This window comes from Phacochoerus africanus, chromosome 7 (genome assembly GCF_016906955.1).
Source record: "Phacochoerus africanus isolate WHEZ1 chromosome 7, ROS_Pafr_v1, whole genome shotgun sequence".
Taxonomy (NCBI): Eukaryota; Metazoa; Chordata; class Mammalia; order Artiodactyla; family Suidae; genus Phacochoerus; species Phacochoerus africanus.
Window position 1 is genome coordinate 63,489,653 of NC_062550.1, and position 72,089 is coordinate 63,561,741.

Below are 72,089 nucleotides of genomic sequence, written 5' to 3' on the forward strand. Positions count from 1 at the left end.
GTCGGTGGCTACGGCTCTGATTCGACCCCTAGCCTGGGAACCTCCATATGCCGCGGGAGCGGCCCAAGAAATAGCAAAAAGCCAAAAAAAAAAAAAAATTATACACCCTAGATGGGAAGATCACCATGTGCACAAAAGCTCCAGAGATGGAAGAACACGGTCCAAAGATGGAGCACAAAGGAGGGGGAAAGAGGAAGACGTCAAGGAGCTGATGTGAGTCAAGTCTTGAAGAATGAGAAAAATGTCTAGAAAGTCATAAGGATGTGTTGGCAGGGGTGGTAATTAGGGGACGGGATCAGACAGTGGCAGGCCACAGATGGCAAACTAAAAAAAAAAAAAAAATCTGTCTTCTTCAGCAAGCAATAGAGCTTTGGGTGAAGAGAATAACATGATCCCTGTCCAAACTTGTCTCCTGACCAAGAGCAAGCCTGGGCCCTGAGAGCTGCTGGTGTTTAGGGACAGAGCTAAATGAAAGCTGGGTAGATAGTCCCACGATGGTATTAATCCAAAGGGAGCTGTTTGTTGGACAGAGTTCAGGTGTGAGGCGAGAGGGTAGAAGCACAGGGCCATGAGCCCAGGATAAGGGGATGTGGAACACAATAGAAGGCAGTCTGGTGTGAGTCACTGAGCTCCAAAGGCATAGCTGCAGCTGCTTTGTCTGTGGTGAGTACAGCCTTGACAGCAAGTGTTGGTACCTATGAAAGGCCTCAAGCTGTCTTGGACAATCAGATGTTTGTGTTTGGAAGTGGCATCTGATGAGTGTGATGAGCCTGGAGAAGCTGACACAGGGAGATGACTTTGAAGGCTGATCGCAGTTACTCAAGCAGGAGATACAGTGGCCTTAAGCCGTACCTCGGAGGAGGGGACAGAAAGCAAGGAATGAACGTGGGGTTGCTTAGGTAGTTAGAACAGATATGGGGACTGGAGAAAGACGGCAAAGAGGAGAATGACTTTAAGGATTCACAAATGGGCGTTTGAGAGAATAATGCCATTGATTCAGAGAAGTAACACAGAAAGAAGATATAACAGAGACTGGCAGCTGTCCACCAAATTCCATTCCCACTTTCTTCCTCCATGTCAGAATTATAACTGGGCAGTCAGCTGCCCACCTTCGCTAAATTCCCAGCCTCCTTTGCCACTGGATGTGGCCTTGTGAAAGCTATTTTCCAACAGAATGTAAGCCAAAGTGATGTGTGTTTTCCAGGCCTAGTGCATAAAACCTATCACACGGCCTCTTCCCTTCTGTTTCTCTCTTCCCTTCCCCAGGCTGTAAAGGTGAACACTCCTGCCACCTCAGAAGCTACACATTAAAGATGATAGAGCCACCATCAACTTGCATCCCTGATTTGACCTGAGAGAAAAAATGTATTTCTATTTTGTTGAACCAGGGTATTTTGGGTCCATCTGTTATAACATTTTATAGTCAATCCTAACTAACACAGAGGGAAAACTCTGGGACATAGGCCACAGGTGTGGCTGTTAAAAAAAAAAAAAAAGAATTTGATTTGATACAGTCTTTATGTCCACTGAAATTACTTGGATCCCTCAGGGGTTGGGGGGAGAGAGAATAAGAGCTTATGTTTCTTGGAGTTCCTGTTGTGGCTTAGCTGTAACCAACCCGAATAGTATCCACAAGGTTTCAGGTTCGATCCCTGGCCTCACTCAGTAGATTAAGGATCTGGCGTTGCCACAAGCTGTTTTGTAGTTAAGAGACTCAGCCTGGATCTGGCGTTGCTGTGGCCATGGCATAGGTCGGTCAGCAGCTGCACCTCCAACTCAACCCCTAGCCTGGGAACTCCATATGCTGAAGGTGAGGCCATAAAAAGCAAAATAAAAGACCAGTGTGTCTGCTGTTCTCAAGCTGATTCCAGAGTCCCCTGTGGAAACTCTTGTAGAAGATGCAATGACTTTGTGGTTTGTAAATTTTATCACTGAGGCTTCATTGGCTTAATTTACCTGCAATGCACTCTTCATAAAAAAGAGGTTCTGGGGAAAATGAGATTCAAATTCCTGGAAAGAAGAATAGCACCTTTGAAAAAATTGTACTCAAGAACTATTTAAAATTGATCTGAGGACTTCCCATTGTGGCTCAGCAGAAACAAATCTGAGTAGCATCACTGAGGATGCAGGTTCGATCCCTGGCCTTGCTCTGTGGATTAAGGATCTGGCGTTGCTGTGGCTGAGGTGCAGGCCAGCGGCTACACCTCTGATTCAACCCCTAGTCTGTGAACCTCCATATGCCATAGGTACAGCCCTAAAAAGACCAAAAAAAAAAAAAATTTATTAGATGAGGTCAGACTTTAGAGAAAAAAATGCATCAGGTTTTTCGTTTGTTTTTTACGGACACACTGGCAGCACATGGAAGGTCCTGGGCCAGGGATTGAATGTGAGCCACAGTGTGACCTCTGCTGCAGCTGAAGCAATGCCAGATCCTTTAATCCACTGCACTAGGTAGGTGATCAAACCCACACCTCCACAGGGACCCAAGCCACTGCAATCACATTCTTTTTTTTTTTTTTTTTGTCTTTTTGCCATTTCTTGGGCCGCTCCTGCGGCATATGGAGGTTCCCAGGATAGGGGTCCAATTGGAGCTGTAGCTGCTGGCCCACACCAGAGCCACAGCAACACGGGATCTGAGCCGCATCTTCGGCCTACACCACAGCTCACGGCAACGCCGGATCGTTAACCCACTGAGCAAGTCCAGGGATGGAACCCAAAACCTCATGGTTCCTAGTCGGATTTGTTAACCACTGAGCCACGACGGGAACTCCTGCAATCACATTCTTAACCCACTGCACCATAGCAGGAACTCCAGACATTTTTAGGGGAAAAAAAAAAAAAATTTCATTTTCAAGTAAAATGTAAGCAAATGCAGTATTGCTAGTTTCATAAGACTGGAAAATAAACAGCCAGCTTTGGATTCATGACCTTCATTACCATGATTAAAACATAAGTGGACACCTTCTCTGGGTAGAATATGGAATTCAGAACAAAAACCATATTCACCACCAATTGACCATTTTCAGCTACATTCACTGAGAAGACACGAAGTAGAAAACCACCTCAATGATGATCTGTCTTCAGTTTATGCAAAATTACACCTAAAAAAAAAAAAAGACCAAAACCCTGGAAAGTGCTCATTTTCTGCTCCTCACCACTCTGAATAACTGTTCATGTGAACATTTGTTCATTCTTTCTTCATTCATTAAATTCTTAATGAAACATACCAGACACCAGACCCTCTGGGGACACAGCAGAAAACAAAGATAGCTAAGGTCCTGCTTTCCTGGAATGGAGCTTACACTCAAGTGTATAAGGCAGACAATACACAAATAAATAAGCTTAGTACGTCATGCTGTTCTAGGTGCTTAAAAAAAAATGGGGGAATTGAGGGTGCAGAGAATAATGAAGGCAGATCCTATACCAAGAGGGAAGGACCTTTTGATTAAGTGACTTTTGAATAGAGACCTGAATGAAATGAGGGCATGGACTATGTAATTTTCTGTGTTCCTGGCAGAGGAAATAGCAAATCCAAGAGCCCTGAGGAATGTGCCTGGGATGGCTAAAAACAATAAGGGAATTAGGAAGCCAAAAACAGAGAGTGTAGGAGCTGGAAGGTAGGAGATGAAATCAGAAAGAAAGTAGAGGCCTAGATCATGTATATTTTATACGACATGACAAAGACATTCCATTTTATTCCAGTTGAGGTAAGCCATGGTTTTTCATTTTTTTTTTGTTTTGTTTGTTTGTTGTTTTTAGGGCTGCATACACGTGGCATGTGGAGGTTCCCAGGCTAGGGGTCCAATCAGAGCTATAGCTTCTGGCCTACACCACAGCCACAGCAACTCAGGATCCGAGCCATGTCTGTGACCTACACCACAGCTCACAGCAATGCCAGAGTCTTAACCCACTGAGTGAGGCCAGGCATCGAACCTGCAACCTCATGGTTCCTAGTCGGATTTGTTTCTGCTGCGCCACGAAGGGAACTCCAGCCATGGGTTTTTGGTTTGTTTGTTTTTTGTTTTGCCTTTCAGGGCTGTACCCGTGGCATATAGAAGTTCCAGGCTAGGGGTCACATCAGAGCTGCAGCTGCTGGTCTACACCACAGCCACAGCCACAGCCACAGCATCTCGGGATCCAAGCCGTATCTATGACTTACATCGAAGTTCACAGCAATGCTGGATCCTTGACACACCGAATGAGGCCAGGGATCAAACCAGAGTCCTTTTGGACACTAGTCGGGTTTGTAACCCACTGAGCTACAATGGGAACTCCCTGAAGTAAGCCATCTTTGATCAGAGAGTTTTGATTTGACTTTGGCTAACTCTGATCACTTTGCTGAGTGGAAAGTATTTCAAAGAAGTAAGAGAAAAGTAGGAAGACCAGTTAGCAGGCCATCGCAGTAATCCCAAAAGGTCATGCTGGTTCAGAGGTCATGCTGGTTCTGAATTACTGTCAGAGACTGTGCTAGGAGAATGCGCCCAGAATGGGTGGTAGCAATGTACGTAGAAAAGGGGTAGAGTCATTGATATATGTGTTTTTAAAGGAACAGCCAACAGGATTTGCCAAAGGATTGGAAATGAAGGGTGGGTATGGGAGAGAGGAGTCCATAATGATTCCAAGGTTTGGCCTAAGCAACTGAAGGCTTGGCCATTTACTGAAATGGGGTTCCCTGAGGGAGGAACAAATGTTGCTTTGAATGGGTTAAGTTGGAGATATCCGTGGACATCCAAGAGGAGGTGTTGAGTAAATAGTTGTATATATGCGTCTGGAACTCAGGGGAGAGAGGTTGGTACTGGAGACAAACATTTGAAAATAGCATGTAGATGCTATTAGAGCCATGGGACTAGATAAGATCACCCAGGGAGTGAGTTTAGACAGAAAAGAGGCCTGAGAATTATGACTTTTAGCAATCAGAAAGATGGGGAGGATTTAGACAAAGGGGAATATAAAGGAGCTACTGATGGAGCGGGGGAGAGCCAAGAAGAGGTCACCCAGAGGCCAAGTAAAAGAAAGTGTTTTAAGGATGAGAGCGACATCAAATGTTTTAAATGCTGCTGCTAAGTCAAGTAAGATGAGAACTGAAAATTGACCATTGGATTTGGGCATAAAGGTCATTGGTGATTTTTGTTTGTTTTTAAGGCATATGAAGTGGCCTATGAAGTTTCAGAGTCAGTGACTGAATCCCAGCCATAGCTGTGACCTGAGCCACAGCTGTAGCAATGCCAGATCCTTTAACCCACTGCGCTGGACTGGGGATGGGACCTGTGTCTCAGCAGCAACCCAAGCTGCTACAGTCAGATTCTTAACCCACTGTGCCGTGGTGGGAAACCCTCATTGGTGATCTTGATGAGAGTAGTTTTGGTGTCATATATGAAATCTTGACTGGAATGGACTAAAAAGAAAGAAAGTCATGTACATGCACACTGCATACACACATGAACAAAACACACACCCATTTACCTCATCCAACCAGAGGGTGGCTGGTTTCTAACATTGGGGAGCCGGTCTGGAAGCAGACCTGGGTGAGGTCTGGGCACTGCCAGATGGAGAAGTAAGCACATGAAGAAGGTGCCACCAATTGACCACCTTTACTTATTTCATTGTATGGCTTCACATCGTATGGTTCCTTCAGTATCTTTTCTTAGCTTTCCTAAGAATTGTCACGTTGACAAATTACCCTAAACCTCTTTGAAAGGAATTACTGTCAGAGACTGTGCTAGGAGAATGCGCCCAGAATGAGCTCTGCTTGTTCATCTCATATTTCACCTGGTTAATGTTCTGCTTAGAAAGTCATTGCACAACAGCATCTTCTCTTCCCACAATAATAGACTGTCTTATCCACCAAATAAACAGTGTAAGGCTTTATTGTAAATTCTTAGCATAATAAAAGGACAATGAATTGCATTTCTATTTATTCTTGACAAAAAGCCTTTCCTGATGCTGTCATAATGGAATTCTTCTCTGAACCTCAATAATCTATTTAAGATCTTCCTGTGTTAGTGCACTGATTATAGATTCCGTGCCTAATGCAGTTTGCAATTTGTTGCCTTTTTCCTTAACTTGGGATTAGATTTTCTGACCTAGAATGTTCCAGGGTAGTTTTCCATCTCTTCCTTTACTGAGGAAACAAAAACATCCAGAATAGTTAGGCTCTCTGTGGCCACACGAGGACAGAAGAGGGTAAGTAATAAGATAGGATTTCCCCCGCAGAGCATTCATGAAGCAGGAATGTAACTGACCTGCTGAGCTGTTTAAACAGCACAGGAGGGCAGCACAAGGCTAGAACTGTCAGCCCTAAGCCTGTAAACATTCCAAACTACAACCGTACTTAGGGTATACTTTTCTGAGTGCATACACGAGAGTTTTAATCTCCACCAAATTCAACTGAACTCTGAATCTGCATAGATACTACCTATTAAACATTTTCAGATCATTTTCATACATTCCCCACATAATAACATGAATTTAATATTTATGTATTTTATCATAGCACAGTGTTGTAATAATTGTGCAGCCAAGATAAGTGTTATGACCCATAACAAGAAAGGAAGTGGAAATAAAGAGAAAAGGTGACTTGTTTATGGTCATATAAATTAGGAGCAAAAATAACAACCTAAACCTGATTATTTTCCACTAAACTTAGCTCTTCAGGAAGATACAGCCCTAGCCCCCCAAACACACACAAACACATACAGTGCCACCATGACATATTCATCCTGACTTCAGATGCAAATCTAGAGTCTTTAACCTTTCCTGTATACTCCGGTGAGGTCAATTTCCATTCTCTAAACAAAATAAATGCAGAGTAGATAGTACCCAATAAAAGATACTATTGGCAAAAAATAAAAAACACAGGTGCAGCAAAGCTCAAAGATATAGCCTTCATTGAATTCTATTAGGTCCTAGATACGGCAGTCATGGAACCTAACAAGTCTACACCCCCTTCCAAGAGCAAGTGCCCCACCCCTAGACCTTGCACAGCATGGGCTCCTAAGAGCTATGGTTTATGATGGGTCCTGGCACAGATAGCTCTGCCCAAAAGGAAGATGGTTATGAGTAAATCCAATCTTACACTATTATTGAAGAATTAGGACTGGGAAGTACTGTAAGAACCAGAAGGTCATAGGGAAAATAGCACAGACACTATGCATAATCGCTATGTGTTGAAATGATAGGCCATGGACTTCCATGGTAAAAGCGTCTAGAGCTCTCTACATTCCAAATGAACTTTTTCGTCGTCGTTCTTTTTTATTGCGGGACCTGCAGCACATGGAAGTTTCTAGGCTAGGGGTTGAATTGGAGCTGCAGCTGCTGGCCTATGCCACAGCCACAGAACACTGCAGATCCAAGCTGAATCTTTGATCTACACCAAAGCTTATGGCAGCTTGGGATCCCCAACCTACTGATCGAGGCTAGGGATCCTCACGGAGAGTACGTCAGGTCCTTAACCTGCTAAGCCACAATGGGAACTCCCCAAGTGAACTTTTGATTCATGTTTACATGTGACTCAAGGCCCTGTAATTTGGTTTTTCCATGTTCTAAGGACTTGGCGGTATGGCTAACATTCCTGTCACAAATGTAAAACACACATGTACATATGTTCACACATATGAATACACCTGCACATACATTTGCACACTGAGCAGTGTTACCTTTGAGTAACCTTTGTTACCTTGAGAAAGGTAACAAATGAGATTGTTCTTTGCAACCAAAAGAACTTATACTCAACCACCATCAACAGATACTCTCCATAACCAAAATAAGCGACATTTGATCCCAACCAAGCTCACATGGAACATATGATTGATCAAAGCTGTACTTCATTCACATATTATGTATCTATTGATTATCTACAATGTGTCAGGCATTATATGAGTGCTGGAATTACAGAGGCACATAAGCAAAGAGACAAAAATAAGGTTTCTATATTTAAGACACTCCCAGCACAGTTGGAAAGCAAAGGAACATCATACAAGAATGGAAACAAATTTAGAAAAAAAACCTTTTTTTTTTTTTTTTTTGCCTTTTAGGGCCGCACCCATGGCATATGGAGGTTCTGGCTAGGGGTCGAATCGGAGCTACAGCTTCCAGCCTATGCCACAGCCACAGCAACTCGGGATCTGAGCCGTGTCTGTGACCTACACCACAGCTCACCACAATGCCAGATCCTCAACCCACTGATGGAGGCCAGGGATTGAACCTGAAACCTCACGGTTACTAGTTGGATTTGTTTCCACTGCGCCACAATGGAAACCCCAAATTTAGAAAATCTAAGGAAACTATACTGATTGTCTAAATGGCAGATTCTTTTTTGCTTTTAAGTCATTCTAAAAGAGCTCTTCTAGCCAAGTCCAATTTATCAGAAAATATGAGATTTGTGTCAGTATACTGTATACCCAAGTGAAAAGACTAGAACAGAATTGTTTTTTTGTCGTTGTTGTAAAATTTTCTCTTCTTGTAATTTTTTTTTCTTTTTGGCTGCCCTGAAACATAGGGAGTTCTTGGGCCAGGGATCAGACCTGAGCCGCAGCTGCAGCAACACCAGATCCTTTAACCCACAGTGGTGGGCTGGGGATTGAACCTGTGTCTTGGCACTGCACAGATGCTGCCAATCCCATCCCACTGTGCTACAGGAGGAACTCCTAAATCACACCCCCCTCTTTAGGGCTGCACCTGCAGCATATGGAGGTTCCCAGGATAGGGGTCCAGTCGGAGCTATAGCTGCTGGCCTACACCTCAGCCATAGCAATGCCAGATCTGAGCCATGTCTGGGACCTACACCACAGCTTATGGCAACGCCAGATCTTTAACCCACTGAGCAAGGCCAGAGATAGAACCTGAATCCTCATTGATCCTAGTCAGGTTTGTTAACCGCTGAACCATGACGCTAACTCCTAAATCATCATTCTTGAGTGCTCTGGTCACTGGGATGTAGAATAGTGTAATTAGATAGACAGTGTTAATAATTACCTTGCTCATCATGATTCATGCTGGCATCTCGGGACTTTATATGTGGTTATGAGGTTTTAGACTTAAAAGTTAGACTTTCCAAAGGAGTTCCTTGATGGCCTAAATGTTAAGGATCTGGTGTTGTCATTGCTGTGGCATGGGTTTGATCCCTGGCCAGGGAACATCTGCATGTCACAGGCACAGCCAAAAAAAAAAAAAAAAAATTACACTTTCCTAACTGATGCCTTGATTTGAGTGATTATCAGAGAGACAAGAGAATTAAAGGAAACAAAGAGTTTAAAATAGACAAAAATGCACTTAGAAAAGGGAGAAGGAGGGAGATCTAAAAAAACAGTCTTTAAAACATGAGTCATCGCTATGCAGATCCAGATTTATCATAGGTCTCTATTTACTGGATTTAGTCTTAATCATGTAAGATAATTTAAAAAAATCCACCAGAACATACTCTAAGGTGTTTAGTTTGATTTTTTAAATACTATTTTATGCAGAGGGTTCTGTTGTTTTTTAAGCACTAGAGGTGCAAGTCAAACACCAACTCACACTTTAGATATATCACTCAGTTAATAAGATTATGTTGTGTTGGAGTGGTGCAATGGGATGATGGCGCAACAGGCCTCTTGGGAGCCCTGGGACGAAGGTTCGATGCCTGGCCTGGCACAGTCGGTGAAGGATTTGGCATTGCTTCAGCTTCTATTGCCGCAGCTTTGGTTTAGGCTGCAACTGTGGCTCGGATCTGATCTCTGGCCCCAGAACTCCATATGCTGTGGGGTGGCCAAAAAGGAAAAAGATTATGTTGTGTTGATTCAACCAATTTTGGGTAACTGGAAATGCATATCAGTATCATTGTTCAGCAATTTCTTATCTTGGGATCACAACAATTTAAGAACCAATATTCACATAAATATGTACACCTAAATGGCAGGGGTTTTTTTTCTTTTCTCTTCTTTTTTTTTTTTTTTTTTTTTTAAAGTGCTTTATGATGTCAGGGTGACTACAGGAGAGCATGCCCAGAAAGTTGCTAAAGAAATGGATGGATAACTTTTTAGCTACTGATTGCGGAAATTCTGGAAGTCTGTTTCCTGAGTCATATGATGGACTGAATGGGTAAACCAATTCACTAGTGAGTTTCCTTTACTCATTAAAGGATTTTTTTTTCATTGAACAAAGATGAAGTTTTATTTGATCACTTACTAATCTTACACTAACATTTCCAGCACATGTAAATGAACTAGTAGTTTCAAAGGAATCATAGTTCTCTATCAACTCTTCATCCAATTCCCAGTTTTCGTTAGCGCCAGCTCTTCCCGTGCAAAAAAAGTACTCAGTTTGTTTTACAGTTGTTGATTGCCTTGACAAAGTAAACAGTGTTTATGAGTCAGTCTTAATCACTTTAATAGGTGAACAAAGAATCAATTCAGCTTATCTACATTTATTTTCCTTTATAAAGAAAAGGTCAATCCAACCCTGGCTTAGAAAACTTACCTCAACCAAACAAGTGTACCTCTAGATAACGGAGCAGGATTTTAAAGTTCCTTCTTGGGCACAAACTGATGCCTTAGAAGGTAAGTAATCAAATGGCTACATTTACTAAATTTTACTATACCGAACATATTAAGAAAAATCCAGAGTCTAATTTTTGAAGGTGGACGCTGTGAATGCTGGAAATGTCCAGAGCCTTCAAAATTTGGCCCCATCTGCATAAACGTCCATACTTTTCCTCTACTTAATGACATGCTACCTAAAAATCTCACCTTCCTTTTGTAGAAATCTTGTTACAAATTAAAGTCTTCAAATTCACCATTTAAAACCTAATAGAGTCCAATAAAATTGCCAAATTGTTAACATCTATGCTATTATCCAATTCTAAGGTAAACAGGTTTAGCTGAATCAGTTATTTAAGGCTGTTTTTGAGCACATTAAATTGTATCATTAAAAATTCTCCATAAACATATTTTTTTTTAAAAAACCAGCTTGCCTGCTTTTCTTTTCAAATAGATCCAGTCATGTCTATAACACAAAGTTTCACCGGAGCGTCTCATTTTGTAAGTATCGTAGCCTTCTAAGCCACCTGACACTGATTTTTAGGGGAACGTCAAAACATTTTTAAAAACTTGCTTGTTGGTTTGTGCTTCTTCTGGCTATTGCTTCTAGAGTCATCTCTGTTTTTAGTCTCAAAATTTGCATGACTGCCTTTTTGATTCTGCTTCAAGACTCATTCTTATCCATGCAACAAATATTGCTCGAAATTTGAGCAAGATGGGCTCAGGTCTAGTTATTTGCATCGCTTCCATAACAGAATCCACATTTTAAACAGGTACGACCTACATTTTTGGGTTTACTGTTGCTGCTAACCACTTCTTAGCGGGGCTGTCACCTTCATTACGTTCGTTTTCCACGACAGATCTGATAGAGAGTGTTGGAGTTTTTATTACCGCTTGTATTTTCTCTGGTTTTGGGCTTACACTTAAACGCCCTGTTATCCATCTCCAATCCGTGCTCCTGGCAGAAAACACGATTTTCACGACGAACTACACATGAGGTCGGTAAACGCCGGACTCTGGAGGCGGGACCCTCGGCTGCCCCAAGTAGTAAACAAAGCCCCGCGCAGGCGCTGTGGCAGCAGAAAGGTAAACTGGTTCGCAGGCAGCCCCTGGGATTTTTCATACAGTGAAGTGGAGGGAAAAAAAAAAAAAAAAAGCCACACCGCGTCCTAAGGTGATAAACTAGTTGGCTTTTTGTATTTTTATATAGTGCTGGCCTTTGTGTTTGAAGAGCTTGTGCGGCCTTCGGGGCCTCGCAGAGAAGCCCTTCGTAGAATTCCGGCCACAGGGAACTGTCGCTGGCGTGTCGTTTACTTCTACTAGACCCGTTTGTTCTCGCCGCGGAGTCCTGATTTTCTTTGACTACAGCACCAATCCATCGGGGCTGGGGGAACCTGGGGTGGGGGTGGGGGAAAGCCTTATGATATTCAGAAAAACATTTCTGCGCGCGGCGTTCCCCCAATCATCGCGAGATCTGCCCGCGCGCACGGCGGAACACCCAAGTGTATGTGTGCGCATGCGCTTGACTTATCAATTTTAGCGCGAAAACATTTTGAAACTCTAGTGCGGCGTTTGTCAACCGCGTTTGACCCTGGAGAAGGCTTGGAGGAGCCGATAATTCTCGTTGACCCGATGGATTCAAGCACACGCCACCACATTCTTCGAAATCTTGCAGTCACAACTCCACATGCCTGTATGGTCGTTCCTCCTTTCCATTACTGTACCTCGGCCGTGAACTCTGTGAGGACGTTTCAGCGAATCGTGTAGTAAAGGAGAGGACGTGGCAGAGCTATTAAGGCTCTAAAGCAGAAATGAAAGAGCTTTATGGGAAAGATAACCCTGGGAGCGACACAAAGGAATAAATCTGAAGGGCCAAGAAAAAAAAAAGTTTTATTTTTACTGGAGACTGAGAAAGGATGTGAATTAAGGTAATGCAGTGGGAAGGAGAAGATGGGAAAATTGGAGAGGTGAATGAAGGCAGTAACTATACAGCACAGTGGAGAGGGGAAACTAGGAAAACAGGACTGTTGGCAGTAGAGAAAGTTTCCCTTCAAATAGTGAGAACCTGTGCATGTTTGTAAACAGGCACGAAAGGGCGCCCATTTAGTTCATCGTGTGAAAGGTAGAAGTTGGGGGAATCCCGAAGTGAGTGGAACAAGGAGGATACTAAAAGCCAGAGTCCTGAGCAAGGCTGAGGTTTGGATGAGGAAGAACAGTTAAGGGAACAGGAGTCAGGAATTTGGGCAGTGTCTTGAGAGAACTGACTAATCTGACCTCTTTCTCTCTCAGGATGTGTGGGACATCTGCACAAGCAGTGGATTTGGGCATGCGGCATCTGAAAGGTACCACCTACACCTGAACTGTTCTCTTCCCATGAGCCTCCTGGTCCCTTCCACCTTTTCTCAGGCAGAACACAATGTGGATTTCATAGAGTGAAATGGTGGAACCAAGCCACTGATGCATTACTAAAGTACATACTTCTAGCCTCTAGTTCACTAGTTAGGAGAGTCCATCTTGACATTAGCAGTGATTTTATGCAGCTTAGCCAGTATATTTTGATTCTTTGTGTACTGTCTGGAGTACAGGCAGAAAAAAGATAGACTACGTCGCTTTAGTAGACCAGCAAAGGCATGGTTTGTAGGTAAGCAACATAGCTTTATTCATAAGGAAAACTCAATATAGGAAGCACAGGATTTAAGTTAGCTGTGATGGAGAAGGATCCAGGTATCAATAAGAGAATGGGAGTTCCCGTCATGGCTTAGTGGTTAACAAATCCGATTTGGAACCATGAGGTTTGTGGGTTCAATCCCTGGTCTTGCTCAGTGGGTTAAGGATCTGCGTTGCCATGAGCTGTGGTGTAGGTTGCAGACGCGGCTCAGGTCCCGCGTTGCTGTGGCTCTGGCATAGGCCGGCGGCTACAGCTCCAATTCAACCCCTATCCTGGGAACCTCCATATGCCACGGGAGCGGCCCAAGGAAATGGCAAAAAGACCAGTAAATAAATAAATAAATAAAATAGAATGGAAGTACTTTAATAAAAGTCCAGACATGGTAGTCCCCTGTCAAGAAGTTCTCCCTGGAGCACTTCATTTTGGCTGTCAAAAGTATAGCCTAGTAACTGGGCTATATGTGTGGATTTCATGGGGAAATGTGCCAGGAAAAATACATGGATGCAATGGTATAGGATTTCTGCCTTGAAGCCTGAGTGTCTCAGTTTTTGAGAGTGGGATCATGCAGGTGGAAGGGACATGACTTCTCAGTATGGTCACAGAAAGGGTGTAAAATTGAAAAATCAGACCTGAGGTTTGACCCTTGGCCATACCAGTTACTCCGTGTGACCTCTCTGAGCCTTGGTTTCCCTGTTTGTAAAATAAGGATAATCATGCCTACCTCAAAGGATGACTGTAAAGATGAAATGAGATACTGTTGAAAAGACTACATGAGTTACTAGCACAGAACTTGATAACAAGAGTTTCTTCCTTGAGCCTCCCCCCCCCTTTTTTTTTTTTGCTTTTTAGGGCCACACCCGTAGCATATGGAAGTTCCCAGCCTAGGGGTTGCATCAGAGCTGTAGCTGCTGGCCTATGCCATGGCAACACAGGATCCGAGCCGTGTCTGTGACCTACACACCAGCTCGTGGCAATGCTGTATCCTTAACCCACTGAGCGATGCCAGAGATTGAACCCACAACTTCATGGATATTAGTTGGGCTTGTTGCTGCTGAGCCACAGTGGGAACTTCTTACCACCACATTTAGGCATGCCATCTCCCCACTAAAATGTGGATGGTCTTTTCGGCATAGACCCATCTATGTTTAGAGAGCCGTAGGACAGATTCTTTACCTTGCCTGAAATTAGAATCAGCTGGGGAGCTTTAAAAGGCCATAATGCCCAGGCTTCACACTAGACCAATTCGGTCAAAATCTCTGGGAGCGGAACCCAGACATCAGTATTTTTTTAAAGCTCTTAATTTTGCTGCTAATGTTGAGGACCACTGCTTTAAGAAGAAGGAGAAAAAAAATTAGGCCTATGGTTTAAGACCATCTATCTGGATAGCTACATATTTGAAAATTTTCTAGAGGAATAGGGCCATAGGTGGGCAGATGAATAGGGCATAGTAAGCTCTATTCAGGAGAAAGGCCACTATGATAGGAAGGTGGTAAGCATCCTGATTGGGGAAAGGTCCATGGTGAGGTCATTAATATAGGCCTCACTATTTACTGTAGAGATAGAAGACTGAGCCTCCTAGGTTGGTGACACAGATGATGAGGCGTTTGTTGTTTTACCAGGTCCTGAATCTGGGGCTGTGAGCCTAGTGGGTGGCAGTAGTGGGGTGGGAGTACCCTTTACAACTGGGTCTGCTCCATTGGTTGGGGAGAGTCATCGAGGCATCCTTGATGCTTATGTATGTGAGTGTCGTCCAGGGGGAAGGTGCATATAGGAGAGGAAACCTCTTCCCAGAGCTTCACAGGGTTGATGTGGCTGCTCTGACTACACAGGTGGTCCTGTCGGTGCTAACAGATGGGAAAGGTTGAGAATCGAGCCTGTTGTTGTAGCCTTTCAGTGAGTGGAGAGTCACTTGGAATAGAAGGGATGGCATGTATGGATCAGGAATTTGAGCTTCTGAGAGACAAGTCCTCCCTTGTAGGGACAACTCTGTTTCTAGGGATATAAGCAATTCAGAAGTTGAAACCACCATACTACTTCAGTCACTTATGCCAAGACCCAAAGGTAGCAGTAATGGTCAGGACTATCTTCTGCCACATGGGGTAGCTTGTCTTTCCTTGGGTCTCTTTTCTTGAGAATCACATTAGTTTGTCTAGTCCCTACCAAGAGCTTTGCTGAAGTGGCTGAAACTGTTTGCCTAGGTAAGGAGATGGCATCCAGAGACTATGCAGGGGCTGGTAATTGGAGGTTATGAAATAGGTGGATAGTAGATTATGCACAAGTGAGGAGTGGGATGGGGGAGAAGGATCGGAGACTTGGGGTGAGAGTGGAAGCATGTTGAAAGTTAGAAACAGGAAAATCCCAAGTGGTGACAGTTAAACTTTTATCGAAGTGTGTCAAACAGGAGTCCTTCCTGAGATCCTGTGACCGGAAATACCCGAGTCAGACTGCTCTGTTGGGCTTTTGCAAAACGTAAGAAGGTGAAGTGAATAGATGACTCTTTTTTTTTTTTGTCTTTTGTCTTTTTTGTTGTTGTTGTTGTTGTTGCTATTTCTTGGGCCGCTCCCGCGGCATATGGAGGTTCCCAGGCTAGGGGTTGAATCGGAGCTGTAGCCACCGGCCTACGCCAGAGCCACAGCAACGCGGGATCCGAGCCGTGTCTGCAACCTACACCACAGCTCATGGCAACGCCGGATCGTTAACCTACTGAGCAAGGGCGGGAACCGAACCCGCAACCTCATGGTTCCTAGTCGGATTCGTTAACCACTGCGCCACGACGGGAACTCCAGAATAGATGACTCTTAAACTCTCACCCGTATCAAGGGCATAAAAAAGTCAAGATGAAGACTGGAAAAGGGATTTTGAAGAGGATATTTGAGTAGAGTTAGACAAACGAGTCAGGGAAAGAGGGAAGTTGCCCCACTCTTCCCTCAGCCCCAGTGCTTCCCTCTCTACAGCAAATTGGGGGTAGGAGAAAACCTTTAAGTCAAGGGGCAAATTTCAACTATGATCCTGGACTGGATATTTTAATTACTAACTTTTCTTTTTCTTTTCTTTTTTTTTTGGCTTTTTGCCATTTCTTGGGCCGCTCCTGCGGCATATGGAGTTTCCTAGGCTAGGGGTCTAATTGGAGCTGTAGCTGCCAGGCCTACGCCAGAGCCACAGCAACGCGGGATCCAAGCTGCGTCTGCGACCTACACCACAGCTCACGGCAACGCCAGATCGTTAACCTACTGAGCAAGGGCAAGGGTTGAACCCGCAACCTCATGGTTCCTAGTCGGATTCGTTAACCACTGCACCACGACGGGAACTCCTAATTACTAACTTTTCTTACCTAAAAGTGACCAGAAAGAAAGAGAAATGGGACTGTTCAAGTTTCATTCAGGGTTGGGAGGGGAACCAGCCCCTGCAGAGGGTTTTCACAGGGACAGTGGGAAATAAAAATCAAGTTGCTTTATGTAAAATCATGCTTGTTTAACATGCCGGAACACTGTTGTTGAGAACCTAATCCTTTTTAGATTCTAGAGGTCTAAAGATGAATTAAATGACATTCTTCCCTATAAGAATCAATGAACACAATGCAGTATAATTTGTGCAATAATAGACACAATATATGTGAAGATTAAAGCAGTGCTATAGGAAGAAAGGTATAACTTACTTTAGAGGAGTGAGGGGTTCAAGGGACCTAGAACCTCAGAGAAGATGATAGCCAGCAGAGTTTGAGAGGGGAATATGTGCCCCCTAGGAGGACAGGGCAGAGGAAGCCAGGTCAGAGCTAAGCTGTGGAGGGTGGCACTGCGTGTTGTGCATGTGGCAGAACTATACGCAGTGTCAGATGTGCGTATTCAGGAGGGTGATTCAAATGCAGGTGAAGTGGAGGCCAAAGGTATTGTGGCTGTTGGCAGGCTAACCAGTGGAGAGTTCATGCAATTTTAAAAACATAGACACACACACTCTGATGCCAGCATTTTGTCAGAAAGTTCCTCCCTATCCTTGTCCTTTCTCTTTATAAAATTTGCTACGCTTGTTAGAGAGTATTGATAGGGTAATACAGGTATCTTCTCCATCTCATTGCCTACAGCTGTTTGAATCCACTCTATACCCGATTAAGCTGAGTCAGACTCTGCCTCCTAAGAATTTAGATCAGAACTTTGAGAGACTGGGTCATATGTTTTCTCTCCCCCCTTATTGAAGTATGATTGACTAATAAAAATTGTATATATTTAAGGTGTACAGTGTGATGTTTGATAAATGTATACATTGTGAAATGATGACCACAACCAAGACAATTAACACCTCATGTCACTTAGTTACCATTTTTGTGTGTGTGGTGAGAATGGTTGAAATCTCTCAGCAGAGTGAAGTATGCATCATTATTAACTATAGTCACCAGTGTATGTACATTAGGTCTCCAGAACTATTTATCCCATAATTAAAAGTTTGTATCCTTTGGCCAGTATCTCTCTGTTTTCCCCAATCCTCCAGCTCTGGTAACCACCATTCTACTCACTGATACTTTGAATTCAACTATTTTACATTCCACATATAAGTGAGATAGATCATGAAGTATTTGTCTTTCTCTGTCTGGCTCATTTTACTTAATATCCCCCGTGTTCATCCATGTTGTCACAAATGGCAGGATTTCCTTCTTTTTAAAGGCAGAATAATACTCCATTGAGTGGTTGTGTGTGGTGTATTTGTATATCACGTTTTCTTTATCTTCTCATCCATCAACAACAGACACCATCTCTTGGCTACTATGAATGGTGCTTTGGTGAACATGGGAGTATAGATATCTCTTCAAGACAATGATTTCATTTCCTTTAGCTCTATACCCAGAGGTGGGATTGCTGGATCATATGGTGGTTCTATTTTTAATTGAGACTTGGTCATTTAGGTAAGAGCATTGAACTTGTAAGGTGTCATGTGAGTTTCAGAGCCAATGCCACTGTTTGGGGGCCAATAATCAGAGGGAGCTGCTCTCAAAAGAGAAGCAGATGAATGCAGCTAATTGAGGGAGGGTGACTAGGAAACAGTAGGTCCTGGAGCCTCAGAGAGAAAGAGCCGGATTCAGTGGATACTTGGCCCTGACAGCTTTCTCTCCCTTAACTTCAGTCCCATCTTGGGTCTAACTGCCACTTCCTGTTTTTGAGTTCCCTGCAGTTTCTTCTGAGTCTGTAATAAATCCACCTCCTCCTTAGTGGCTTCTTTTTTCCCCTTAGACAACACTACAGTGTGGCTAGTTGTGCTCTCCCCTTCCTCATGTTCTTGGCCTAATAAGAAACCACATACTTTCCAGAATAGGAACACACACATACACAGCAGGGACACATTCTAACTCACTACAGTTTGAGTATGCCTAGAAAATGTAGGTCTCTTACTGATTTCTGGAATTTTCACCCATGTATAATATAAGCTGTCTATTACTGTGTAGCAAAATTCCCCCAAACTTAGGAACTCAATAATAAACAGTTCTCATTTCTGTGGGTCAGGACTTTGAGAGCAGTTTAGCTGGGCATTCCTGGCCTGGGACTCACTAAGTTTCAGTCAGCATTGTCTGGACTATAGTCCCATGTCTAGGGCTGGAGGATCTGCTGCCAAGGCAGCTTGCCTCCCTGGTTGCTAGTTGGTGCTGGTTGATGAGAGGCCTGCGTTTTCCATATGTGAACCTCTTCACAAGACAGCTTTCCTGTCCTTGTAACATTGTGGCAGGCTTCCCCCAGAATGAGTAATCCAATGATCCAAGAGGGAGAGACCCAGGTAGAAATTGTCCTTACTATGATCTAGCCTCGCAAGTTACAGAGAAACACTTCTGCCACGTTCTCCTCATTGGAAACAGGTAGTAAGTCTGACCCACATGGGATCTGGCCTTGCTGTGAGCTGTGGTGTAGGTCACACATGCAGCTGGAATCCGGGTTGCTGTGGCTGTGGTGTGGGCCAGCAGCTGCAGCTCCAATTTGAACCCTATCCTGGGAACTTCCATATGCCAGCCCTAAAAAGATACACACACACATACACACACACACACAGCCTGACCCACATTCAAGGGAAGTAGTAGTAGGTGTCATGTTTGAAGGGGGACATAGCAAAGAATTGGTGGACATATTTGATTATTTTATTTTTTTGCTTTTCAGGGCCACACCTGCGGCATATGGAGGTTCCCAGGCTAGGGGGTCCAATCAGAGCTATAGCTGCTGGCCTATACCACAGCCACAGCAATGCAGGATCCGAGCCATGTATGCGACCTATACCACAGCTCAGAGCCACACCAGGTCCTTAACCCACTGAGCGAGGCCAGGGATCAAACCCGCAACCTCATGGTTCCTAGTTGGATTTGTTTCTGCTGTGCCACAACGGGAACTCCTGGTGGACATATTTTTAAAACCACAACTGTTAAATTATAGGAAAAAAAGTGTCCAATTCAGTTTCAAATATAGTTCAATTTCATTACTTAAATGGTTCCTTATAACTCTCCTTTGGATGAAAATGTTTCATCTTTCATGATGCCTCCCAAGGAGGTCCTGTCATCTGAAGATAACATCCATTTGTATGGGGCTGAGGAGTAATGTATACATCTTTGTGGAACTGGCGAGAGACAGAGTATCCCTGACTTCATTCTGGACTTAGAGTATGCACTGGCAGGTTTCCAGCACGATGCCCCTGTTGGCGTAATCACTGGGGAACCTGCTGGCATGTGATGCTGAAGCCTGCAGCTGGTGAATTCATGGCCCATTTTTGCCTTCAGGCGAATTTCCCAGGGAGTATCGGCCTCTGCTTCCCCTTGGTCCCTGCTATGGTGTCACCTGACCTGATCATGGCAGGACCTCTGGCTGTTAGTTTCAGTGTCCATGTGCCCAGGGAGTAGGAAATGCTTGAGAAAGTTGACTGTTCTACATGCCTGAGTACATGGTAGGAAACTTGCTATAGACCGAAACAACCATGCAAAGTGCAGGGAGTGAGGTGTGAAGGGCTTAGGCAGTGGTCCCCAAAGGGGAGCAAAGGCAGAGATCTCTTGCTCTGAGTGCTTCTCAACATGGAGGAAACTTACTGTGCTATGCAGAGAAAGGGCCACTAAAGATATTCACCCTAACAACTGGAACCTGTGATTATATTACCTTACAAGGCAAAAGGGACTTTAGAAGTAAGTTAAGGACCTTGAGAGAGATTGTCCTGGATTATCTGGGTCCAACCTAATGCCTTTGCAGTCTGAGGTCAGGGTCAAAAGGAGATGTGAAGTCTATGGAATAATGGTTAGAGAGATACAAAGTTGTTGGTTTTTAAGATGGAGTAAGAGGGCTACAAGCCAAGGAATGTTGGGTGGCAAGGACACACATTCTCTCTCTGTGGCCTCCAGAAAGGAACATAGCTCTGCTGTCACCATGATCTTAGCCCAGTAAGACACATGGTGGAGCTCTAACCTCCAGTACTATAAGATAATACGTTTGTGTTGTTTTAAGCCACTAGGTTTGTGGTAATTTGAAAGAACCACAAGAGAAAATGAATACACTAACATCCGCCTTTGGTCTAGAAAAAGGTCAGGCCCAGTGACTGACGGCTTTATTCTCCTTTATATTTCTTTTCTCTCTGAACCTGAGACTGGGAGGCAGAAACGAGACTCTTACCTCCATGTGGTATGTCCTCGTCCACCATACAGCAGAATTTATTACCTCTGCATTTTCATTTAGACGACAAAGTTGAAAGTAAACACCCACACACTCTTCACTGAGATTCACCAGTTAACATTTTGCCATATTTACTTTCCCTTTCTAATCACGTGCCTGCATATTTTTTGCTGTTAAATGATTTGAGGGTAACTCGCATTTGTCTAAACTTTTTATCCTTAATACTTGGGCATCTCCTAAGAATAAGATGATTCCTTTTTTTTTTGGCCGTGCCCTGGCATGTGAAAGTTCCTGGGCCAGGGATCTAACCTGAACCACAGCACAACCTGAGCTGCTGCAGTGACAATGCTGGATCCTCAACCCACTGCACCACAAGAGAACTCCAAGAATAAGATGATTCTTATTCTTAGGACCTATTTAACCACAATTCCTTTCTCACACCTAATAGGAATAATAATTCCATGATATTGTTTAATATCCAGTTCACAGTACTGTTTCCTCAGTTGTCTGAAGAATATTTTAGAGCTATTTTATACCAACTCTCTCCCCTCACCAGTCAGCATCTCATCAAATTACATGCTTTGCGATTGATTTCCTTAATCTTTTTAATCTGTAACAGCTCATCCTTCTTAATTCATGATACCAACTTTCTGGTGAGCAGACTAGTTCTCTCAGAGAATATTTTCTCAGTTTGGTTGATTATTTTTTCATGATGTCCTTAACTTGTTTCTCCAACCCCTACTTTTTTTTTTTTTTTTTTAACTAGGCACTATGTGTAGAGGTTTGACTGGATTTAGGTTAATGTTTTTAGAAAGAATACTTCATTAGTAATGTTGGATAGGTTCCATTGCTTTATATTAGGCACTAATTTCAGGTTGTCCCACTGTTAGGATGTTAAATTTGGTCATTTGGTTAAGATGGTGACACCCTCTCCCATTCCCACCATTAAAAAAGGCCACATTTCCTTTCACAGTTTATAAATAATCTACAAACAACACGTCCCCAACTTTTCATCTAATAGTTTGAATACCTGATATAGTCCTTACCTGAATCACTTATTTTACTGGGGCCTGCAAAAATAGTGTTCTAAAAGTTATAGTCTGCATTTAATTCTGCTGGCATTCTTTTGTAAAATTATCTTTCTTCTAAGAACTATTTGAATGAATCTCTCAGTGGTCAGTTGGTTAGTGGTTTGCTTTCAGTTTTGGTTAAAACGATTAGAAAGCTCCTGTTTTTTTAAAGAATGTGTTACTCCTTTATTAGAGCTATTCACTAATATCTCAGTAGTATCTCCAGTGTTTACAGTTGTTTGTTTCTGTGGTTCCCAGTGTTTTACAGTTGTTTATTTCTGTGGTTTTTATTATTTTTTTAATTTTTATTTTGCTTTTTAGGGCTGCACTTATGACATATGGAGGTTCCAGGCTAGGGGTTGAATCGGAGCTACAGCTACCGGCCTGTACCACAGCCACAGCAACATCAGATCTGAGATGCATGTGCGATCTATACCACAGCTCACGGCAAAGCTGGATCCTTAACGCACTGAGCGAGGCCAGGGATCGAACCCCCAAGCTCATTGTTCCTAGTCAGATTCCTTTCCGCTGCACCACAAAGGGAACTTCCCAGGAGCTTTTAAAATCTTCGCAATTCATCATTGTAGGATTTTAGGTTAGAGGTGGGTGAGAGGTTCACCAATCTATGGTAAAAGGGAAGAAAAACTACTAGATGGGAACAAAGAACCAGCATGGCATTTTGACTGCACTGGTTCTCAGGAAGATCGGTTTGTGGAAGTTGAGGATCTAGAAATTAGTTTCCATAGAACTGTCTGCATGCTCTGGGACCCCTTGGCAAGTTTTCGCCTGTCCCAGTCTGAAGACCTGCTCTATGCTAGCTAACAATCTGAGCAAAATCTTCCATATTTGGTTGATGATAAGTAAAGGCAAAAATAAAGGAATTTCAAGAATGACTTTCAAAGCAAAAAAAGTAGCATGGATTTCAAGCCTAGTTTTTTTTTTTAATTTATTGGAATATAGTTGACTTACAAAGTTGTGTTAATTTCAGGTGTACAGCAAAATAAATCAGTTATACATATACATATATCCATTCCTTTTCAGCTTCTTTTCCCATGTAGGTTATTACACAGTACTGAGTAAATTTCCCTGTGCTGTATGGTCGGTCCTTGTAACCTGTCTATTTTATGTGCAGTTGAGTGTATATATCCCTCGCAACCCCCTCATTTTATCTCCCCCTCCCATCATGTTTCCTCTTTGGTAAACATAAATTTGGTTTAGGAATTTTTGAGTCTACTTCTGTTTTGTAAGTTCTATTGTATCATCTTTATTGATTCTACATGTTAGTGATCTCGTGATATTTGCCTTTCTCTGACCTACTTCACTTGCTGTGATAATTTTTAGGTCTATCCATGTTGCTGTAAATGCCATTATTTCATGTCAAGCTTATTGTCTTGCTATAAACTATTTTTGAATTTTAGAAGCTGAATATTAATTCCTTCTTTCTTTTCATTACTTTTGTAACTTCTAAATCATGCCACACTCATATCTCCAAGACAAATTAATTCCCCTGGCAGAGGAGAAAAAAAATCACATAAACCATTTTCAGAATGTTACCCAGCTACACAAGTATTGTGGGGTTTTATGGGTTTGGTTGGAAGACAACTTTATTTTCTTCCAAATGGCTAGGAATAAGTTTGGTGATTACAGATTTAATATTTCCAACAGAATTAGTATATTACAGAGAGTTTCCGTTGTGGCTCAGCAGGTTACAAATCCGACTAGTATCCATGAGGATGTGGGTTTGATCCCTGGCCTTGCTCAGTGGGTTAAGGATCTGGTGTTGCCATGAGCTATGGTGTAGGTCACAGATGAGGCTTGGATCCCATGTGGCTGTGGCTGGCAGCTGCAGCTGTGATTTGACCCCTAGCCTGGGAATTTCCATGTGCCACAGGTGCAGCCCTAAAAAGCAAAAAAAAAAAAAAAAAAAGAGAGAATTAGCATATTAGCATAATTAACATAACATGTTTTGTAGTTATCGTTAATAATATTTCAGACTGTGATTCCTTATAAAATTTGCTTATTTTATCATTCAGCTATGATGTTACACATGGAGTCATCCTAAAAAAAAAATGAATAACTTGGTCTCTTTTTTGTTTTCGGTCAAACAATTTAAAAGAATATATATATTTTTCTTTTTACAGCCATACCTATGGCATATGGAAGTTCCCAAGCTAGGGGTCAAATCGGAGCTACAGCTGCAGGCCCGTGCCACTGCCATAGCAGCACTGGATCTGAGCATCATCTGCAACCTATACCGCAGCTCATCGCAATGCTGGATCCTTAACCCACTGACTGAGACCCTGGGATCAAACCTGCATCCTCATGGACACTGTGTCAGGTTCCTGCTGAGTCACAACAGGAACTCCTAAAGCAATATTTAAAGGCTTATAGTAGTGAATCACATCAATCATATTAAGTTGACAAGTTATAGAGTTCCTGTTGTGGCTCAGTGGGTTAAGAATCTGACTAGTATGCATGAGGTTGTGGGTTTGGTCCCTGGCCCCACTCTGGGTTAAAGGATCTAGTGTTGCTGTGAGCTGTGGAGGTCACAGGCATGGCTTGGGTATGGCGCTGATATGGCGCTGCTGTTGCTGTGGTGCAGGCCAGCAGCTACAGCTTAGATTTGACCCCTAGCCCAGAAACTTTCATATGCTATGGGTGCAGCCCTTAAAAAAAAAAGCAATTGACAAGTTATTTTAGCAAAGCCCATTATTCATGATGCAGAATAGTATAGTATAGTGTTCCTGCTCTGGAGTCAGTTTAAATAGTTCTGAATCCCAGCTCCTTCACTAATTAGCAGTGTGGTTTGGGGCATACTACTTAGCCTCTCTAAGTTTCCTCATCTGTAAAACAGAAATGAATGTTAATAATAGTTCCTCCCTCATGGTTTGATGGGAGGATTAAATGACATGTACTAAATAAATTCCTGGCATATGATAAATATTAGCTGGTTTTGTTGTTGTCGTTACTGTTGTTATTATTATTCACTAAGAGATGAAAGATGATACCTAAATGACCATCTGTCTGGCTCTAAGAATTTCTTCAGACACATGTCCAGTTTTTTAATAAATGAATTTTATGAATGTGACAAATATTAGAATTAACTGTTGAATTTCTCTGAGTCTTATATCGAAAAACTAGAATTAATCTGATTCTCTTCCTAAAATAAGAAATTCTTAAGCTGTGAATGTTGAGCCAGGAAGGAGATTTAGTTTCTTGAAATTATACTGCAGCTCCTCTTTTTCTTTTTTTTTTTTTTTGCCATTTTTAGGGCCGCACACACGGCATATGGAGGTTCTCAGGCTAGGGGTTGAATTGGAATTACAACTGCTGGCCTACACCACAGCAAACAGTAAAGCAACATCTGAGCCTTGTCTTTGACCTACACCACAGCTCATGTGTTGGCCGGATCCTTAACCCACTGAGCGAGGCTAGAGATCGAACCTTCATCCTCATGGATCCTAGTCAGGTTCATTACCCCCTGAGCCACGATGGCAACTTCAGCTGCCTTTTTAAATTTTTTTTATTTTTTATTTTTTTAATTTTTTTAATTTTTTTTTGTCTTTTTGCTATTTCTTGGGCCGCTCCCACGGCATATGGAGGTTCCCAGGCTAGGGGTCTAATTGGAGCTGCAGCTGCCAGCCTATGTCAGAGCCACAGCAACACTGGATCCGAGCCGCAGCTGCAACCTACACCACAGCTTACGGCAACGCCGGATCGTTAACCCACTGAGCAAGGGCAGGGACCGAACCTGCAACCTCATGGTTCCTAGTCGGATTCGTTAACCACTGTGCCACAACAGGAACTCCTTAAAAATTTTTTAAATGGCTGCATCCACAGCATGTGATTCCCCAGCCAGGGATTGAATCCCAGCTGCAGCTGTGACCTACGCTGCAGCTGCAACAACTGGATCCTTTAACTCACCATGCTGGATCCAAGCTGGGCTGGATTCACGATGGCCTGGGGATAGAAGCCCAGCTGTTGCAGTTAGATTCTTAACTCACCGTGCCATGGCAGCAACTCTGCCACCTCTCTTCTTATAAAATCTGCATTCCTGCACATTGAAAGTCAGCATTTCTACACCCAAAAGTAAATATTCAGAATTACCTTGCTAGGATTCTGGTTAGAAACAATCAGTTATATGCGTGCCTATTGAGACAAATGTATAGCTAGCTTAAATTCCTGATTTGGGGTAGTCCAAATGCTATCCAAGCAATTGACCTTATTCATCAAATTTATTTTTATTTAAAATAATTTAGTGAATCACATTAAAATATCTTTTCTCCTATAAAAATATAAAACATTCACAAATTGTTCCTAGTTCAGGTGTGGTTCTAAAGTATCTCTCAATTAAGGCTGTTAGGACTTAGATGAATGTCCTCATAAAAGTCAGAAGCCTCAACCTGGGAGTTCCCTGTGGCACAGCAGGTTAAGGATCTGGCCTTGTCACTTCTGTGGCCTGGTTGCTGCTTTGGCACAAGTTCAATCCCTGCCTGTGGCCAAAAAAAAATTTTTTTTGAGAAAGAAGCCTCAACCTGAGGAGAAGTAAGTTTTCCTGTGTTCTTCCCACCTCTCTGTGATGGCTTGCCACAGTCATTTTGTGAAGCTGGCATTTTCATTCAGTTGCACCTAGATTTTTAAGGAAAGATTCAGTGGAGGATGGAGGGAGTTACCATCACAGTGTCTATACTAATTCCTAGAATCCTTTCAAGATTTAGGGTCAGCAATAATTTAGTAAGGAAAGGGCCCATTAAATAAATTTGGCTCTGAAAATGCTAATTGAAAGTCCTCCTCAGCAATTCAGTCCTGTTCCCTCTTGTTAGTCAGCAGGGTCCCATGGTGACTAGTTCTGAAAGAAATCATCCCCTAGCACCATGGCAACCAGGACGTCAGGGAAGCAGGATAGACCCTGCACTAAACAGCTCCTACTGGGCTCCCTCCCTGCCTCTTACTCTGCCCTGCCTGAGGCCTGGGGCTGGGGCTAAAGACATCTGGACTGCTTACCCAAGAAATCCTGTATGTTGTCTGTGGTTGTGCCTGTGAGTGTAGATATGTGGACATGTAGTAAACTGTGTTATGAGAATTTCCCCTCCTCCCAAAAACATGGTGCAGTTTAAAGGGTGGGGATGGGTGGCAGGATGGGAACAGGAAGGTAGGAATGGGATGACTGGTCTTTATAGGTTTCATGATATGTAAAAATTATACTTGTTTTTGTAAGGTTACAGTAAGTTGATAGTAGAGGAAGTTAGAGTCTTGGATATATAGCCTGATGTATATTTAGATGCAAGACCTCAGGGAAATGTTTTTAAAAATATTTTTATTTACCTGAGAGTGAAATAGATAAATGGCTTTCATGAGCCCTGAAGTGGGTGTAATGCTGTCCGTGGTGCTGAACGCTTGTTGTCTCAGATGTGCCAAGCAGGCTCCGGAGGGAGGTTAGGGAACACCTTGCCACGTTAGGGTTCTGACAGTAAGAAGGAGAGGGCTTGGGGCGAAAGCATCCTTCCCTTCCCTTCCAGGCACTTCTGAATGCCCAGGATAAAATGTTCAGATAAAAAATAAAACAAAAAAAGAAAGTGGAGAAGGCTGCAGGTTTGGATGGTTGAATCTTTCCCTTTTCATATGGAGATCTTTGATCGGAGCCAATCAGGTCATGGATTTCTGCTGTTGTGCTCCTGAAAGGAAAAGTGGGGGAAGGGAGAGAAAAGCTGGCCACATTTTCCCCTTTAGCCACATGATCCATTTCCCACGTGACACATTCCAGAGCCTTGAAGAGGAGGAGGGAGGGGCACCAGGAGAGTGGGGCTGGGGGCGGGAAGATGGTTTAACAGTCAACCCTGCTCAGCGTCATCTTGTCTTCCTACCAGCAAGCAGGCTCTGAGCCAAGGAGAAAGCAGAGGACAGATATGAATGTGTTCCCAAGCTTTCCTGGTGGTTTATGGCATTCTCCAAACTCCTCTGCAAGGGCTGTTCCTGACCAAGAAGACCCAGGGAGACCCTCTCTGAAATCAAGTCCAGATGAAGGTATGTGTTAGAGATCCTGTGATGTTCTGGCTAAAATTTGGCTCAGAGGACATAATACCTTTTATTTTCCAGGTAATGTGATTTTTATCCTGGCCTAGATGCTGGTTAGGGGCTTTAGATTTGTCACAGGTCCAGAAAGATGACTTGGTAGTTCTGGAAAATGAATAATTTACTACAGCAACTGCCTGTTGAAGAAAATGAGGTGGAAATGGTGCGTAGTGATAATTAATAAAACAAAGCACTCATTGATGAAAAGGGTTTTTTTCCTTTGAATCCTGGAAAGAAAAAAATTAATATTACTGAAACCAACCAGATTTCATTGTCACTACAGTAAAATCCTGTTTCCTCCTTTTTGGCTGCTTATTCTGAGCCCATATTCCCAGAGGTTATTGGCAGTGGCTTAGGGAGTCTGAGTGGGCAGGCATGCTGTTTCTTTGTGCTGTGTGATCATCTTCCTTCTGATGTTCCTGATACCAGGAATGCCTGTGATTGTTTCTAGCTCCCATTTAGGGACATTAGATTGCCACTGAATTCCACATCCTATAGAATAGCTACCAAGAAGGCTCCGAGGAAGTTCTCAAAGGAATCTCCCAAAGTTATAGGCTAAAAAAATTTACCATGCACTCAAATCTTGGTGTCTTTGACCATTTCTATTCAGTAAAAAGAGAGGGACTAGCAAATTTACATTTTATTTTGTCTTTATTCACAAATACTTATAAGGTGCTTGCTAATGTGCAAGGCATCATTCTAAGCACAAAGAATCACTTAATCCTTATAATAACCTTCTGAGGGAGTTATTATTAGTACTCACATTTTGGAGATAAGAAACTAAGGTATGGAGAAGTTTGGGAGCTTTTCCAAGGTCACACAGCTAGCAAATAGTAGAAACACAATCTGGACCCAAGAAGCTTGACCCCAGAGTCCACGACGATCTTAATCACTGAACTGTGATGCTTCCTTGCTCTTATTATTTCAAATGATGTCAACAGTCGATTTGGCTACAAATTGGGTTCAGCTGAGCTACCAGCACATTGAATCAGCTTGCCTGGCTAAAACAGATCCCCAGTGAAATCTATATTTAATCTTGAATTATCCCAGTAGTCACATTTTGTACTCTCAGATAACCCAGTAAGTAATTGCCTGTTCTTCTCTTCCCCTTGTGCTGTATAGATATCTGGTAGTACAACACTGTGTTGCTATGGTGACCAAATGATACCTAAAAGAAAAGAAAGAAATCCAGAATTACATCATGGTTGATCTTTTTTTAAGATGAAACCTAGAAACATTCTTCCATCCTCAGGACCTAGTAACAAGACCAGCCTAACCATATTATCTTTTTTTGAAAATTGAAATATAGTTGATTTACAATGTTGTACAATGTTAATTTCTGCTGCATATCAAAGTGGCTCAATTATATATATATATATTCTTTTCCATTATGGTTTATTACAGGAATTGAATATAATTCTCTGTGCTATACTCTAGGACCTTGTTGTTTATCTGTTCTGTATATAATAGGGTCTATCTGCTATTCCCAATCCATCCCTCCCCCATCACCTCCCTCTTGGCAACCACATCTATTCCTTATGTCTATGAGTTTGTTTCTGTTTTGTAGATAAGTTCATTTGTGTTGTATTTTAGAGCCCACATATAAGTAATATCATAAGGTGTTTGTCTTTCTCTTTATGACTTATCTCACTTAGTATGATAATCTCTAGGTCCATCCATGTTGCTGCAAATGGCATTATTTCATTCTTTTTCATGGCTGAGTAGTATTTCATTGCGTATATGTACTATATGTTCTTTATCCATTCATCTACTGATGCACATTTAGGTTGCTTCCATGTCTTGACTATTGTGGATGTGCTGCTATGAACATAGGGGTGCATGTATCTTTTTGAATTATAGTTTTGTCTGGATGTATGCCTAGGAGTAGAATTGTGGATCATATGACAACTGTATTTTTAGTTTTTTTGCAGAACCTCCCTACTATTTTCCTTAGTGGTTGCACCAACTTACTTCCTACCAACAGTGTAGGAGGGTTCCCTTTCCTCCACACTCTTTCCAGCATTTCTCTTTCTCTTTCTTTTTTTTTTTGTATTTTATATTATTCTTTTTAAATTTATTTTTATTTCATATTGGTGTATGGTTGATTTGCAATGTTATGTTAGTTTTAGGTGTACAACAAAGTGATTCAGTTACACATGTACATATATCCATTCTTTTTCAGATTCTTTTATCACATAGGTTATTATAGAATATGGAGTAGAGTTCCTTGTGTTATATAGTAGGTTTTTATTGATTATTGTATATATAGTAATATGTCTATATTAATCTCAAACTTCTAATTTATCCTCCCACCAGCATTTCTAGCCATATTATTATTATTATTATTATTATTTTGTCTTTTTTGCCTTTTCTAGGGCCACTCCCGTGGCATATGGAGGTTCCCAGGCTAGGGGTCGAATCGGAGCTGTAGCCGCTGGCCTACTCCAGAGCCATAGCAACGCAGGATCCGAGCTGCGTCTGCAACCTACACCACAGCTCAGGGCAACGCCAGATCCTTAACCCACTGAGCAAGGTCAGGGATCGAACCCGCAACCTCATGGTTCCTAGTTGGATTCGTTAACCACTGAGCCACGACGGGAACTCCTAGCCATATTATTTTTAATTGTACTTACCTAGTTTTCAAAATAAAGTAGATTAAAAACTTCTAAAATTGTAAACACTTTGATAAACTGTGTTATCAAAGTGACCAGATTTATTACTTTATTTACTTATTTATTTATTTTGCTTTTCAGGGGCTCACCCGAGGCATATGGAGGTTCCCAGGCTAGGGGCAGAATTAGAGCTACAGCTGCCGGCCTACACCACAGCCACAGCAACACCAGATCCAAGCCGAATCTGTGACCTACACCACAGCTCATGGCAATGTCAGGTCCTTAACCCACTGAGCAAAGCCAGGGATCAAACCCACAACCTCCTGGTTCCTAGTTGGGTTTGTTTCCGCTGCACCACGATGGGAACTCCCAGATTTATTACTTTAAAATAATATTTTCATACTTTAGAATAGGTAATAGGTCTCTCTTTGCAAATTATTTTAGGTTTTTAAGGGAAAAGAGGATTTATTTTTTTTAACTTCTGGAAATTTCTGAGATTTAAGGGTTAGCTCCTTTTGGTCTATGTAGTTTTCCTTTGGTCTTTGACAAGAAAAGATGACTGATCTCATTCTTATATGCTGTGGTAAAACTTAAAGAAGTTACTAGGTCAAAGATATAAAGAGGAAGAAAAGGGATAGGAATCTAAAATCTGTGAAATTCCTCGCTAAATGAGATGTTTAGGGCTTTCTTTGAAGAATGCTTTGAGAGGAAGATGTCTTCTACAGTACTGAACTTTGGTTCTTAGATTAAGCCTTAAATCTCTGCTGAAATCTGCATTTCCATGAGACAAGTATACTTAACACTGTTGTAGTCATCCAGAGTCAGCTTCTGGAGAAAAGGGACCATCTCTTCCCATCTCTGGGTTTCTAGCACTTAGCACCACACCTCTTTATCATTTGATCTCAATATATACTTGCAAATGGGAGTTCATGGCTCAGCTGAAACAAAAGTGACTAGTATCTGTGAGGACGCAGGTTTGATCCCTGGCCTCGCTGAGTAGGTTAAGGATTCGGCATTGCCATGAGGTGTGGTGTAGTTTGCAGACACAGCTCAGATCTGGTATGGCTGTGGTGTAGGCCAGCATCTACAGCTCCAATTCGACCCCTAGCCTGGGAACCTCCATATGCCGCCGATGTGGGGGCCATGCCTGTTTTGTTTGCCTGTGTTTATGGAAAGGCTGGTGAGGTAAAAGCATTGTGGAAGAGAACTTGGCAACAGTCAAAATTATGTCAGAAATTTGGTGTTCCCGTCATGGCTCAGTGGGTTAAGAACCCAACTAGTATCCATGAGGTTTGATTTCTGGCCTTGCTCAGTGGGTTAAGGATCTGGCATTGCCACAAGCTGCAGCATAGGTTGCAGATGCAGCTTAGATCCAGTGTTGCTGTGGCTGTGGTGTAGGCCAGCAACTGCAGCTCTGATTTGACCCCTAGTCCGGGAACTTCCATATGCCACACATGCGGCCCTAAAAAGAAAAAAAAAATTATGCCTGAAATTTATATATGCTAGTCAGACTGTTCCTGGAGCAGTGCCAAACTAAAGTTCAAGAAGGATCTATACATTCTTTCCTGGGGATTACCAATACCCCTGACATTTTATTTTTATTTACATCTAGATGGAAATACTGCCAGCAGTTTCATTTTCCTCTGATGGTTTGCCTGGCACCGTCTCCCAACATTGAAATAGTTCACCTGGGGTTGAGAGTGAATGTCTTAAGAAGGTCCTTTCCCGCCCCAGGCAGTCCTCTCCTAATTAGCTGTGCCTCCCAGTCCCTAGAACACTGCACCAGGGGCCCACAGTACTACAGGACTCCTCTGTGGACCACCACGTGATTTCTGAGTCAGAGTGGGTTGAGCCAGGCCTTTCTAGCCAGTGGCAGTTAGGACTGAGTGCTCAGTTGTCTCAGGGCATCTTGAAAGGTTGTGTAGAATTTGAATTTTTTTTTTTTTTTTTTTTGGTCATTTTGCCTTTTCTAGGGCAGGTCCCACGGCATATGGAGGTTCCAAGTCCAGAGGTGGAATCAGAGGTACAGCTGCCATCCTGTACCCACAGCCACAGCAACGTGGGATCTGAGGTGCGTCTGCAACCTACACCACAGCTCACGGCAACGCCGGATCCTTAACCCACTGAGCGAGGCCAGGGATCAAACCCGCAACCTCATGGTTCCTAGTCGGATTCATTAACCACTGAGCCACGATAGGAACTCCTAGAATTTGGATTTAAGTTTAGCAGGCTAACTAGGCTTAAAACAATCCCCATCTTGATAATATCACAAACATAACCTGTTCTTTTTCCATCTGATTATGTATTAAGGAGCAGAAGAGTGGGGTTTGTGGATAAGATGAGGGCCTTTCAGTCCTATCCACTCATCCTCCTGAGCTCCAGTGTGACATGCTGAGTGAGTTGTGGAAAAGAACAGCCCTGCCCCCTACACACTTGCTGGCCTTCTCAGGTGAGCAGGGCTACTGCCACACAAGAGGCTTAGCTCTGGAAGGCTTGCTGGACTTCCTACTCATTCCTCTTAAATCTGAAAGTGGGCAGTCTTCTCAACGAGCTGAACAGGAGAAGGTGGAACAGAGAGAAAGTGGAGAGGGTGCCCTGGGGGAGAGGCCTTTCCAAGAATGCTTTCAGCTTGGAGACTAGGAATGAAAGAGGAAATAAGAAGAGGATACAGTGAGCACAGGTGATGCCTGGGTCCTGCCTTTCACTCACAGTGACTTCCGGCTGCTTGTAGCCCTGCCTGCCAAATTCATTATCAGATCCTTTCCTAGGATATACATGTAAGGAGGTGGAAGGAATGGAGAGAAGGACCAGTGTGTGGAGGCAATTTCTCCTCTACGAACCAAGGCAAAGACAGTTTAAAAAGCAAAAAGGGAGTTACCATCATGAATGTATTACCATGTTTGTAGAGTCATTTTTCCTGGGCCAAACTTTGAAAGCAGTCATCTCCTGGAGCCTTTCATTCAGCATACTTTCCAAGGCACTCCATTGTGCATTATTAGCCCTAATTTCTGATCAGGAAATGGAAGTACAGAATAACTAATCTGCCTGAAGTCACACATAGCAAATAAAGCCAGGATCCGAATCCACATCTTTCTGATTTTGTGCTCTTTCAACTACATAAGAAGTAAAGTTCTTTACTCCACAGTCTTTTAAAAAATATGTTTTTTGGAGTTCCCATTGTGGCTTAACAGGTTAAGAACCCAACTAGTATCCATGAGGATGTGGGTTCCATCCTTGGCCTCCCTCAGTGGGTTAAGGATCTGGCTTTGCCATGAACTGCGGTGTAGGTCACAGATGCAGCTCAGATCCAGTGTTGCTGTGGCTGTGATGTAGGCCAGCAGCTGCAGGTCCAATTCGACCCCTAGCCTGGAAACATCTATATGCCGCAGTTGTGCCTCCCCAAAAAAATATATAAATGGTATTAGGTTAATATAAATGATATTAGATTAATACAAATATGGTTCTAAAAATTTAGAAAATACAAAGATGTATAAAAGTGTAATGAAAATAAAAATCAGTCATCTAGCCACCTAGAAACAACTTACATTAAAATTTTGGTGTATTTCTTTGTCTTTTTCAGTGTATGTAATGGTAACAAAGGTAAACATTTGTTAAGCATTTGCTTTGTTCCAGACATTGTTCATTTTCTTGTGTCATTTATTTTATTCTCATGAGGAATCAATAAGGTGGGTACCATTATTATCCTAATTTACTGGTAAAGACACCCAATAAGCACAAAGATGTTAAATCACTTATTCATGTAATAAGTGATTTAAAACCCAGGCAGGTTGGCTTGAGAGCAGGGTCCTCAACCTCAACATTATTCGTATCTTGGATCAGATAATTCTCTGTTGGGGCTGGGAGGCTATCCCCTTAATTTCTGAATGTTTAGCAGCATCCCTGCCTTCTACCTTCTAGATGTTAACACTTTCCTCCCCTAGGTGTGACAACCAAGATTGTCTCCCAGTTTTGCCAGATATCCCATGGGAGACAAAATGACCTCTGAACCACTGCTCTAAGAGCTTGTGCTCTCAACCACCTATTATGGTTGAGATAATACATGTAGCTTCTTCATATTTATTTATTTATTTATTTTTGTCTTTTTTTTTTTTTTTTTTGTTGTTGTTGTTGCTATTTCTTGGGCCGCTCCCGCGACATATGGAGGTTCCCAGGCCAGGGGTTGAATCGGAGCTGTAGCCACCGGCCTACGCCAGAGCCACAGCAACTCGGGATCCGAGCCGCGTCTGCAACCTACACCACAGCTCACGGCAACGCCGGATCCTTAACCCACTGAGCAAGGGCAGGGATCGAACCCGCAACCTCATGGTTCCTAGTCGGATTCGTTAACCACTGCGCCACGACCGGAACTCCGCTTCTTCATATTTAAATCGTGCTTAAGGAGTTCCCGTTGTGGCTCAGCAGTAATGAATCTGACTAGTATCTGTGAAAATGCAGGTTCAGTCCCTGGCCTTGCTTAGTGGGTTAAGGATCCAGTATTGCCGTGAGCTGTGGTGTAGTTTGCAGATGCACCTCGGATCCCACATTGCTGTAGCTATGGTATAGGCTGGCAGCTGTAGCTCCGATTCCACCTCTAGCCTAGGAAGCTCCATATGCTGAAAATGTGGCTCTAAAATAATAATAATAATAATAATAATAATAAATTGTGCTTAAGAGTTATTTTCTTCTACATCTAAAGAAGAAGGTACACCTCTGAATTTGAATGCAAGCTATGAACCCTTCCTGGGACATCATTGGCTTTAAAGAGCATGGGTAGGAAATTCGTTATTTCCAGAGAAATGTTCATTAGTAGACTTTACAAGTCTAATAATAGGTTTGTCTAGTAATAGAATTAATAGTAATAAAAGTCTAATAATAGGTTTGTCATATCCCACAATTGCCTGGTGTGGAGAATAGCCATGTTTCTCTCTCTTACTACCTTTTCCCTGGTTCTATGTGTCAGGTACCCTTAGCCTTTAATTCAGACCTCAGGTGTACACTTATGGAAAGCAGGGCAGTGCTTATCAACCAAAGTGTCAAACAAAGGATGTCTGTTGCAAATAATTTCTTGCTAATAAAGTACCAAAGTTAGCCAGTGATTCATTTTTTAAAAAATTAACTAAAATAAATGTAAGGATATGTACATAATTACTGTCTTTTCAACATGATTTCTTAGGTTGAAGATTATAGGCTGAGCTCCTCAAATTGCACACCATTCTGGGTGTGTCTGTAGGGGTGTGTCATGTGTATGAACACATTTGTCACATCTGCTTCTGAGGAAAAATTTGAAAGTTACTGGCATAGGTGATTTGGGTCAGTCATTGCTGATATGCAGAGAGGATTAAAATAACAAGCACTGAGACATGATAGCAGTAGCATTTTAACTTATAAAATGTCTAAAAATATATGGCACTAAATTATATATTAATCATCTAAAACATGCAAATGTACCTTCAGCCATATTTTCAATCACATCTGACCACATATATAGTTGGATAATTTGTCCATAAAAAATACATGTTAATGCAAATTCAAATATAACTGCTGCTCCATGAACTTGAAGTTTGCTTTCTTGAAAAACTCTGATTGAAAGTGCCGCAGATCAAAATTTACCCAGAGTGTTGATGTGAACTTTTGTGAGATAGAATGTAAATGCTTCTGAAAAATGCAAGTTTTGGGTAACTCTGTTTAGTGCTTATCCTCAGGTCTTAATGAATCCTTCACCTTTTCAAATAGCTATAAATGGTGTCTGCTGTACAGCTCTTTGCTTTGAGTGTAACGAGTCTGGTCTTTGCCTGTCCACCTCTTTCCTGTTTCAGTTGTACTACTAGAGATGTTGATACTGAAATCAGAGATTGGAAATGAAACCAAACCTTTACCTCCCAAACAACTCTTTGCCTCTGCTTGAACTCAAAGAACACACAGTAGTTATTCAAAAAAATGTTTGTTGTAATAAATGAAATTGAGTTTGGTGAGGTGACGATTTTGTGGCCAAACTGTTTTCTTCAGCATTTGAAAGATTCTGTGCTGGGAGAGAGGTTCAGAACATTGGTTGAGGACAGTTCCGGGTTTTAGCAAGTGTTTCACCCCTCTGAGAAGTTTGGTGTTAGATCGGATGGGAAGCCAAGACAAGTGGCAATTCGTCTTAGACCAGACTACTACTTATTTTTTTCCCCTATTTTTTAAAGTTTTATTGAGATATAGTTGGTTTACAATGTTGTGATCATTTCTGCTGTACAACAAAGTGGTTCATTTATACATGTGCACATATCTATTCTCTTTCAGATTCTTTCCCCACATAGATGATCAAATATTGGGTAGGACTAGACCACTTCTTGCAAGGAATCTTTAGTAAGAGATTGTTGGCACATCCAGGGTAGTTATTGAGGATGACTTGGCTGGCCTGAGGTACCATTCTTCTCTCCTTAAGAGACCCAGAATACTGACCTTGGACAGTGAAGGCTCACAGAGCTGGGCCCCAGCAACCCCAAACAGCTTCCCTCTACTTCCATCAGAATCTCTCAGAATGAGCTCTCCACCACGTGAAAGGGGTGGCTTATGACTTAAATGAATGCGTATTGCTTGTCACAATGTCTGCCTATCAGTTTTAGTTCATGGAGCAAAAATGACCTTAGAAATCCTCTAGGCCAGCTCATTCATATTGTAGACATGGAAACGGAGGTTTAGGGAAACTGGTATAAAAATAAGGCTTGAGTCTCTTGATTTACTGTTCAGTGCTTCTAATCAGAACTAAGGGTTCTCAGCCTCCAGTCCAGCATTTAAGGTAAAGTAGAAAGTACTATGTTTTTTAAGCTTCTGTGGCTTTCTAATGTTCTAGATGCCAGTGGGGTAGTGGAAATTGATAGAGTGGCTGGTATGAGTTTTATTTTTCCCATTCAATTATGTAACAAATGCTATGTTGATTAGTCTCTATTGCTGCTGTCACAAATTAACACAAATTTAGTGGCTTAAGAGAACAGCCATTTATGACATCACAGTTCTGCAGGTCAGAAGTTTGGATGGGTCTGGCCAGTTTCTCTGCTTAGTCTCACATGGCTGAATTCCAGGTGTTGGCCAACTGTGCTCCTTTTTAGAGGCTCCAGGGATGATTCCCTTCCAAGATCGTTGCGGTGGTAGGCAGAATCCAGTGCCTTGTGCTTGTAGGACCAACATCACATTTCCTTTTTTTTTTTAACATTTTTTTCTAGTGACCTTTCTATTTATTTATTTATTTTTGTCTTTTTACCTTCCCTAGGGCTGCTCCTGTGGCATATGGAGATTCCCAGGCAAGGGGTCGAATCGGAGCTGTAGCTTCCGGCGTACGTCAGAGCCATAGCAACGCAGGATCTGAGCCGCATCTGCAACCTACACCACAGCTCAGGGCAACGCCGGACCCTTAACCCACTGAGCAAGGCCAGGGATCGAGCCCGCCACCTCATGGTTCCTAGTCGGATTCGTTAACCACTGAGCCACGATGGGAACTCCCAACATCACGTTTCCTTGAGGGCTCTCAGCTTGGGGCCATCTGTAACTTCCAGAGCCCTCTCCCTGGTTCTTGCATTGTAGCCCTACATCTGAGCCAGCCACAGCCTGCCGATTCCTTCTCATGCTTGGAATCTCTCTTTCTCTCTTCTGTCACATCTCTCTGCCATCAGCCAAGAAAGTTCTGTCTTTATAAGGGCTTATTAGTTTGGGCCCACCTGGATAATCCAGGATAATCTTTTCATTTTAAGTTCTATAGCTTTAGTTATATCTGCAGAGTCCCCTTTGGCTATATAACACAACATATTACCAGGTTACAGGAATTGGACACTTTGGGGGGTTGTTCTGCCTTCTACACACGCTATTTCTTTTAAATAGTGGCAACGCTCTGTTGTACTAGGATAATGGAAATGTCGGTGACAAACATTTCTGGGACTGTCTTCTTCCTTTTCCTAGGTCCTTGGGCTCTTAACACACAGTGAAGTGTATGGGCTGGTCCCTCTAGACTTGGATCCCCTCTGATTATAGCAGAGATGTAATTATGGTCTGAGCTCGTGTGTGTCCTTGAAGGCTGGTGGAGCTGTTGCTTAAGCTCCACCCCGCCCCCATCATTGTCCTCTCTTCTAGCTGGGGAGCTCTATTCCTTGGACCCACCTCCCTAGCTGCCTGCCTCCATCACCACCTGTCCCTTCCCTGTAGCACAGTGAGGAAGTGAGGCAAGGGTCCCAGGACTACCTTTTTTTTTTTTTTTTTAACTGCTTTATTTACATACTGTAACAGACTCATTTTAAGGGTACTACTCAGTGACATTTGGTATGTTTACAGAGTTGTGCAACCATCACATAATCAATTTCAGAACATTTTCATCATCCTTCAAAGATCCCTTGTGCTCATCCAGTACTACCCTTTACATGGTTCCAGGGGGCACAGCTGCATTCCTGGTTCAGAGGTCCTTGTTTCTCCCTCCTCCTCTCTACAGAAATCCCCTCAGAGAACCCAGCTTCCAGGAAACAAAAGCCAAGGCAACAGGTTTGTCTCAGGCTCAGTGAGGCAGCTATCCTCTAAGACAAGGCAGCACTGAGGGTCTGGATTCATTCTCAGAAGGATATAGGACAAAAATCCCAGCAGGGAGCACAGTGCAGGCACATCAGTATGTCAGCCGTGTATCCTGACTGTACCAGGCTGTGGAGTCTTCCAGCTGCAATGGCAGTAGAGCAGTGATCTGCAGGGGAGTGAGTCAGACCTTTCTTTCTCCACTAAGCAGAAAGAAAGCGTTCTTTGCTCCCAGCTTAAATGACCCAATGGGCACAAGGTGAGGAGTCTGAAGGGAGAAAAGAGGAACCAGCCTGGGGTGCCAGAGTGAAAGGAAGTTCCCAGAGGACTTTTGACTATAAAGGATTCCAAGTCACCTTAAGGACAATAACCTATCACAAGAGCAGTCCTAACGCCAGGCCTCAAGGAGCCTGCAACATTGTTCAGGCTCTGGAAGGAGTTTGGGAATCCAGGCACTTTGATGACCAGATTTCCTTATCCTGTCATCATCTGCAGCAGGAGTCTCAATGAGTCTATCATTGATGACCCTATGCTTCTCTGTCCCTGCTGCTGCTGAGTCCATGGCTTCCCCTGCCCCCCAAGCCCCAGAGAGGGGCCTCCTGCCAAGCTCTCTTATAACAGCCTGCTCTTTTCTTTTGTAGGACTCATTAGAGCTTACTGTCTATTTATGCTTGCTTCTTACTCTCCACTCCTCCACAACTAATTAGACTCTCATCATTGTGCAGGTAGGGACACAGTTTTGTTTGCCATTGTATATCCAGTTTTTAGCACAGAATGTTTTGGCACGTAGTATGATCTTAAAATATATTTATGGGACAATGAATGATTGAAAATGGGCAAAGATGGGAGTTCCCATTGTGGTTCAGCAGTAACGAACACAATTAGAATCCCTGAGGACATGCGTTCTATCCCTGGCCTCACTCAGTGGGTTAAGGATCTGGTGTTGCTGTGAGCTGTGGTATAGGTCATAGACCTGGCTCAGATCTAGCGTTGCTGTGGCTGGGGTATAGGCCAGCAGCCGTAGCACCAATTTGACCCCTAGCTTGCGAACTTCCACATGTGGCCTTAAAAAGACAAAGGAAGGAAGAAAGGGAGTAGGAAAAGGAAAGGAAGGAAGAAAAAGAAAGAAAGAAAGAAAGAAAGAAAAGAAAGAAAGAGAAAGAGAAAGAAAGAAAATGGACAAAGAATCAAAGAATCTGAAGGGATGTTTCTCCAAATGTATATATCCAACTGCCAACTGGGTCGCTCTCCTTGGATATCTAATAGGAATTGAACTCATCCAAAATAGAATTGTTGATTTCTAGCTCCTTAAACTTTTTCTTTCTGCATCTCAGACCCTCAAACCTAGGAGCCATCCCCATCCCTTAATCCCATCACACCTCAGCAAATCTTATTGGCTCTGTCTTCAAAATTTTTTTTTCTTTTTCTTCTTTTTTTTTTTTTTTGCTGGACTAGGGATCAAATCGGAGCTGCAGCTTCTGGCCTATACCATAAGCATAGCAACTTGGGATCTGAGCTGCGTCTGCGACCTACACCACAGCTTCCAGCAACACCAGATCGCCAACCCACTGAGCGAGGCCAGGGATCAAACCCTTGTCCTCATGGATACTACTCAGGTTTGTTACCACTGAGCCACAATGGGAGCTCTTAATAATTTTTGTTTATCTGTGTAATATTGTTTCTCCCACTAGAGGAAAGCTCCATAAAAGCAGAGACTTTGTCTAGTTAACTTTTTTTTTGGCCACACCCACAGCATGTGGAAGTTCCTGGGCCAGGGATCAAATCTGTGCACAGCAGCGATTTGAGCTGCTGCAGTGACAATGGTATATCCTTAACCTGCTGTGCTATAAGAGAACTCCAGTTATTGTCTGAATCTCTAGCAGTTATCACAATCCTGGCTCATACTAGATAAAAAATACTGGATAAATGTGTGATTAAGGATAACTTTGCATATAACATGATAACAAATTAGTCTTTTTTTTTTTTTTTGTCTTTTTAGGGCCATATCCATGGCATATGGAGATTCTCAGGCTAGGGGTCGAATTGGAGCTACAGCTGCCCGCCTACACCACAGCCACAGCAATGCCAGATCCAAGCCATGTCTGCGACCTACACCACAGCTCACGACAATGACGGATACTTAACCCACTGAGCAAGGCCAGGGATCAAACCCATGTCCTGATGGATACTAGTTGAGTTGGTTAACCACTGAGCCATGATGGGAACTCCAAATTAGTCATTTCTTGAGGTGAAGTTTCTTGATTTTTCTTTTTCTTTTCCATCTTATCTGACTATAGACTTTGTAAGAACACTAGAGAGACAGGGAAGTTCAGCATTATTAAACCCTCCTACACAGAATCCTAAGTGGCAGCTGGGGTGTGAAATACTGGATAGTGTCCTTTATAACATATCCCCAGAGAGGAGCCAATATGACCTAACATTTTCTCCTGCAGCTTGGTTTGCAAAGAACTGGGGAGGATTGTAGCTCATGGTCACATAAACCTTCTGTGGGGTGAAGCTCCAGCTCCTTTCTGTTATATTCCTTTGCTTTGGGAATCTACTCCAGCGCTGGCCATCCCTGGAGGTTTATCTTCTTAACCTCCAGCCCTTCACCCTCCACCTCACCTTCCACAGTGGCACTCCATCTTCATTCTCTCATATCCTGATGGTCCTTAAGGCGTTTGCTTTTGGCGTCTCTTCTGTTTCCATTTTCACTAAGATCATAGGTCTCAGAGATAGAAGGGGTCCCAGAGATCACTGTTCTACCGATTATATATAAAAATATTTATTCTCTAATAAGCATTTACATTTTAAATGGGACTTTGATGCTCACTTGGGCAGTACATACACTAAAATGGGACTTTGGCTTTAAAGGAATCATGGTCTAATGGTGAGAGAAGCAGGGGGTGGATAGAAGCCTTCCTGGTTTCTGGAAATCACACCAAGGATTCTGACTCTGCTTATTTCTGATATTTTAGAATTCATGTGAAGAACACATAAAGGTAAAGGTGGTAGAATAGGAATAGTTCTGTACATCTAGATATCTAGAATTTCTCACCCAGAAATGTTGTTATGAGCTATTTTGTGATGTTAGAAGAGGCTGTTTTGAAAATCTTTCCCTATTCAAAAAAATCATGCTCTCCTTGAAAGCATAGCCAGTATTCAAACAAAAAGAAAATGTGCCAGGTCTGATCTCAGGAAACTGCTTGATTCCCAGTTGGGAAACAGATTGAAAAGAATAGACCTGGAAATATTATAGAGGAATATTTATATACATTATATAACAGGAGGAAAGGGAAAAGTGCATGAGAGAATATTCCAAGCTTATAAGTCATGATGCTAGGAAACTCAGATGGTGGAGAAGAACCTTGATTTTCACTGGAGGTATGAGGTTCTTTTGCAATTATTCAGAATTATCTAAAGGAAATAATTTAAGAAGGATGGATTCTATATGGTTTTGAGAAAGACATAGTTAATCCAGTTATATTGCATCTTTTGATTTAGGATAAGAAAAAGATTTAATCTGGCTAATATGGCACTAAAAATTATCCCCAACTTGGAGAAAGGTTATGTTTATTTATTTGGACCCCAATGACTTTTCTCTTTAAAACAATGTTGTAAATGATGATTAGATACCTTGACCCCTTCACAAAAGTCATTCACCCTTAACAAAGCTAAATTATGTGACTAATGTTAGTATTATCACTTTAGTGTGTGATGTGGTTACTAAAATTTGCCTGTCATGTGGCTTAGAAGACTTTTATGGGCTCGACAGTAGTATGAATGCTGATTTTTTTTCTTCCAGCTCTTGTTATGTACCCGACATCAAGCTAGGTGTTTTTTCAAACTATAGTAGAATAACATTTATTGAGTATTTTTCTTATATCATACAAATTGACTTGTAATAACTCATTTAACTTCCATGCATATATTATCTCATTTAATACTCATAATAATCAAATGAGATAGGAACTAATTCTCTTCATTTTACAGATAAGAACATTGAGCTCAAGAGAGTTGATAAGTTATTGTGGGTCACACAACTTTTAGCACATGACAGCGGCAGAACTCTTACTTCAGCTGTCTGCTTCAAAGCCTGCACACATAACCACTTCGCAGTATTCCTATATTGTGAGCTGAAAAATAGATGTTTTTTAGCAGAACATTATGTTGTGGGTGTAGGTCTGTCAGATTTAGCTAATGAAAGTACAGGACACCAGTTAAATATTGCATAGGATATTGCATGGGACATACTTATACTAAAAAAGTATCTATTAATTTATCTGAAATTCGTATTTAACTGGGTGTCCTATGTTTGACAATGTGACAATGGCACATTATGAGAACATGTCTTTTCTCTCTGGTTTTCCTGTTCCCCCACCACAGTTATGCTGGTGGCCACCTGGTACTTACATAGTTCTATAAAGCTCTTAGCTCACTGTCCACACCAGAGCCACAAAGCAGGATGGGAACTCAGGAAACTTCTCCAGACCTATGTGGCTTCTTTGGCCATTTGTGAATTCAGGACATCCAGATGGGTTGCCCTGTAAACCCTGCCCTTCTGGAAGCATGTGTTTTAAGAACTGGCTCTGCAGGGAGAAAACCTATTTATGGTGTTTGTCAGTTTCATGGTGTGACTATTCCCACCATGGTTGGTTCGTGATACCAACATGATGTCGTTGAACTTGGAGTTGGGAAGAAGCACAGCTGGCTCTGGGGAGCTCCATGCAAGCCAGTCCCAGCCCACCCCTGTCCCAGGCATTTCTTACTTTATTTATAGGCAAATTAAGCTTCCATAACAGTGAAAGGTTTAAGGAAAATATCTACCGCCATCATATTTCAGGGGGAAGGATCAAGATGGCAGAGGAGTAAGACGTGGTACTCACCTTCTCCCACAAACACATAAAAAAAAAAAAACACATCTACATATAGAACGAGTCGCACAGAACATCTGTTGAATGCTGGCAGAAGAACTTAAACCTCTAAAAAGGGCAAGAAACCCTTGACATAACTGGATATTTCCTAAATTACAGCAATTGAAATTTAAAAGAGAATTTCCTACTTGGGGTAGTACTATGGATCCAACTTTTTCTGCACTTCAATTCAAACTGAAGTCTTGAGTTGTGCTTTCATTCTTCATTTAAAAGATAACAGTTAATCATCTGTCATGATGAATTTCCAATACTCTCACATTCTTTAGTCTGAAGAAAGACTGTGTTTCAGACCAGCATGTCTACTGCACTTTTGATGCTATGCCTAGCAGTATATGGTGGGAGTGATTTTTTTCCCCCAAATGTTCACCATGTCACATATTTCTGAGCTAGCATATTGAACAGATGTATCTGTGGGTAGCAAGAGGCTGTGGGGGAATAACTTTATATTCCTATGTTGATTGAGAAGTCCATGTTCAGCCAGTTTGATCTTCTGAATTCAGCCCATTGTGGCTTCTCTGGACCTGAAGTGCTAGTGGTGGTTAAAAGCATGGGCTTTGGAATGAGGAAATTCTGGGTGATCACTTTCCAACTATGTGATCTTGGGGAAGAACTTCAGTTTTTTTTCATCTGTAAAACAGGATTTATTGTATTACGTACCTCAGAGGGCTTATGAAATACGTGACACACAGAGTAAGCGCAGAGTAAGTATTAACTCTTGGTGGGATTAATGTTGTAACTACTGTCATCATCTCACTGCTTATTAGTAAACTGCCTACGTATCTCCTAGCAGATACTTCCCATTCTATAGAAAATGTTTCCATTTGTGGGGTTTTTTCCTAAATCATAAAAATTCAATATTATAAAAACTCATTTGCCATTAAATCTTTAGGCAAATGTCAGAAATAAAAATGGTCTTCCTATATTATGAACTTATTTATGAATCTTTATAATTTCAGGAGGAAAAAAGAAATCAGTTGTTAGCATTTTATTTATTTATCTGCTTTTTAAGGCCGCACTCATGGCATATGGAGGTTCCCAGGCTAGAGATCAAATCGGAGCTATAGCTGCTGGCACATACCACAGCAATGCGGGATCCGAGCTGCATCTGCCACCTAGACCACAGCTCACAACAACACTGGATCTTTAACCCACTGAGCAAGGCCAGGGATTGAACCTGTGTCCTTATGGATACTAGTCAGATTCGTTAACCTTTGAGCCACAACGGGAACTCCTGTTAGCATTTTTTGAGTCTAGAAGAAAGCTAACTAGCAATGATATGCTTATCCAGGAAGAGCCCCTGGCCAACTGTGAAGTTAATCATCTGTGCCCTTCTGTTTCTCTTTGTGGTTCTCTCAGTAGTTTATACTCATTCATATATTCATCCATCCAACAAAATATGATTTTACAAAAGTCAAAATCATGACCTTCATTCAAATATAGAATGACCATAACATCAAAGATTTATTAACTTATCACTGAAGGAACCAATGAGATAATAAGGTTGCTTCCAAGAGCATTTGAATGCATAGCTATTTTTAGGATTTTGTTGTTGTTTGTTTCTTTAAATAATGTGAGCACAAGATTCTAGGCAAACACAAAGCTGGTTAATGTCCTACAGGGCAGTAAGTCCACAACTTTGGGGGTTATTTTTTCTACTAGACAGAAATTTGCATGTTAAGATATAATGTCTGGGTTCTAGTCATATAGTAAAAAGCAAAATCAGTCAAGAGGTATTCTTCCAGAGAATTAAATAATCCTTGAGGAAGCCTATTTAACAATGTTCTCGTCTGACATTTAAAAGATAGGCTTTGCTCTCTGTACCTTATTTTCAAGTACTGGATAATTTTTATTAACACATCTATCTCATTCAGTAAACCTTTATTAGTATCTATATACCCCAGGAATATAAAGACATAGTCCCGATCCTTAAGGAATTCATAGCCTAATGGGAGACAACATTCAAAATAAAAATTACAATATAAAGTGATAGACGTATTCCCCCCCAAGTTTCTGTCACTCTAGAGGTCCCCCTAGTCCCTTGTCAATCCATCCACGATTTTCTCCACCTCTATATTAAAATACATCTCTTAGAGACCAGTAGATGAATAATTCCTCTCTTGGATAATATATATATATATATATTTTAATAGGGGCCCTCAAAACTCAACCCAGTGGAATGTGTCATGTGGCAATCTCAGAGCTGGTTGGCAAGAGACAGCCTGAGCAGGAAAGAAGGGAAGAAGCCCTTCCTGTCGCTGCTAAAATTACTGAATGTGGATGACCCACATGTAATTACCAATTATGCAGCCCTTGTATTTCAGAAGCACTGCCTTGAAGATGGATTTATTTCCAAATTAATGGAGTAAGGGAAATCCTTCTGAACTTTTGCTTTGGGTCCCTAGAGTTTAGTTTCAATATGGCAGACCATGCTTTCTGGGAGGGGGTGCAGGATGCTGTGTCAGGTCACCTACACTACCTTCACTCTCCCTTAAATGAGAGTGGACCTGGATGACTTCAGTTTCACCTGTCTCCATGGTCACCAATGTTTCAGCTCCTTGAGCACACATGGTGATTTTCTGCGTTTAATTCTCCTAGCAGAGCCACCTAGAGTAGAAGGCCTGTGTATCAGTTTTCTGTCTTTATGGATTCACTTCAGTAAACAGTCAATAAATAGTCATTAATGTAGAGAACTTCAGTGGAAGATGTAGAGCATGCACAAAGAATAACACCCTTTTCCCAGGACCCCACCGTTTATGGGAGAAGACAGAAACATGAAGCAGTTCTAAAGCAGTGATGGTTAATCTGGGTTGCACACTGGGGCTGCCCGGGGAACTCTGAGGTATCCTGATGCCCAGGCTGCACAACAGAACAATTAAATCAGAATCCCTGAGGGTTGGACCCAGGCATAAGTATTTAAAGTTTCCTGGGAGAGTCCAGTGTGTTTCTACACAAACTGTGGCCCTAAAGCAAAACAAACTGGGAGGAGCAACAAAGTGCTCTATGAACATGGAATCCATGGCCCTTTGGCCTCCGTTAATATTCTGATCCACCTTTCAGCTGTATGACCACATTTCAGCCCACGAGTGCTGTGTCAGATCAGAAAACAACCTCTCCTAACCATAGGGAAAATGTAGGTCAGTTTGATTATAGGGCATTTAGAGACTGTATAATCTGGGGGGTACAGCCTGCAGAAAACTTTGTCTCCAAGGGGGAAAAGGACCCAAAAAAGTCAACCTAGAAGGGTAACCCTCAAATTATTATACATGCCATCTCTTTCACTTGGAATGTTTGGTTTTTGGTTTTGTTTTTTTAACTTCTTCATCCTCCAGGTCCTTAGGGCTCACCTCACCTCCTTTGTGAAGGCTTTTCCTTTCCGTCCTCCTCTCCCAAAAATTGGGTCCCTATTTTTTTTTTCTACCGCTTAGCCCTTATCTTTTAATTATAATTATTATAGAATTTAGTTATAATAAGCAGACGCTTGTTATACATTTACCCTTTAATGGGCCTTACTTATCTCTATTGCCCTAGTACCTAACAGTCTGTTGCTTACTGAGTGGCTAAACAGCTGTAGTACTTTTAGGTACAGTCAGAAAAGTCATACCATCATTGGGGATGCTTTGACGCAGGAATCCTCAGGCTCCCTTGTCCCATTTCTGAGCAGTGGGGTCTTCGGCTTCCACATGTGTATTGTGTGTGTGTGTGGGGGGGGGGGAGTTGGCCAAAGAAAGTGGTGGACACCCTCATTGGTGTAAAGCAGCTGGAGGAAAGGATGGAAGAAGGCCCTGCAGCACTTTGGTGGTAGTGGCAATCTTGAGTTTCATCTACAGAGTTTTGCTGTGAGAAGAAGAAGGAAACAAGGAAGTTCACAGGTTTCCAAGTATGTGTGTGAACTATGGAAAAGTGCCCACGCCATGGCCTCCTATTTATTTAGGCCATAGGCATCTTCCAAGAGTTTAGAACAACTTCTGTCTGGGAAAACTACTTGCCTCTTTTGTTTTTAAACTCTAAATCTTTTTTTGGGGGGAGGGAATTTTGTAGGTTTTATACAAAGGAAGGTGAAAAGATTACTTCCATTTTGTAAGGATGACAGTCATGCATTCCAGATTTTCTAGGACAATGCTAACTTTAAATCTTAGGTCCTGTTTTCAGACTGTGTATCCTAATTTTTTATATAGCAAGTATGAGTGCTATTCTTATGATTTACTATCATCCAGCCAGCCGTTGCTTAAAGGTCGTTTAGTAATTAAAATGTCTAATTAGGGAGTTCCCTTCCTGGCTCAGCAGTTAATGAATCTGACTAGGAACCGTGAGGTTGCGGGTTCGATCCCTGGCCTCACTCAGTGGGTTAAGGATCTGGCATTGCCGTGGGCTGTGGTGTAGGTCTCAGATGCAGCTCGGATCTGGTGTTGCTGTGGCTGTGGCTTAGGCCGTTGGCTACAGCTCCTGTTAGACCCCTAGCCTGGGAACCTCCCTATGCTCCAGGTGCAGCCCTAGAAAAAGAAAAAACCAAAAAAAAAAAAAAGGGTCTAATTAACTTACATTGCTTTTTGAGAAGTTAAGTAGGCCTGCCTCATGGCCAATAAAAGTCTTGTAGGGAACACAGAACTGGCTTTTAAGTACATGGCCTTGAACTTTAGATTTTTGTTGAATGTGGGCTCTTGGTGAGGACAGTATATATTAACACCCTCTCTCTACCACAACTGATGGCAAAATCCTTCAAGGAAAAATGGGTCATCGAGAACTCTTCTCTCATACAGAACTCTTCTTTAATCCCACCTCTAAAGCTCAGAAACATTTCTTTATGAGGTGTAGTCATAGGAGCACACTGAGAGGGTGGGAAGCCCTGCTGGAGCCTGTTGCTGGGTGCCCTCCCTTGTGCCACTGGCCAGGTGGGATCACTCTGGTTATTAGAGATTCAGTGACTGTGTTTTCTCTTTCAAATGCTTAATAGATTCAGACCAAATTAAACCTTAATGATCTGACTGCACCCAGAGTCACCTCAGTTTTAATTGAATGGCCCATAATGATACAATCTTCTTCCCTATTAAAAAGTATAACTTGTTTTTCCCTTGCTGACTAGTAGGAAAAAAAATTAAAGGCTGAGTAAAGTTAGCGTTGGTTGTTTTTACTCATCTGAATGCCATAAGGTTCTAGTAACCCGATTACATTTTTTAGGGGACATCTTGTATATTCTTCAGTCATTTTATGAAACAATTACAGAATAGTATCAAAATATGTCTGATAGGTGGCATATCATCTTTTGAAAAAAATAGGCTGTATGCGTCATTAAATTAGGAATGACTTCTGGCTCATATAAAAGTGTTATGTTTCTCCATGTGCTTCCATGATGCTTCTGTAATGGAAATTCTGCAATAAGTAAGGAGAAGGTCCTTTTCAGCAGCCAGCTAGTCAGTATTCACAGGTTCCCGTTAACTCTTTCCATAGCTGACATCTGTGTGCTTCCATCTGCCTGGCTTTTTCTCCCTTGCAGCCTTGTTACTTTAGTGTTCCGACATTCAGGAACTTCTCACATCCTTCCCGGAATTCCAGTTCTTCATTTGGGGGTAACACCCTTACCACGGGCCAGATTTGAGCTCTCTACACCTCTGTGATCCCCAGTGTGTGAAGGGAACAAGGATCAATATAGGAGGGGGCTTGCTGTGAGTTCCACCACATTTGACTGAGGGTCAAGAGACGGAGGAGGCCAGGGAGAGCCTGAGCTGGGATCAGCTGAAACAGTCCTAAAGAGAAAGAGAAATGGGGCCAGAGCTTTTTCTGGAGAGTAGTCATGTTTTCCTGCCAACGCACACATCCTACTCACTGACAAATGACAACCAATCTAAGCGTCAAATAAGATCGTTAGCCTTAGGAATCAATCCATGTAACACCATTTTAACAGGAGGCCTCATTCTTCTTTTCTTATCCAGAACTAAGAGGAAAAAAATGAATATGGTTTTTGCTCACAGAATGGATAACAACAAGCTGCCTTTGGTCGTTCCCACGCTTCTGGTGCCCCTGCAAAACCACAGCTGCACGGAGACGGCTGCCCCTCTGCTGAGCCGGGACCTGGCGGCACTGTCTGGGGAGCCTGGCTGGATGGGCAATGGGACAGATCTGCAGCCTGGACCGCACCCTGGGGAAGTGGCCACAGCCAGCATTTTCTTTGGGGCCCTGTGGTTGTTTTCTGTCTTTGGAAACTCCCTTGTGTGCCTGGTCATCCACCGGAGCAGGAGGACTCAGTCCACCACCAACTACTTTGTGGTCTCCCTGGCATGTGCGGACCTCCTGGTCAGTGTGGCCAGCACGCCTTTTGTCCTGCTGCAGTTCGCCGCTGGCCGCTGGACACTGGGCAGCGCCATGTGCAAGGCTGTGAGGTATTTTCACTATCTCACCCCCGGCGTCCAGATCTACGTTCTCCTCTCCATCTGCATAGACCGATTCTACACCATTGTCTACCCTCTGAGCTTCAAGGTATCCAGAGAAAAGGCCAAGAAGATGATTGCAGCCTCATGGATCTTTGATGCGGCCTTTGTGACCCCTGTGTTCTTTTTCTATGGCTCCAACTGGGACCATCATTGTAACTATTTCCCCCCTTCCTCTTGGGAAGGAACTGCCTATACTGTCATCCATTTCTTGGTGAGCTTCGTGATTCCCTCTGTCCTCATAGTCTTATTTTACCAGAAGGTCATCAAGTACATTTGGAGAATAGGCTCGGATGGCCGAACCGTGAGGAGGACCATGAACATCGTCCCAAGGACAAAAGTGAAAACTGTCAAGATGTTCCTCATCTTAAATCTACTGTTTTTGCTCTCCTGGCTGCCTTTTCATGTCGTCCAGCTGTGGCATCCCCATGAGCAAGACTCTAAGAAAAGTTCCCTGGTTTTCACAGCTATCACGTGGATATCCTTTAGTTCCTCGGCCTCTAAACCTACTCTGTATTCAATTTATAATGCCAATTTTAGGAGGGGTATGAAGGAGACTTTCTGCATGTCCTCGATGAAGTGTTACCGAAGCAATGCCTATACCATCACAACTAGTTCAAGGATGGCCAAAAAAAACTATGTTGGCATCTCTGAAATCCCTTCCACGGCCAAAACTATAACCAAAGACTCCATCTATGATTCATTCGACAGAGAAGCCAAGGAGAAAAGGCTTGCCTGGCCCATTAATTCAAATCCACCAAATACTTTTGTCTGATTTCTCAGAATTCTTTCAATTATTGTCATGCACCTGTGATTAAAAAGTTTGTAAAAACAGAAGCTACTTACATTTTTTTTCAATCAACTTTCTGAGAGAAATGTTTTATTTTGTAAAGTGCACTCACTATGATTTTAATTTTTGTGGATTTTATTTTAGTTGCTTTTTGTTTTAGAGGAAGCTTTCACCTTGAGCTTATGGTCTGTCAGCAGTCCCTTTACTATGTTAGTTACATACATTAAAAAAAAGAATGCTTTCTTACTTTTTATTTACCATTTGATCCAAAAAGTATAAACCATGTACATAATCTTTGATTAATGATTCAAAACCTGGCTTTATTCTGTTTCCTTTTTCTCCTTCCTACTGAAATTTTGTAACTTCTGTTCCAAATGAAATCTCCTATGTGACACACTTCAGAGACTTGTATTTTTTCTCCTAATCAACACTTAGGAAGTGTTAATATTGTATATGTTTTTACGTTACCTTCATCCAAGTAACCACTGTCTGGATCTGTTAATGGAGATCACTCCATATATTAGAATATACTGAAGCTTGCTGGGTGGTCTTCTGTGAGTGAATTTTAATCAGAATTCTTAGAAAAAAGAGCTAATAAGAGTTGCCTAATTTCTGTTTCTGTCTCTTTCTCTCTCTCCCTCCCTCATTTTCATTTTCCTTTGCCAGCGGATGATTCTTTGAAAACATTTGAAATCGCCGTGGTGTTTTCCTCACATCTCTGTTCCATCTAAGCTGTGTCTAGGATGTTTACCTCCCTTCTGAGTTCAACTCAAGCAAATGAGTAGGTACCCTTGCTGGGCAAGCCCAGAAAATGCCAAAGGAGAAGTGCAGATGGCATCTCTGTGCTCTGCAATTCAGACAGGCGCTCTGGCTGCCCCTGTGCTGGGACAGCACAGGCAAGGAGCATTTCCTTCTTTCTCTGGACTCTCCGACGTGAGGCCCTTTCTCCAGCCAGTGCTTTCTGCCCCTCATTTCTCTCCAGGATAACGTCATTATACTCTCTGGAAGCTCAAACTCTTCTTTGGCTCTGGTAGCTCAAGATTTTCTTCTCTGATTGCCAGGTTGACTGGTGTGCATTTTCACACCCTACTTAATAAGAATTACAAATACTAATTCCAGTTGCTCAGCAATTCTACCTGTATTATGTTATACTCTTACAAATTCTGTCATATCCTCATTATCATGTTTTATAGATGAGCAAACTGGAACTCAGAGTTATGTGACTTGCCTAAGTCAGAGGGCAATGGAGCTAGTTTTCATACCAAAGTCCCCTAACTGCAAGTCTGTCACTCTTTTCTTGACATGACAGGTACCTCTCTATGGCACACAGGAGTAGCCAGACCCATCCAGGCCTCCATGGGCCTCCTGGCTGCTGCCTGGGTGGAAATCTGAGGTCTACGAGAGCAAGGCATTCTTAACAGGAGAGTCCAGAAATGCAGCAAGCTGGCCCTCACCTCTTCCTTGGCCGTGGCTGGGGTCCTGGCCTTGTGCTGAACATCTGACATAGGAAAGAAGCCCATATATCCCACCTCCCAGACATAGGGAGACAAGATTGGGCTTAGCATGTGGGGCATGGGACAGAGCAATAGAATATTCCATCCACAAAATATCTGCAGAACTGATGGGTTTAACTAGAGGTGCTTCCTTCAATCAACCAAGTGAAAAAAAGAATGTTTTGTATTTTTCTTCCTTTTCTTTCTCCTCCACATATCCTTCCTTTACCCTGTCAACCCATGGCTCTAAAATGACAAATTGAGTCAGATGTTGATGTCATCAGGCCCTTGAATTTTATTGTTAAAAAAAATAGAAGAGACCTCTGCAGTACTTTGATTTTTTAATTTATTTAAGTTAGATTATAAAAAGTAGAATTTAATTTGATTTTATTTATATGTGTATTTTAGGTCTCAGTTTAAACCAAAAAGGCTAGATGATTACCTTTTTTTTTTTTTTTTTTGGTCTTTTTAAGGCCACACCCATGGCATATGGAGGTTCTCAGGCTAGGGGGTCCGATCGGAGCTGTAGCCACCAGCCTATACCACAGCCACACAGGATCCCAGCCGTGTATGTGACCTACACCACAGCTCATGGCAATGCCAGATCCTCAACCCACTGAGTTAGTCCAGGGATGGAACCTGTGTCCTCATGGATGCTAGTCAGATTCGTTTCTACTGAGCCATGAAGGGATCTCCCACTAAGCTTCATTCTGTCTAACAATCTGTGAGTTTACCCCAGTGGGTGGAAATTCAGCGAGACAATCTCATACAAACTCTTTTTTTTCTTTTTAGGGCCACACCCGTGGTATATGGAAGTTCCCAGGCTAGGGGTTGAATCAGAGCTGTAGCTGCCAGCCTATGACATGGCCACAGCAACACAGGATCTGAGCCATGTCTGTCTGTGGCCTGTGCCACACACAGCTCATGGCAACGCCGGATCCTTAACCCACTGAGGGAGGCCAGGGATCAAACCTGTGTCCTCATGGATACTAGTCAGGTTCTTAACCCGATGAGCCACAATAGGAACTCCTCATACAAACTCTTTTTATTGAGGTTAGTTTTTTAAGAAATCCCCCCCATAATGACAAATTAAGAGTGTTAATCAAAGTACAAAGGAGAGAGGGCTAAAGTCTTATGACCAATGATAATTCAACTATATTTTCCCAGCATGTTGATAATTCACATTTTTTTTTTTAGTTTAGTTTAATATTTAGGATTCCTGCTGTCTTAGTTGATTTTGAACTTGGAGGAAACTTGATGTAATGCACAGACTGATGACGATTTGCTTAAGTCCTAGCAATACAAGAATACAATTCACCGTAACTCACACTTAGCTGCTGAGCACCAGAGTTAGGTCCCAGGGAGGCAGGCTGCTGGAGGGGAATAAGAAAACAACTCCAATCTTCTTATTAGGCACACAGTGAGGTGCATCCTAAATGTGGATTCATGTAGCCTCCAAACAGGAGTTCAAGAAAGGTAATAATGGGGAGTTCCTGCTGTTGGCACAGTGGGTTGATGCTCTGGCTTGTCTCTGTGGGGACACTGGTTTGATTCCCAGCTGGGCACGGTGAGTTAAGGATCCAGTGTTGCTGCAGCAAGCCTCAGATTCAGTCCCTGGCCTGGGAATTTCCATGTGCCATGGAGGCGGCCAAAAAAAAAACAAGCTAACAGTGGGGAGCAGGGCTCAGAGGAGAGCAACTACCCTACCTGGCTCTAGATGCCCCTAGATCTTCAGAGGAGGGCATAAGCATGCAGCCTTTGAGGTGGCATTTGAATTTCCCCTTTTCTAATCTTCAGTGAAAAATGCTGATCCCACCAGCCTGTTGCTCAAAGCTCATCAGCATATCCTGTTTGGATGCACTTCCCCATGGACCTTCCATCACAGGTCTCCCCAAGATGCCTGGAGCTGATGCCCTGGGCCAGAGCTCTCAGCAAGGACTACATTACCCCCAGGGTCCTCCCCCAAGCTTGTGGGGAGCAGTCATTTGCCAGATAAGGGTGGCAATTTGCCTCTTCTGGTGGACACAGGGCTTTGCTTCACCTCCCCGCACCGTCTGCCTCCCCAGTCTTGCTGCCACCTGCCAGACTCACTTTGAAGCAACAGAAGCAAGATGTGTTGGAGTTGCTGGGCCGGGATCAGCTCAAGGTTACGCTCTTCTCTAAGAACCATGTGTAAAAGAAGCAAAGAATTAGACTGAGAAGAGCAAGAGGCGAGATGCTGGGAGACCTAACCCAAGCAAACTCCTCATTGTTTGGTGGAGGAAATTAAGTCCAAGAGGTCATATTAGGGGTCACATAAAATGCCTTCTACCAACCAGTCCAGCATTCTTTAACTCTGTCATTCTGCTGGTTGCAGCATGATTCATTGATTGGAGGGTAAAGAAAAATCCTCACTGTGTTCAGAAGAATTTGAAGAGAATAAACCTTTCCCCACTGTGCAGTGAACTTGCCGATTCCTCTGGAACAGACAACCTTAGAGGGCTGTGACGTGATAGCCATGGAAACAAACTGACTTCGTCCTGCTGTTCGCAGAGCGACCGCGTGGTGGCACTGTGGCCAGCAGGCAGAGTCCATCTGTTCAAACCTGAGGTTTCCAGGAAGTCTTGTCTCATAGCAACAAGATAGTGGAAATCGCTGAGCACCAGAAGCAGCTGTGGACTAAGAAATCAGTGTGTTCAGAACACCAATCATCTGGAGTTCTCTTGCGGTGCAGCGGGTTAAGGATCCCGCATTGTCATTGCAGCAGCTTGGGTCACTGCTATGGTGCAGGTTCACTCCTTGGCCCAGGAACTTCCACATGCTGTGGGTGTGACCAAAACCAAAACAAAACATAAAGCATCTGAACATCAGAAAAAATTCCAAATAACAAACACCCTTTAGAGGCATGAAATCACTAGTCAAAATATTATTTTAAACCCATTTTACAAATGGTAGGATTTTCCCAAAACCCCAACATGTCACCAAACTCACAGTTGTGCCATCCACACTTACCAGGGCCTCTCTTTTCTCCATTTATTATTTGACTCTGAGAATTCATGGACTTTCCATAGCAGTGTAATTTAGACTTTGCCTAAAGGTTCCTGTGTTCCTGGTAAACAGACAGTTATATTTATTTTAGGTTAAATTCATTTTTGGCCCATCTCATTTCCCTCAGACCCTCTAATTTTTGAGACCCTTTAATCTGGGCCATTCTGAACTTTTTGCTCAGCTGAACACTTCTGTTCAAAAGCTCTGTCTTCATTCTCAGAAGAAGCCTCTTATTATTACTATCATCATTATTATTTTAATTGAAGGATAGTCGATTTACAATGTTGTGTTAGTTTCAGATATACAGCAAAGAGCTTCTGATATAGATTCTTTTTCAGATTCTTTTCCCATCTAGGTTATTGTAGAACATCGAGTTCATTTCTCTGTGCTCTGCAGTAGGGCCTTCGTGGTTAACTACTTTATATATAGTAGTGTGCACGTGTTAATCCCAAACTCCTAATTTATCCTTCCCACTCCTTTCCCCTTTGGTAACCATGCATTTATTTTCTGTGTGAGCCTGTTTCTGTTTTGTAAATAATTTCATTCGTTTCCTTTTTTTAGGTTCTTCATATAAACAATTTCACATATTTATCTTTTTCTGTCTGACTTACTAGAATAAGCCTCTTTAAAAATATTGCTTTAGGAGTTCCCGTTGTGGTTCAGTGGTTAATGAACCTAACTAGTATTCATGAGGGTGGGTGTTTGATCCCTGGCCTTGCTCAGTGGTTAAGGATCTGGTGTTGCCATGAGCTATGGTGTAGGTCACAGATGCAGCTCCGATCCTGTGTTGCTGTGGCTGTGACATAGGCTGGCAGCTGCAGCTCTGATTCGACCCCTAGCCTGGGAACTTCCATATGCAGCAGATGTGGCCCTAAAAAGGCCGGGCGGTGGGGGGGACCTTCCAAAAAATAAATAAATAAAATTATTGCTTAAAAATTCTCCATCAACCCTAATTGAGTTATACAATTAGGATTCACCTATGATTTGGAGAATGTGTGATTTTACTTCTGCAGGAAAATGGCCCCCAGAATTGCTGGTGACAAGCGTGTGTGTATCTGGTTTCAGGATTGCAGGGCTGGGAGCTTGAGAACATCATCTGCTTTTAAGCCGCCAGTCAATAAAGCAGTTCCAGCTGTTGGCCCACAACAGCTGGATATGGGAGATGAAAACTTTAAGGGAATTTTGAATGAATCCTCTATTCTGCTTTCCCGCCATAGCTTTCAAAGAACAGTCTCTCCCCCACCTTTTTTTCCCCCTTTTTAGGAGCATATGGAAGTTCCAGGTGAGAGGTCGAATCAGAGCTATAGCTGCCAGCCTACACCACAGCCACAGCAACGTGGGATCCAAGCCATGTCTGCAACCGACACCACAGCTCACAGTAATGCTGGATCCTTAACCCACTGAGCGGGTGTGGTAGGAATTGAACCTGCATCCTCATGGATGCTAGTCGGATTTGTTACTGCTTAGCCACAACAGGAACTCCTCCCAGTCTCTTTAAAGGGCTTACATTCCATTAGCAGGACCCTGAGTGTGCTGGATAAGACCCTGGCATGGAGACCAGGGCAGCTAAAAAGTAGACTGGAAGAGCTGTATGGCCGAGAGGATGGGCAGCACAGAGACTGAGAGGAGTGGATTTATACTCTGTATATCAGTCCAAATTGATTTAAACTTCCGTGCTGATTCTCCAGGCAGATGCACTGTACTTGGATGACCCTAAAAACTGGGCACAAGACTCCAGTGGTACCTCCAGGCGACTAAGTTTTCTTTAGTCACAGATAGTATGACTGTTGTTTTTAGGGATTCTGGAATCAACTTCTTATCACCTATCTAACCAAATTATTCTCAAGGCCCATCTTCTTCTCTATTTTTAAAGTGGGGAAAATAACATGCCCACCTGTATTAGGGTTTTGCAGGAAAAGCAGAACCAATAGGACATAGATGACAGCTAGATGGACAGATGACAATATTTTAAGGAACTTGATCTTGTGATTGAGGGGGTCCAGCAAGCTTGAAAACTGTAGGGCAGATTGGCAGGCTAGAAACTCAGGTAGTTGCTATAGTCTTGAGTTTGAAATCTATAGGGCAGGCCAGCAGGCAGGATTTGATTCTACAGTTGTGAGGCAGAATTTCTTCTTAGGGAAATCTTACTTTTTTGCTCTTAAGGCCTTTAACCAATAAGTCCCACCCATATTATCAAGGATAATCTCCTTTATTTAAAGTCACCTGCCAAATGTCCATGACAGATGATTGGATTAGGAACATGTGGTATATATACACAATGGAATACTACTCAGCCATAAAAAGAACAAAATTATGCCATTTGCAGCAACATGGATGAAACTAGAGACTCTCATACTGAGTGAACTTAAGTCAGAAAGAGAAAGAAAAATACCATATATCACTTATTTCTGGAATCTAATATACAGAACAAATGAATCTTTCCACACTTGGAGAATAGACTTGTGGTTGCCAAGGGAGAGGGGGAGGGAGTGGAATGGATTGGGAGCTTGGGGTTAATAGATGCAGCCTATTGCCTTGGGAATGGATTAGCAATGAGATCCTGCTGTGTAGCACTGGGAACTATGTCTAGTCACTTATAATGGAGCATGATAATGTGAGAAAAAAGATTGTATACTTGTATGTGTAACTGGGTCACCATGCTGTATAGTAGAAAATTGACAAAAAAAAAAAAGGTGGAAAAAATCAAGTCTTCTGGTTGTACTTGTTTGGCACGTCTGCAAGATACTTTCACTGCAATACCTAGATTGGTGTTTGATTAAATAACTGGGTATTCTAGCTTAGCTAGGTTCACCTGTAAGACTGTCACACTGCCTGATAGGATTGTTGTAGTAATAAAATGTGTCCAAATCCATGTAAATCATTCATTCAGGGTATTACCAAACACACAGGAAGCCCTCAAAAAAGGTTTCCTATTGTTATTTTAATTCAGTCGTTGCTAGCTCAATGGATTTTTTTCATTTTCAAATTACTTAGCACTGATTGTCATGTGCTAACACTGATAGAAACAGGTTTTTAATACCACTCTCAAATCGTGGCACTGTTTTTCTTCTTTACCTTTTTTTTCTTTTTTTCTTTTTTATAGTTGTGCTAAGATTCTGTAGACTCAAGGTGGAAGGAACAATTGGGAGCAGGAACTGGAATGGAAGGGAGGCGGGTGGTAGAGCTACTTATAGTCACTCACCCCCAAGGGGACCTTTTCCCCCTCGAAATATTCCTTATAAAGGAATGGTCTAAATTCAGGATATGAAAATCCTTCTGAATGTAGACTTTTATCATCTTGCTTATACTGGGATTTCTACTTATAGAAAGAACTGGTGGGGAAAAATCAGTTTCAACTGTTAATTTTAGCTGTTCATTCTAGTAGAATATGAAGAACCAAGGAAATGGGACTTAAGTCACCTTTGGCTGTAGTTAATTCTAGTCTATTCTAAAAATATGTAACCATTGTGTATTTTCAGTTGAACCATAGATGAAGTTGTTCTTTTGATTTTTGTGTTTTTTTGAAGCTACTTGGTAATTGGAGTGAAAGGGCAAAGAAACACAATGAAAAGCCAAAGATTCAAACTTATGAACACAAGTATTGTAAGGAACTTCAATTTTAAAGAAAAAGAATTTTTTTTTTTTTGCTTTTTTAGGGTTGCACGTTCACGGCATATGGAAGTTCCCAGGCTAGGGGTCTCTTTGGAGCTGTAGCTGCCGGCCTTTGCCAGAGCCACAGCAACGCCAGATCCAAGTGGCATCTGCGAACTACATCACAGCTCACAGCAACGCTGGATCCTTAACCCACTAAGTGAGGTAAGAGATTGAACCTGCATCCTCATGGATCCTAGTTGGGTTTGTTACCGCTGAGCCATGACTGGAATTCCTAAAGAAAAATTTAAACCAGCAAAATGGTTTACGGCTTTTGTTGTTGTTGTTGTTGTTGTTGTTGTTGTTGTTGTTGTTGCTATTTCTTGGGCCGCTCCCGCGGCATATGGAGGTTCCCAGGCTAGGGGTTGAATCGGAGCTGTAGCCACCGGCCTACGCCAGAGCCACAGCAACTCGGGATCCGAGCCGCATCTGCAACCTACACCACAGCTGACGGCAACGTCGGATCGTTAACCCACTGAGCAAGGGCAGGGACCGAACCCGCAACCTCATGGTTCCTGGTCGGATTCGTTAACCACTGCGCCACGACAGGAACTCCCGGTTTTATGGCTTTTTTTAAAAAAACGTGTGAGTATACTGTTTGGAGGACAAAGAGGGAAAATGATGCTTTAAGAAGATTATCAGTTTTGTGGTTTAAAGAAACCCTCAACTAAAAAAGGTCACATATTAAAACTCATATTTAATTCATTGACTAAACAGAGATCTGTAATAAAACCTGGGGGTTTTTTTGGTTTATATGAGCTGTCACATCTTGTGGAAGGTAAAAGCGGGACCTTGCCCCATGACAGCTAAGATCCCCAGACAGGATGTACAGGCATCCATCACTTGGCCTCTGCCAATGTTCTTAGTGGGATTATCCCAACCTGGCCCACCTGGCCCAGAGTTGATCCCATAGACCAAGGTTAATGCGCCTCTCTCCCGTCATCCTCATAGGAGATTGAAGGAATTAACCAGAGGGCCAATGTATTGATTTACAAGGTGATCTATTCTTTTCCAATGACCAAAATGTATAGATTACTTATTTAGGGCACATTCTTACTAATTTAGGAAAAATTGGGAGCCTGGAAGTATAATCTGGAAGTTGCTTGGTGAATATGGAATCTGAAAAGAGGAGTGTGGTCACTGTTGTTTTTGTTGTTGCTATTTTGGAAGATATTTTTTTTGTCTTTTTTTTTTTTTTTTTTTTTTTCCTATTTCTTGGGCCGCTCCTGCGGCATATGGAGGTTCCCAGGCTAGGGGTCGAATCAGAGCTGTGGCCACTGGCCTGCGCCAGAGCCACAGCAACGCAGGATCTGAGCCGCGTCTGCAACCTACACCACAGCTCACGGCAACGCCGGATCGTTAACCCACTGAGCAAGCGCAGGGACCGAACCCGCAACCTCATGGTTCCTAGTCGGATTCGTTAACCACTGCGCCACGATGGGAACTCCTGGAAGATATTTTAAACTACTTTATTTTTATAAATTGAATATGAAATCTGTATTTCATATGAAAAAAATGAAAGTTGTTATTAGTTATCTATTATTGCATATTACCCCCAAATTTGGCAGCTTAAAATAACACATTTTTTAATCTACTAATTTACGTGGGTCAGGAATCTGGACACAGTTTGCCTGTATCCTCTGATTGGTAAGGCTGCAACCAAGGTGTCAGCCAGGGCTGGGGCCTCATCTGAAGCTTCAGCTGAGGTAGGATCTGCTTCCAAGCTCTCATGGTTGTTGTTGGAATTCAACTCATTAAGGGCTTTTGGTTTGAGGGCCGTATTATTCACTTTTTGTCATAAATCCTACACCTTCTTTTCTTGTGTTATCGGCAAGCATGGTCTTCATTCCATTGAAATGGTAAAATCCAGAACTCAGAGTGGGCTTGGGATGGCCTTTAGGCCTGTGGTTCTGAGTTATCCAGGCCTACCTATGGGAGGCACAGGAGTAATTTCTAGCCTGCTGATTTGATTCCGTGCTGGGTTTGGGGTGTACAGTGCTTGTCAGGCATTGTTTTCCTTCTCAAGAAAGGGGCACTGATGTATGGCAGGATTGAATTGGGTTCTGTTGGGTCTCAGGAAGTTTCTCCTGCTCAAATATTTCTCTTACTACAAGGTCAAAATGGCCTGTAAGCCAGAGCTTACTGTTCAACTCCAGCCCAACTCCTAGCCCAGGACGTTTGGAAGACTGTGTCACAAAACGATAGGTAAATTAGTTGTGTCCACTCTGATCAGAATTCAGCTGATGTACCTCCTCGTCATTTCTAGAGCTGAGCTGCATATTTCTCTGCAACCTGTAACGGTTTCTGAGTCACAACCATCATCTGTCTTGTAACCTGAATTTGACATGGATCGCCAACTTTGACCTGCAAACTGCCTACAGACTTAGAAAAAGAGTCCCTCTAGCTCCATGTGTCCTCCAATCACGTATTTTTGGGGCCTCAATGTGCCTGCTCTGGTCAGGGCCATTCTAGCCTACACTAGGCCTTTTTCAGTCATTTGCTGGAAACTGACTCTGGCAGGGGAGGGAATCCCTGATATGTAGCATTTACTGATTTCTGTGGTATCAATACTCCCATCATTGCTAACTAAAAGCTGATGACACTCAGCATGGAGTTGGGAGAAATGCACACAATTGGCCTTCCTCTGCAGCCAGCAATACGCCAGAGGCAGCATACCATTGTTTTGTGAGTTTTATACAAGGCACCCTCCACATAGAGGGATTAAGAAAAGTCTCCTTTCTGGGCAGACCTGTGCCATATATATGCCCTGGTGAGCAACAGCAGGTGCCCTTTCCTCTACACATGGTGGGTTGAAGGGAACATGGGCTCAATTTTAGACCGGCCCATTCTCCTGCTCAACTGGGTGCCTTTATGCAGTGCACCCATGGCTCAACTTTACACATCAGTCCTGGCTTTGATTCATGATACTCTGTAAGTAAGATGGATAGAATAAGGGAAAAGAGAACCAGGTTACCCAGCAGCCTGAAAACCTGCTTTATGCAGATGATAGGAATTTTGCCAGGTGGAACTTTAACTGATCTTAAAATCAGTCTAATTAATAGAAGGCTATTACTGCTAAAAAGAGCCTCTGGCTACACCATTCCAGAGACAGAGATTAATGATGCCCTAAAAAGACTTCAGAAACATGATACCTACAACACTACATATTTAGATTCCTGCCCATTAAATAAATATATTTACCCTTAGTAACATAAATCTTAACAACAGGCATATGTGAATATTTTAATGTAGTTCTTTACTACTTAAGAAGCAGTTTCTCATAACCCCTTTTTTACAGATGAGGAAGCAGGATGAGAGATTAAATAATTGAGTAACTCAGAAAATGGATACAAGACCAGTTCTTCTGCCTAAATCTCACTTTCTTCTTTTATGCTTATATAGACATATTTAGTAGTATAAACAGACAACTTGAGATATCTCTGGTGAAGATATTTTATTTTTCATAAAAATATAATTGTACAAGGCTCTTCAGAGAAAGAAAAATTCCTTCAGTGTCCCCAAATACCATGTGGTCTAGTAGTAATTTCCCCCTTTTAAAACTAAAAATTTAATTGATAATAAGCAAGTGACTTATAATGAAATGTCACATTTGTTTTTAAATTTTATTTGCTTTTATTTTAACTAAAAGTTCAGTTTAAACCTATGCTTTTTTTAATGAGCCAAATCAAGCCTATCACAATTCAAAGATGACAATATAAAATGCTAAATGGTGATGCTGATAAATACTGTCAATTAGCTGGAAACAGTGATATGAATTTGCTGCAGCGAGACAGATTCTGATTTAGATATATTAGATTTCAGATAAAATAGAGACAAAAATTTTTAAGAACTTCAACTAAAACTTGACCTAGTCAAACTTATTCCATATTATACTCAGTTGCTCTAATTTACAGCAGGTCTATGCTAAATTAATGACAGAATATGATTGGTCTAAATACATAAATATATTTCCCCCCTTACTTTCCTTTCTTTGGAAAAAAAAAAAAGGAAACATTACTCTGTCTACTCAGAGAGCAAGGAGAACAGCAGAACAGGGCCAGGGGCACTGAGCTCACTGACTCTCCCATCCTCCTGTGTCCTCTCTCAGCTGTGTTGTCCTTATAGGTAAGTGAGAGATGCTAGGATTTCAGTGTGATGCCCTGTCACTGGAATGGGGGAAGAAATGCTCAAGCTGTTTTCATCAGTGATGTTTATTAACATGCTTCAAGTGGCCAAAGCGTGCAGCTAGCACAATACCTAAAGCAATCTTAACATTCCTTTTTAAGACCAAGGAACTTTCTCTTGGTCTCATCTACTCCAAATACCAAATAGATAGGTTCAGGAATAAACTCAAATAAATTGTAATTTACTTCCATCTAAAATTACACATTCTCTACCTGAGGATAAAGTCGCTGCTTTTATAAAGGTGCTGGGCAGGGGGTGGGGGTGGGGGAGTAGCTCAAATGAGCCTGTAATTTGAAATCACAACCAAAGAAGAAACACTTCAAGCACAATGGAGACATTCCATTGAAGAGCCACATTCATTTGGAATGTTTGCTTTGAAAACAACTCTTCTGAGGAATTCAAAAGATACTGAACAAAGCAACACAGAGTAAGTCTTGGGTTGTTTTGCAAAATAAAAATATACATTTGAGTAGACCAGATGGCAAAAACATACCCATTAAAATCTGGACATTATATCTAAAACACTTAAATTCTGAAGGCCTGAATATTAACAATCTTTAACCTATCTACATTTGTGACTGTAAAAACACATTAAATACCCTTAAAGCCCCCAGTCCTCCAAAACACAGAGAGACCCAACAGACTGGGCTAGTGGTTTATCAGTCGTCACGCAAAACTAGACTAAAGATCTGAATCTGTGACCTAAGCACAACAGATCTTTAGGAACTCAGGCTAAGGGGAGGCACTTAATTCTAACACATGGCCTAAGAAGAAGGGGAAGTACCCTGTCACCTGAAACTACGTGGTCCATCTCCTGTTCCACCTCATAGACAATCTAGACTATGATGCCTCCTCTTAAACTGCTATTTCATAACACAACATATTTTGTTTGGAAGCCAAATGTTTGCTTCATTAGCACAAAGGAAAATTATAATTTAGCAGCAACAGAGAACACAACTCCTGATTCAACTATGGGAAAGAGAAAAGAGTGATAAAGTGTCTCAACGGGGAAATCGAAAGATTCCCAGGTCTGAGTGTATCATATTATGAGCGTGGATCCTCAGCCATCACTCCATTTGGCAGCCAGGAAGAAAGCAAAAGCAGCTGTGATGGGAGCTAGAGAGAACTCTGCCCTTTGCCACTCCTGCCAGGCCCACAAGGGGCGGTGCTGTGTGCGCCTCTGGCTCCAGTGCTTCACTCCAGAGAGAAGGCACAGCCAGGGCTGAACCCAACGCACACCCACAGTGTGTTTCTTTCTGGCTCAGAATACATTCATCAGGAAACTCAAGTCAGGGAAGAAACGAAGTGTTCCGGTGGTTATGGCTATAGCCATTAGATCTACCAGCAATCTGTCCCTCATTTCGTTCCAGATCTCTTGAGGCAGAAACTCCATCTCAGCAGCTAATTTCATCCTATTTTCTTTAGAAAAATTCTCCAAGTTAGTTGACCACACAACGAAATGTGTGTGAATATTCACTCCGGCCCTCCCCATACACACATATATATAGACATACAATAGAAACACATACATATATTTGTACTCTGGGTTGTCAAGATGATGTATGCTGCTGAAATGCCTAACAGGTTACTTCTTGTTTAAAAATAAAGTTTGATTAATGATTCTCCAAGTATGGATTAGGCCCTAGCAAACTTTTAAAAATACAGTTTTAGAAGACAGCAACAAAAGTTTTAAATAGAGGCTATCTTAAGGGCTTTCTTGATGGATTTGGTTAAAGTGTACATTATTTAAAATAGGCATATCATTATGGATTATAAAAATAGAAATGTATATATTTGTTAATACATATTCACAGCTTATGCTGGAATGGCTCACAGGAGAAATCATGGTTATGCAGAAAATAAACATTACTCAAGTAAATATTAAGAAATAAGATTAGGTCCATAAAGGCTAAGAACTTATAGTCAGTAATCAGCCCATTTGGTTTCTCTTTGTAGGGGAATCAAAAACATGAAAGGAGGTGACACCTAAACATACATACACATACAATTACATGAATTACATGGAAAGAATATAAATTAACCAATAAAGCAATGTGGAGTTGAGGTGCAAAAATACAATCTTCACCCATTCTCTCTACTCCTGTGCTTTCAAGCATTGCAACATGTTAAATGCCATGGGTGGCAATACCAGCAAGAACAGGTCTGAATGTTTGTAAATTTTTAAGTGTTGAAGATTAAAGCAAAATCCTTTGAGATCTATGATCACACATTTTGGTAGAAACTGCAGATTTACAGAGATGACTAGGCAGTAGGTAGTAAATGGAGCCAAGGAGTAATCTTGCCCATCCATCCTCCTTAGGAATCAGAATATTGGCTTCAACCACCAACTCATCATTTTATATGATCTTCACCCTGAAAAATACAGTTATAAATGTAAGAATGTTTTTAAAGTCAATGAAGTTTGGTTAATCTGTTTTAAAATGCATAATTAAAAAAAAAATTAACTGTCCATGGGGAGGCTCTTTTTTTTTTGGGGGGGGGGCCACACCAGGGCATGCAGAAGTTCCCAGGATAGGAGTTAATTGGAGATGGAGCTGCAGGTGCCAGCCTACACCACAGCCACAGCAACGCCAGGTCTGAGCCGTGTCTGCGACCTACACCACAGCTCATGGCAATGTGGGATCATTAACCCACTGAGCAAGGCCAGGGATGGAACCTGCAGCTTTATGGATACTAGTCAGATTCGTTACTGCTGAGCCACAACAGCAACTCCTAGGGGAAGGCTGTTTTTAAGTAAAGAGTGAAAGAAAACAACTGATTTGGCTTTTTTTCATTAAGTCAATTTAGATTAATGCAGATGTTATAAGTTAGGAAAAAGCCAATCCTACAAATTTATAAAAATTTTTTAAAAGATAAAAAATTTGTAACATTTCCTTATAATTATTTCAAGTGCTCCCAAAGCAATCACAATGATGAAGAAATCAATACATGACACTTCATTCTAAAATCTTTACAGCCTCCTTAACAAATGATGATAGATGTTATTCTATACATAAAATTTTCACGCCATACAGGAAAATTAACTCAATAGATCAATGATCTAAATGTAAGACCTAAAACAAAGAGCTTTACTTAGAAGAAAGCATAGGGGCAAATCAAATCTTCATGACCTTGGATTTGACAATAGAGTGTTAGATATGACACCCAAAGCATGAACAGCAAAATCAAAAATAGATAAAATCGACTTCCTCAAAATTAAGTTTTGTGCACCAAAGGACACTATCAAGAAAGTGAAAAGACAAGCTATAGAATGGGAGAAATATCTGTAAATCATATATCTGATAAAGATCCAGAATCCAGAATATATGACAAACTCTTACAAGTTAACAAAATGAAAAACAACTCAATTAAAACATGGGCAAGGGACGTAAAGATACAATTCTTCAAAGAAGATACACGAATGTCCAAAAAGCACATGAAAAGCTGCTCAACATTTGTCATCAGGGAAATCCAAATCAAAACCACCATCTGATGCCACTGGGAAGGCTATAGTTTTCAAAAATGGAAAATAAAAAGTACTGGCAGGATATAGAGAAATACTTTGGTGGTAATGCAGAACATTTCAGCCACTGTTTGTGGTTCCTCTAAAGTTAAATATCAAATTACCATATGACCCAGCAATTCCACTTCTAGGTATATACCCCAAAGAACTGGAAACAGGTACTCAAATACATTAAGTGTATATGTGTGTTTATAGCAGCACTGTTTGCAACAGCGCAAAGGTACCCATCAGTGGATGAATGGGTAAACAAATTGTGGTCTACATATACAATGGAATATTATGCAGTCATAAAATAGAAAGTACTAATATATGCTACAAAGTGGATGAACCTCAAAAACATTATGCTAAATCAAAGAAGCCAGATACAAAAAGTCACACTCTGTATGATACCATTTATGTGAAATATGTAGAATAGGTAAATCCACAGAGGCAGAAAGCAGATTCACAGTTACCAGGGGCTAGAGGGAAGGGATTAAGTAAGTAATGCTTAATGAGTCTAGAGCTTTCTTTTGGGGTGATGAAATGTTTTCTAACTAGGTAGAAATGGTAGTTGTACAACACTGGGAGTGTACTAAATGCCTCAGAATTGCCACTTTAAAACGATTAATTTTATGTTATGTGAATTTCTCCTTAAAAAAAAAAAATCCTTATAGTGATGGGCTACTGAATGAGGACAGAACCTGAACTAGGGGAGGACAGGGTCTACTGTTATAGCTGTGTGACCCTGAGCACCTTACTGAGCACCTCTGCTATTTCTTCATTTATAAAATGAAAAGTATAATTATACTTAACACAATTATTGGAAGAAATAATTAAGATAAATATAAGTGAAAGTACTTTGTAAACCAAAATACAAATAAAATGTATTATTATTAACAGTAATTAGAATGGTACACTCTTATTAAGTCTACTTTTAAAAATTTCCTTGAATATATCAGTTGCTCTTTCTACACCCCATTTAAAACACATTTCAATATTTTGAATCTTAACACCATTTCACTTGCTTATTAATGTATTACAAATGACATCAACATTTTATTTGAAGACATACCAAGAAAAGTGGTTAATAGAAACCCTACTTTATGGTGTTCCCATTGTGGCTCAACAGGTTAAGAACCTGACATAGTGTGAGGATGCAGGTTCGATCCCTGGCCTTGATCAGTGGGTTAAGGATCAGGTATTGCTGCAAGCTGCAGCACAAGTCTCGATGTGGCTTGGATCTGGTGTTGACATGGCTGTGGCCAGCAGCTGCAGCTCCAGTACAACCCCTAGCCTGGGAACTTTCATATGCTGTAGGTGCAACCCTAAGAAGAGGAAGAAAAAAAAAAAGAGAAACCCTACTTTAAGTCATTCCTCTAAATATAAATTCTCCCATGTACTGTACTCACAGGAATTGCTGTTAGCTTCTGTCTTCCCAGCTTTCAGGTGCCTGTTTGAGTTCTGCTGAGATTTGCTCTGCTCTTCTCCAGTGAGTAGGGCCTTTATTTCAGAAGGGATTTTTCCTTGGTCCATTGCCATGCACCACTGCTTGTACTGAAACGTGTAAAATATATTTAAGTAAAATTTTACTAGTCAGAGTTCCGCAACCACAGGTAGAAATCTTAGACATAAGAACTCCCATAACCAATGGTCCAATGGCTGCTGGGAATTCCACCTCCTATTCATAACCCAGGACATGGCTGAGGCCTGTGTCTTCAGAAGTGGGTGAAAAAACATGGCTGCATCTTTCTTGTGATGTTTGGCTCATATTAAAAAGGCCCTCTGGCTAAAAGAGTTATCTCCCCAGTTGTACCACTCATTAGAATTCATCTCCTTTTGGGGGTTCCCTTCGTGGCACAGTGGAAACGAATCCATCTAGCATCCATGAGGATGCAGGTTTGATCCCTGGCCTTGCTCAGTGGGTTAAGGATCTGGCGTTGCCCTGAGCTGTGGTGTAGGTCGCAGATGTGGCTCAGATCTGGCGTTGCTGTGGCTGTGGCATAGGCTAGCAGCTGTAGCTCTGATATTCGACCCCTAGCCTGGGAACTTCTATATGCTGCAGGTGCGGTCCTAAAAAAGCAAAAAAAAAAAAAGAATTCATCACTTTTTGCTGTCACATTATTTCTGCTAAGATAAATAATTTTGTAATTTCCTTTCTCTATTTCATAAATATTCACTAAATATCTACTTTCTACCAGGGTGCATACCATGGACTTTGGGGATATAAAAGATTAATCATTCCATAGACTATGTCCTCCAGTGGCTTACACTGCAGAAGCTGAGAAATAATTTATAAGTCAAACTCAATGTATTTTTAAAAAGTCTACTGAGGGAGTTCCCGTCATGGCTCAGTGGTTAACGAATCCGACTAGGAACCATGAGGTTGCGGGTTCGATACCTGGCATTGCTCAGTGGGTTAAGGATCCTGCGTTGCCGTGAGCTGTGGTGTCTGCAGACATGGCTTGAATCCCCGCGTTGCTGTGGCTCTGGTGTAGGCCGGTGGCTATGGCTCTGACTGAACCCCTAGCCTGGGAACCTCCATATGCCGCGAGAGCGGCCCAAGAAATGGCAAAAAAAAAAAGACAAAAAAAAAAACATAAAAAATAAAAAAGTCTACTGAATAATGTATAACTGGACTCTCTTCATGCCCCAACTTTATCTCCTTGCCCTCTTAACAAGCTGGAAGAGCCTGCCCCAGTTTTGTAATGATCATGGTAGTATTACCTCCTTCTTTTCCAACCTGTCACCTCCTCTCCTAAACTAATGGTAAGGGGCTTTCTAGTCTCTTAAGTCTACATGAAAGAATGAATAAAAACAGGCCAAATAAATAAATAAATATCAAACACAAATGGTACAATACTATGCATATTGTTACATATTATACTGCTTTTTCCACTTAGCAATATAGTGTAAATGTCTCTCTAATCAGTAAACATATGTGTGCATTGTGATTTCTATTGGATGCAAAGTCATCCAATATATGAATGTAGTATAATTTATTTAATCCATCCCCTATTATTGAACATTTGGGTTATTTTCCTTGTTTTTTTAAAATCATAAACAATCCTCAATGAAATAGTCACTTTCTCCTCCCACCAGCAGTGTATGAACTGCTTATCTGTCTATGTGCTGGCTAACAGATTAATATTTCTTTTCCATGTTTTTCAACTGGATAGGTGAAAACTGGTGTCTTCATGTTTTAATGCAGCTTAGGTTGATTGTTTTGTGCATTTATTGACAGACTTTCTCACCATTTCCAGTTCCTCTCTGAGGGCACAAATGGCTCTTTCCCGACTGGATACCAACTCTTCCAAATACTGGTACCTCAGTTTTTTCCTGGCCCGACACTCTCTTGCACTCTGTCGGCTCCTCTCGAGTTTGGCCTTCAAGTCGATTTTGGCTGGCTTTCGACCGCGTTTGCCAGGCTTCTTCACTTTGCCTCCAACCACCTTTGAGAGAGAGAAGTAGGCATTTTTTCCCTTAGTTGTGGGTCTAGGAAAGTGAATGTGGCTGCATATTAGCAAGGAAAACGTTTTCAAGTAATAAACAGAGCCTGTGGAACTAAGAAAGCATAATTCCATCAAATGCCTTATGATTCTTTGCTTCCTATTTTTTTCCCTGATACTTTTTCTTTTTGTCTTTTTAGGGCCTCACCCACGGCATATGGAGGTTCCCAGGCTAGGGGTTCAGTTGGAGCTGTAGCTGCCGGCCCACAGCCACAGCAACTCGGGATCCAAGCCACGTCTACGACCTACACCACAGCTCATGGCAACGCCAGATCCTTAACCCACTGAGCAAGGCCAGAGATCGAACCCAAAACCTCGTGGTTTCTAGTTGGATTCATTAACCACTGAGCCATGACAGGAACTCCTTTCCTGCTACTTCTGATACCATGAATGTGAGAGAAGCAATAATATAAGTTTTCATTATTTCTTTAAATAATAAACTTTTTCTAATAATAACCTTTACATAGCTTAATAGTAAACTTTATGAACCATATGTAGCTGGATAATAAAAAACTAAAAGATTGCCACTAAATATTTGTTCACAAAGAATTTTTATTGACTTAAGAAAATAAGTAAAAAAAAATCAATATTTGGAATCGTAAGTTCAGTATGATCTCAATCATAAAACAACACTTAGAAGAAAGGATGTCAATAAAAGGTCAGTGAGGATTCTCTGTTAAGTGTGATGATAAATAGCTTTTTTCTAATGTGTAATTTTATAATTGTTAAATATTTACTATTAGAAAAGTATAAATTTATATATAAAATTGTGTGCATATATAAATAAATCCATATCCTAAGAAATTTGGCTATTGATTCCCTCTTCAAATTTGCTGAGCCCAAAGGAAAATACAGGAAGTCCCTGAAATCCGCAGGATAATTCTCTCCTGCCTTTCAAAGTCTATAATTATAACCCTAGACTGTCTCGGGAGATTTCTAACTGCTCCCATTTGTATCAGAAACATCCTCTCAATATCCTTGTTATTTATTTACCTGTATAGGCACAAGTTTTTGGTGACTGGCAAAGTAATTTGATCTTCTTCATTTTTTTTTTTTGTCTTTTTGCTATTTCTTGGGCCACTTCTGCGGCATATGGAGGTTCCCAGGCTAGGGGTCGAATCGGAGCTGTAGCCACCAGCCTACGCCAGAGCCACAGCAACGCGGGATCCGAGCCGCGTCTGCAACCTACACCACAGCTCAGGGCAACGCCGGATCGTTAACCCACTGAGCAAGGGCAGGGACTGAACCCGCAACCTCATGGTTCCTAGTCGGATTCGTTAACCACTGCGCGACGACGGGAACTCCTGATCTTCTTCATTGTTTAGCTTTGGAATGTCCTCAAGTGCTTATACAAGACGTAATTTTGAGATAAAGATAATGAATGTTAAAATAAATGAACCTGAACTTATACATCAAATGAATTTCCTTTAAAGGAGTCATCTTGAAAGGGGTACCTTTTTCCAATGAACGAGCTTTCTTGGAAGCTGCTTTT

General features: G+C 41.9%; 2 protein-coding genes across 4 annotated transcripts in view; one reads left to right on the forward strand and one right to left on the reverse strand.

The window, feature by feature from the left end:
- The first annotated feature begins 11,957 nt into the window (after positions 1–11,957).
- Positions 11,958–51,268, forward strand: GPR19 (G protein-coupled receptor 19). 3 transcript variants are annotated; one of them, XR_007135871.1, is made up of 4 exons: positions 11,958–12,442; positions 12,804–12,856; positions 27,739–27,895; positions 40,543–40,573. XR_007135871.1 is itself a non-coding variant. In XM_047787514.1 (4 exons), exon 4 carries the CDS (start codon positions 49,965–49,967, stop codon positions 51,216–51,218), a length of 1,254 nt encoding a protein of 417 aa, XP_047643470.1. In that variant the 5' UTR covers positions 11,958–12,442; positions 12,804–12,856; positions 27,739–27,895; positions 49,949–49,964; the 3' UTR covers positions 51,219–51,268. The 3 variants fall into 3 exon arrangements, 2 of the variants coding, with proteins under 2 accessions (XP_047643470.1, XP_047643471.1); XM_047787514.1 differs by lacking the exon at positions 40,543–40,573 and adding an exon at positions 49,949–51,268; XM_047787515.1 differs by lacking the exons at positions 11,958–12,442; positions 12,804–12,856; positions 27,739–27,895; positions 40,543–40,573 and adding exons at positions 40,678–40,703; positions 49,949–51,268.
- A 13,421-nt stretch (positions 51,269–64,689) lies between these two features.
- Positions 64,690–72,089, reverse strand: part of CREBL2 (cAMP responsive element binding protein like 2) — a 24,899-nt gene continuing 17,499 nt past the window's right edge. The window contains exons 2-4 of the mRNA XM_047787517.1: positions 70,343–70,540; positions 68,501–68,645; positions 64,690–65,962 (exon numbers count right to left, since the gene is read on the reverse strand). Coding sequence (XP_047643473.1) covers positions 65,958–65,962; positions 68,501–68,645; positions 70,343–70,540 — 348 coding nt within the window. The 3' untranslated portion in view covers positions 64,690–65,957. The remainder of the gene's footprint in view (positions 65,963–68,500; positions 68,646–70,342; positions 70,541–72,089) is intronic.

Coding starts and splice junctions, on each gene's coding strand:
- GPR19 (XM_047787514.1), top strand. CDS start 49,965: ATGAATATGGTTTTTGCTCACAGAATGGATAACAACAAGCTGCCTTTG.